At 44.7% G+C, this 60,948-nt stretch overlaps 1 protein-coding gene across 1 annotated transcript; it reads left to right on the top strand.

Annotated features, from left to right (window-relative positions):
* The first annotated feature begins 2,330 nt into the window (after positions 1-2,330).
* Positions 2,331-36,453, top strand: LOC135917510 (transmembrane protein 185A). The gene is made up of 7 exons (XM_065451087.2): positions 2,331-2,734; positions 2,905-3,081; positions 4,707-4,914; positions 13,266-13,349; positions 18,428-18,604; positions 28,473-28,596; positions 33,362-36,453. The coding sequence occupies exons 1-7, from the start codon at positions 2,697-2,699 to the stop codon at positions 33,595-33,597; spliced, it is 1,044 nt and encodes a 347-aa protein (XP_065307159.1). The 5' UTR covers positions 2,331-2,696; the 3' UTR covers positions 33,598-36,453.
* Positions 36,454-60,948: the final 24,495 nt, after the last annotated feature.

Here is a 60,948-nt window from a genome sequence, read left to right as displayed (position 1 = left end):
CAGCCCCGGGTGAACCAATCGACTTTCCGAGAAAAGGAATCAAGGCAAAATTATTGGACGTTAATATGAACAACAGTGTTAGGGAAAAGATACACTCTAAAAAAAAGTTGACACCATTTGGGGTGTATATCTGCCACGCAACAATAATCGTCATCTGCCGTGCTTGCGCGTTTCCTTTCTTGAATACGCCGCACCCGCTACTTTCTTGTCGGCAATTAATGCTATGTCATATGCTGATAACGCGCATGCTGTTCGCTATAATTACTAGGAAGTACCAGGCTCGCAGCGTTAGAGAAAGTAAATGCGGACAAGACAGATGACGTTGACTAGCAAAGAGTGTCAACTTTTCTTAGAGTGTATATATATTGCCTATGAACTCAGACTGAATTGGGGAGACCGGGAAGTTTTTACCAATGTAATCTCCGTCGCTTGTCTGGCGATCTCCTTCAACGTGCCAGCATGCGAAATGAAGTATAAACATATACTCTAATTTAATATGGTATTTGCTATTTAGATCGTATTCGACCTCAGAATTCACTCTTAAACATTATCGAATAGCCATTTCCGTTCGAATGTAACGCATAACAACACTTTTGAAATCTCGAAGCTAGGTAAGGGGCCAATGCAAGTGAGGATCTTACACTTGTGCTTGGTGTGTCAAGCTCAATTAATTGGATTCTCACGCTTGGTGTGTCGTCTTCTCTAGCTTACGTCCGTGTCATTTTTTTTTTTGCGCAATATCATTTGAGTAAAAGCCCGAAAAGAGTACTGTGCCTGCCGGTTGCACGGAATCCCTTTCATTTTGTATCAGCCAGAAAAGCGGTCGCCAGGTCTCATTGAAGAAAAAAGAAAAAAAAATGGCTGAGGCTTAGCTTGGTTAAGCCTAGTCAGATGCGAAGCATATTGGTGGCTAAACAAGTAACTTGTCGCGGAGCCGCATACTGAGCACGTTGCTTGGCCAGACGTTCTTCCCGCTTTTCATCAGTCTCTGTAGCACGCCGCAACCTTCGCTTCTCATTCCAACGAGCAGCTCTGTCTCCAGGAGCCATCTCACCTCGTGAGTGTCTAGCAGAGGCAAGCATCGCTCACGCCGCGAGCGACGGCGCGAGTTGGAGCCCCGTTTCTCCTCTGTCGTGACGTCATGGTGTCACGTGGTATGGCATGAGTACTCAAGGTCATTGAAGGCGACACCGCCGCGCCTGAGGGCTGGGTTGAGCTCTAGTAATATGCTTCGCATAAAATACTGCTCTGTGACGAATACAGCCGCTAACGCTTAGATTTTTTTCTGAGAAAAGAATACAGCCAACCCGATCTGAAGCAGCCCGGAGTTGTGATCATTATGCAGGAACCTCAATGCACGTGCGCGCACGCACGCACACACACACACACACACACACACACACACACACACACACACACACACACACACACACACACACACATAGTACATTTGCAAACCCAGCGCTTTCCGTGCACATAAAGGATGTGCGAACGCGGCAGGAGAAACCATAGCAAGCAATCCGCGAGCTCCAAACGTACGCAGGGCCTCCAAACGTACGGAGGCCCTGTGTCGCACCATTATTTTTCCTCTTGCCAGCAACAACTCCAGGCTGCAGCGACAGATGACACTGCAGTAGACCAGCGTGCTCATGTGTACTGCACTTACATGACAACACGAACACGCCGTAACTTTGCCTCCTGAACCAACTCCTGATGTCAGAAACAGTATTGTCATTATTTTGTTCACAATATCGTAGGAATTAAACAAAGATACAGTTATCGCACGCATTTTAGTGTAGATAGTCGCACTACTTAATTTGCGTAATAATAAATGGCTAATTACAAACTTGGCGTCGGCTTATTCTTCGCCCGGCCAAATATTGTAGAAAGCAATGCACCGCGGCGCATGAAAAGCTTCACCGCTTTCAGAAAATTTCGTTTCTCTGCGATTTTAGCTCTTGCCCAAAAAGCGCTCAGCTTTGACAACTCAACCATGTCAACGGACCTTCATCAAGAACGAACAAGCTAGCTCGCTTGTTTTCAGAGTTTTTTTGTAGGAAACTTTATTACATCTTGCAAGTCCCCGTAGAGTTAACTAGAAGTGTAGCTGGAGTTGTTGCAAGCATTAAAGCTGTTTTTCTTGTAAACAATATGGTCAATTTTAGCCGTCTGCCCATTGTGGTTATTACGCGAGATTTGTAACACGCCCTCGGAGGAATTACGGAAAGAAGTTCAAGGATCGAAACACGTTGAAGCAATGGTATGGACACCATAGCAATGGTTCAAAATACTTCCGTCGCTGTGGCTCCTGCCGTGGAGGGCAATCCACAAGCCATCCAAAGCCGTTTTTGTCTCTGGCAGAGCATTTTCCCCCCCCCATCTGTTTTTGCTCGGAAGGACGATAGCAAGCAATAGAAAGAAGAGCCACCAATGCGTATAATTTAAAAACACTGTCAAGCAGTGATGAGCGAAGAATCCTGTTGCATAGTCTTGCGGAACCATGTTCTTCAGCGTTGACCATGACCGAAAAACTTGGAAACTTGTAGCGCATATTGCTTGGCGACTGGCGTGGGCCTGCATTGTGCGATAAGTGATCTTTAGATGTAGGAAGTGCAACAGACAAGTGATTTTTTGTTGTTATCGCCACCTCATCGCATGGCGTTCAAGTTGGTTCTTCGTGCCTCCAACCTGATGTTATGAACCTTCAAAGTCTCTTTGAAGACTTCAATCCTAGGTGACCGGCTTACACCGTTCCGAACCAGCATCTCGCGCTCTAAATCGCCTGTCCAGCTAAATGGGTCAAAACCCGCACCTTTAGTAAACTTTCGCATGCCGTAGGCGCTAAATTTCTAGCTCTTCTGGAGTTCTGTTCGCTGATAGAGTTGTACCTCGATGTCTTTGCAGTCGTTTTCTAGTTCACTGCTGCCTGCTAGCGTTCACGCTGCTCTTCTCGTTGAGGCTCGATGGCGTCATCTCGTGGAACTACTGGGTCGTGTTCCTTCCCCTTTGGATCTGGAAGTTTATGGTCATCGTTGGAGCCGTGGTGGGCAGCTACGTGTGGTGGACGCACCCACAATACAGGTATTGGAGTGCGATGCGCAGATTGGTCGGACCGTTAAAATGTGACTTACACTTAACGGGGAGAGTTAAGCCGCAGTGCTGGAACTTTGTTGTGAATTTTCGGGATCTCCGAGTCTAGTTCAGTAGGAGAAGAAAGCACGCACGACTTGCTTTGCACAGCTTCATCTAAATTAGAATTCGTTGGTGGCAATGAAACTTGGTAGCTGTGAGGTACGGGCACTGCTATGGAATGGTGGCGAAATGTGTTTAAATGAAAGACAGCCTGGAGAGAAAGAGGAACTTTAATGGGAGTAAAGTGGAGTCTTATCCGGTGCGATGCCGGAGCACACAATGTCTGTGACTGAGCACACAAGTTGTATAACTTTACCTTAGAGCATTTGTTTTACACTATTAATGAAGTCAACAAAATCTGCAGCATACTTACATGGTGAATTCTATCAATTCTAGACATGCCACACATCTGCAATTTAAGGGGTTCGTACAGCTGTATTTCTGTTGCTTTGCATAGTTTCAGCACAAGGCTATGGAGATTTCGTGCATTGTAGCCATAGTTGCTGCTGCGCCTCACAAATAACCGAATTTGTCACTTCAGCCATACGATAGTACTTCAAGCACATGTCACCGGAGTTCTGAAATTGTTTAATGTGATAAGCATGTTTGCATTCTGGGCCTTCACTTTTGTTTGTAAGACGGTGCCAGTGCCAACACTTCTAAAAATTTAAGTTGGGTTCACATTGATCCTCTTTCTTGCACTTCACCATGTGACAGCTTTGCATCTATGCCAACCCTTTAGTCTTGGTCTTTTGGCTCTAATGAGTAGCTATTAATTAATCACAGCATGGAACCTTATCTGCTGCAGCACGCAGGGGATAAATAACGATGCAATCTTTTATTGTGGGGTATTTATACATAATTTTTTTCGAAGACTGGCTCTTCAGACATGGTGTTCCAGTCTTTATTAGTAAAGAGGTGTGTATAAAAACATATGACAGGTACAACCACAAGTAATGCAATTGCACTTCGAAAAACAAAAGCTGTTGTATTTATGTGCCGGGCTAACAAAATTTCATGTGATCAGTAAAATTGCAACTACATCGAATGTTGTCCTGCTGGCTAGGTTATTGTAATTCACTACAATATATCTTCTTTAAGTGCCGCACATTGTCTCTAGAATCTTGGCTGGGTACGGCCCTCACGAATCAGGCTGATGATGGCCTGCTAAAGGTTCATACTGTTTCCACAACTGTAGCAGAGAGTAAGAGAGGCATAAATGACATAGCTCTACAGTAAATGACCTCAAACGCCGGCCCATTGTTTCTGATCAGCGCTGACCCACACAGGACTCCCTTCTCTAGGGGTGAAATGCCACCGATCTGACTGGAAACACTGCCAACACAGCCGAGATGATGCATCTCACAAAGAAATAATGGTGCAGCATCGCCAGAAAAGCAGCTAGCGTCATCTGGTGGCAATGGAATTAACTCCACTTTCTGCGGGACGTCTTGAACTTTTTTTTCAAAAATTGTGCCTTCCAAAGTGGCGGTGCTGCCCTTACATAAATATGTATGGCAGTTTATTGCTTAAGATTTCATTGCATTGAAGTATTGTTGTTTACTTTTATGAAGGAATGAAGGGGATGGCCAGGTCCACTACCAGGCAATGGTCATCAGCCTGTTCCTGCAGCTGCTGCTCCTCGTCTTTGAGGTGCTTGCCTGTGACAACCTTCAGAATGATCGGCACCTCTGGACTCTCGTCTTTATACCGCTCATCTTCATCTCGGTTCTCTCCATTGCCGTGTGCATATGGGCAGTCAAGCATGACCGCTCCTTTGAGGTGACTGCAAGTTCTGCTTACTCCCTTTACTTTTTCTTTGTTCTAGCTGCCAATGTCCTTTAGGTGCTCTCACTCAGCATTAGTTGTGGGCATTTGTATGGGAACTTCTAGTGGTGCATAATGTGGAAGAGGGTTGCCGGTGACGAAATTTGCTGAGTTAATTTCACTCAATTCAAGTTAAATGCATTCCTTAATGCTTATAAAAGAAATCATGGGTCACTGTGCAAGCCCTCTTCTCATCTTTTTGTTGTTTGCTGTTACTAACTGAGAATTAGATTTGGTCAACAAGTGGCATCTTGGTTGCATTGCAGAGATGTTAAAGAGACACAAATAAAAACAATTATTGAGAAGCATTAGTGAACTACCTTTGTACATTAACAAAACAGGCACTCTTACCATGAGAAGAGGCTTAGTAAGCCAGAAGAAAGGCGAAAACGAAAGATGGGGGTGACCCCACTTTATTCACACCATCTCACCATGACATCATGGACTTTGATGCCACCTGCTCAAGCCTAGCTGAGTTTTTATTCATAAAAGTTGGCCTGCATTGTATATTGTAAAAGATCCAGAGGCAACGTTCACCAAGTTTCAAGAATTTGTTTAGCCACAATGACCCAAATACGAAAAGACAGTTTGAAGTTCACGACATACCGGTGCCATGATTCTTGCGCAAAATAAAAAAAAGCTGAACTTTGGTTTTTATTTTCCTTTCTAGTAACTAACTTCTACCCCCAAATTAATGAATATAAAGATTTGAAAGAATCCTTCATCAGTCTAAACTGATTCTGCTTCTTCTTTTGTGTTCCTTTAAAATAAGAGCAAACCAAAAGCACCAAAAGCTAGTTATGGAAAGTGCATTGATTTGCATAACACAGTGGCAGAGGAACACACATGGAGTTTGGGTGTATTTCTCTTCTTTTGTGTTACACAAGTCAGTGTGCTTTCCGCTAGCAGGGATGCCATACCGACTTGCTCAATCTTTAACTTTACTGAAAGCTGGGCAAGTTATCATCATCATTTATTTTCCCTGTCGGGGTATTACATGGGGGGGGGTTACAGAAGATAAGAATAGAAATAAATACATGGTTACAGTTTCCTACAAAACTCCGCCTGTGGATTCATATGAGAACAGAAAAAAATATATATACTAAGAGGCAGACTGAATAAAATGCAAATCAAAGCAACAAAAGCAAAGTCACAATTTGAAACTGCAATCGTGAAAGAATGAAAACACAGTAAGGTCATTATAAGGTTAGGGTTTGAAGTGATCAGTAAGCAGCTGTTTAAAGATAATGGGGTTACGTTCATTGACAACTCTAGCCGGTAAACTGTTCCACTCTACGATGGTGCTAGGCAGAAATTATTTGTTAAAAGAAAATGTTGAACCGTGCAAACGCTGGTTGCTGCAAGAGTTAAAAAGGTGACGAGATGTACAGGTTGGTGGGATTAGAAGCTTTCCATGTAGTTGAGGAAAGTTATCATATAGTCGGGGGAAAAGGCACAGCTTTGCAACTTTCCGATGGAACACCAATGGTTTGAGTCCTAAGGATGATTTCATCACACTGATGCTTTCTTCATGGCTGCACCTGAAAGTGATGAATCTAGCGGCACGATTTTGTATTTATTCTAAAGTGATAATTAAGCAAGCTTGGTGTGCGCTCCAAATAGCTGAGGCATATTCAAGTTTACTTTGAGTGAAAGTTTCATAAGCTAGTTTTTGTGTCCATGAGGGGCACAGGACAAGGGTATGCGTGACGTAACCAAGTGATTTAGTAGTGTCGGTAGCCAATTTTGTGATATGGTCTGACCAGGTCAACTTGCTGTTAATAGTGATACCGAGATAATGATATGATTCAATGGTGGACCTGGCTGTCAAGCTTGAAGAGTACGGGTAATTCTTGTTAAGAGTGTTTACGGGATATCTGCATAACTTTACATTTGGAGATGTTAAGTTTCTTTAATGAATCGGAGCACCAAGTTTCTATTAAGTGGAAGTCTTTTGTAAGCATTGCATGGTCGGTTTGGTCTGTAATGCGGTGATAAAGTACACAGTCATCTGCAAAAAGCCGTATAGAGGATAAAATGCCGTTAGGAAGGTCATTTATGAAAATGACAAAGAGTAGGGGACTGAGGATGGACCTCTGTGGTACTCTGGAGATCACGCTAGTAGTGGCTGAATGATGATTTCCGACAGTTGTGTACTGGAAGTGATTATTAAGAAAGCAACAGATCCATGACAATGTGAGAGGATTGAGACTGAGGCATGAAAGTTTAGACAAAAGTCGCTGATGGGGAACACGCTTGAATGCTTTGGCAAAGTCTAGGTATGTGACGTCAGCTTGAAGTGATGAGTCTAAGTTCAGGTGAAGTTCAGTAATAGATTCAAATACTTGTGTATTGCATGACAAACCAGGCCAGCAACCGTGCCGATTGTGAAAAAAGAAGGAATGATCACCGAGATGACATATAGATGAATATATTTGCTATTTGCAAATATATTATATGTTCTAGGAGTTTACAGGCAATGCTTGTTAGAGAAATGGCATGATAGTTGGAAGGATCAGAGCAGCTTCCTGACTTATATACCGGTACCACTTTACTAATTTTCCAGTCATTTGGAAGTGAACTGTTGGTAATGGACTGAGCAAAAATTATTTGTAATATTAGACTGGAAATTTCTTTCGTACCTTTTAGTATATTAGCAGTGGTGTCATCTGGCCCATGGGCACTAGAAATCCTTAGTTTTCGATGAGTTTCATAATGCCTTGAAAATCAATTGTAATAAGAAGCATGAGGGGGAAAGCAGAAGTTGGGAAAATCAAAGTCCCTCAGTTCAGACTCGTGAGTGAAAACATAAGAAAAATACGAGTTGATTATGTCTGATTGCTGATCAAGTGGCACGTTGGAACCATGAAGTTAAGCCAAGGAAATGTTATTGGAGCTATTGTTTAGTTCCAGAATATTCCAAAATACAATAACTACTCATAGCTGGAATGGTAAAAGCAGTGCAAGAATGATGCAGACAGAAGGGCAGAGGTAAGGACAAGACAAGCGCTATTTTGATTGTGCAGCACTTTCTTGCTTATGCAGCAGTCGTCTCATCTTTGCCTCTGCTCTTATGTTTGCATTTTTTTCGCACTTTGCTATTCCTGTAAACTGATTTCGACTCGTAAAATATCCTTTCTGAGCTTTGTTTACATTTCCTTATTCCACTGTGTTGACATGGGGTGTGCTTGCTGGTAAATTTAGTCTGCTTACTTTTGAATGTGGTGTAACTGTTTATATCGATTAGTAGTCAAGTAACTTCAAGCAAACATAGTCAGAATCTATGACATGTGTGCAGCTGGTGCAGTAATATCAAGCATCATTGATTGTAACTTCAGAGTCAAGTAACTGCAACTGATCACAAGGCAAAGCTTTGTGCCCTATAAATTTATGATTCGGTGCCATCACATGGCACCCCTGCCCCATAAGTGATGTGATTTTTAATGAGAATAGCTGGATCAGGGAGGTCAAACACCTTGCGATGTATATTGTGAACCCACTACCAGTGAAACCGTGATTATGTGCAGCTGTACTTGGCGTCTCAGCCTAGAGCGTGTATATAGCTGCACAGTGAACTAGCCCTGGAGGTAGTTGATAATAGTGGAGGCTTTTCGACACGGTGTCACTTTGATTCCGGCTGCGGAGTTGAATCTCGGCAGAACAATGTGTGTGGCATTAATATGGGCAGGAGAGACTTGGGGTGGGAAAAGGTGTTAAGGGTTTGGTATCAGGTCCCACTTGGTAGGTGTGCAGTAGGTTTCGGGTCTCATTGACAGGTAACCGCGAAGATGCCTTTCGAAGGTAGTGGTTGTTGCTAACGACTTGGGCCATGCGCAACGGTGGGATATCATTGTATAATAATGTGAATAGCATTCTTTTCCTACTTCTGCCGTTGTTATCTTCTCTATCATTCTAGCCTCTTGCACTGACCCAGTGGCCCAAGTTATCTACCTGCTTGAGCCACTGAGTAGGTGCTCCTGGTTATGATGCCATTGTTGCCGGTCCATTGTCGTCATTCTATCTTCATCATATCTTACTCTCGTCCCGCTGTCGTCATGCCTTCTAGCCTGACTCAGTGACCCAAGTTGTTTAATAGCTTGGGCCACAAGGTGTGGGCTCCTGGGTCGGTATAACATAAAAAGTCGCCGTTTTTCCCAAAAGGTGAAGCATCGATTGCGATAGCAAATCAGCAGACAGCCATACCAAGGAAGGATAGTACTTTTATTGGCCGTAACAACTTGTAAACATTCGCTTGCAAATTAAATTACCAAGCATAGTGTCTGCGTGCACAGCAAACATGAATGCATCAAACCTTGCTGTCAAAATGCTGGCTTGAGGAAACGCGGCAGCAGCAGCTGCAAGCGAAGCTATCATTGTACTGTATATTGCTTTAATTCAAAGTGAGCACCAAGAACCCACAGCACGCACAAAGCTACGAGCCGCCGACTCACTGAGAGTCTGTCCCCAATGCAGATCGCTCTCAAGATAAGGCCGCGTGACTGCGCGCAGTTGCCACATGCACAATTGCAGTCGGAGTAGAACACCGCCTTCCCCCAGTTGCCTTGCAATGTTGGGTTCCTCACACGTCACAGAAGACGGTGTGTTTCCTCTGCTTCCGTTTCTTTCGTGCTGGCGAGATTCAGCCACGATCTAAATCTCCTCTCTCACGTTTTCTCTCGCACATATAGCGTAGGGCGCAAGGCGATGGTGTTATTGCCCTTGGACAGAACCCTGCAGCGACGGTGCCACTGCCGGCAGAAATGTGCTTGGAGTGTCCATGTAGTTGCTATCGCGATAAAACTGGCCCTGGTTGAGATGGGGTTGTGGTCGTTGTGTCGCCGTCATTCCAGCTTTGTTATCGGACACTTGTCATGCCATCATCGTCATACAATTGTCCTGCATTCGTCATCACACCACCTTAGTAATGCCATCGTGTTCATTCCGTGCTCGTCATTCCAGCTTTGTGATATGCCTGTCGTCATGCTGTCATTGTCAGATCTTCTACTCAGACCCTGTGGTCCAAGTTACATTGCCAAATACCTTAAGCCACTATGTGTGTGTTTGGGGTTGTGATGCCGTCATGGTCGTTAACATTGTCGTCATTCCAGCTTTGTCATCGGAAATTCATTATGCCGTCGTAATGAAGCTGTGGTTTTATCATTGTCATTACTTCAGTAATGTCATCCAGTTGTCATGCTGTTGTCGTCATATCACCTTTGTCGTTCCATTGACATAGGTCTTTCTGTGCCATTTCATTGTAGTCATACTGTCGTCGCTCAGTTGTGATTATGCCACCCTAGACCACAGCACACACACACAAAAAAAAAGGCCGCTTCGGTTGCACCAGCCATTGGGAGGTGCAAGACGGGGCTCGCCTTACATGTGAGGCCTGAAATCACCCTTTGGAAAAGCAGCGAGAGCAGTCATTCTGTTCTAGTGGCACCATTTTGAGCTGGTGCCAAGTGCACACAAAGAAAACATAATCAAAACAAGCCTAAGATGGCGACTGTAGCCACGCCACATGAGGGAACTTTGAACAAATTTTGCCTCCCACTGAGCAATTTGTCACTCTCGTGGTGTTTTGCAAGCTGATTTTTTTCTATTTACCGAACGAAAGCAGTGTTAATAATTTGAGGGCGGGTGCTTTTTCTGGCTTTTTTTACCAATCTAGAACTGGCATCCCCCCTTCAGTATCGTCATCCCATTGTCATCATGCCGTTGACGTCAAGCCACCTTCTTTGATCTATCAGCATCATTACTTGTTCATTATTCTATTGTAATAATGCTTTAGTAATTAAATCGTGATCATGCCACCATTGTCATGCCATCCTCGTCATTGCGTCATTGGCACATGCCGTATTTACTCGAATCTAATGCATACTTCTTTTCCCTATAAGACGGGTCCAAAAATTACGTGTGTGTTAGAATTGAGTATGACCCTAAATCTGTGTTACCATATCGCCATATGGTGGCACCACTTGCATGGGCGCCACCATTTTTGTTTACAAAAACAACCAAGCGCCAGGAGTGATTGCTTGCATTGGAAACGCGTCATGGCTGCCATCTTTGTTGATTGCCAGTTTGAAGTGGCTGGCATGTTGCTACCAACATGTGACGACGGTTTTTGCACACTCAGTGTGCATTGCGTCATGTGCACCTTGATGAGAAAAATGCAGCAAAAACAAGGAAATCCACATCCCAATGATGTGGAATTGTTTATGGCGCTTGAGATGGCAGTCGCAGTATGGAGTGCCACGCATTGGGCCGTGAATCAGCGATTGTTCAGGAATGCACATCCCTTGCATCAAGAACACTGGTTTTGGTGCCATCTGCCGCTTGACAGGCATTGCATGTGGATTTGGTGCCTGATGTAGTATTTTGAAGAATTTTAACCATTTGTACAGTTCCGGTCAATAAATCTATTTTTCCGAGAAAATGCGCATTACTTTCATAATGGACCCTGTACCATTGTCATCATGCTGTCGTTTCACCATCATCATCACTTCAGTATTGTCATCCTCTTGTCATCATGCTGTTGTCATCACACCACTTTCATCCATCCATTGACATCATTTCTTGTTCATAATTCTATAGCAATAACGTTTTTGTCATTCAATTGTGATAATGCCACCGTTGCCATGCCGTCATTATCTCATAGGCAATGTAATTCATACTGTTGTCATCACGCTGCCTTGATCGTGCCATCATTGTCGTTCCTGCTTCTTCATCTGGTTTCATCATACCATCGATGTTGTGCCTTCAGTGTCCCACCATCTTTGACATCTAATTCTCGTCATACCATCAATAAAGGGAAAATCGGACATCCACCCGTTCGTAGCAGTTGCTACAAAGGGTTTCGTGATACCATCATCATCATGCGGGTTTCGTAATACAGTCAGCGTCCCACTGTTGTGATCATACATTCGTCTTCATCCCATTGTTTTCATGTCGTGGTCATGTCATCGTTGTCATGCATTTATTGCCACGTCGTCGTTGGTATGCCATTGTGTTTCGTCGTCATTGTAACTTTGACATCCAATTCCTGTGATGCTGTCATTGTCATATCGTCGTTGTCATGCTGTCATTCCACCATCGCCATCACTTCAGTATCATCATCCCATTGTTGTCATGCCGTTGTTGACATATAACTTTCGTCTATCAATCAATGCCATTTCCAGTTTGCAATTCTCTCGTAATCATGCTGTTGTCATTCAATTGTGATTACGATGGCACTGTTGTCGTGCCATCGTCGTCACATGTATGTTGTCACGCATTCTTTGTCACACCGTTGTCGTTATGCCATCTTGGTGGTGTCGTCAGCGTCATTCCCGCTTCTTCATCCGGTTGTCATCATGCCATCATCGCAATACAGTCGTCATCATCTCCACCCTCATGTCGTCACATTGTTGTCGTTAATCCATCGTTATAATTTATAAATCTGTATCTCATTGTTGTCATGCCATTGTTGTTATACACCTTTGTCGTTCAATAAATATCATTCCTGCGTCATTTCATCGTCACTGTGTCAGCGTCATACAGTCATAGTCATGCCTCCATGCTTATGGGCGTCCTTGGCAAGTAAGTGCCATATCAAAGTGGGACGATATTGTGGCTATATGTGGCCTATAGGCAAGACAACAAAACTGTATGAATTAACATTACACATGTTAAATAAATGTGACTTCGGGGATATAATGTGTCAGTACATTGCTCGATTTTTCGTTTCTGCTTTTGCTGGAAGCACTACTTAGCCATGATGGTTGAAGAAATCCACTCTGCATCCATCATGTTTACTCTACTGTAATAAACAAAAGTGATAGGGGTTAGGAAAGTTAAAGAAAAGGGCAGACTACCTTTTGTGCATAATTCTGGGCTACCGGCTGTCTCCGCAGGAATAATATTTGACTCTTTACTTAACATATTTGCGTGCAAATTTATTTCCCATATTGAAAGGGTGTTATGGGGCACATTCAATATATATTTTTCTAGTGTGTCTAATTTTATAGTGCACTATGCCGTCTTGTCTCTCTAGGTTTTCTGTCTATCACATGCTTTTCTTGTACTTGGGGTGACTGACTCTTCGTGAAAGTAAATTACCTTCAACTTGCTATATAGAGACCTTCTGTAGTGTGGCTTTTGTTTAAGGAACAGTGGTTTCTCTCTATGTGTGTTTCAAGTGTTTGTTTTCTACCCATTACTTGTACTTTAGGAGGTCTCTGGCATTTCTCTTTGTTGAAACTGGAATGGTGCAAGAGGTTGCTTCTGGGAGTTAAACTATTTTTGGTATCTTGTTTTTCTTCGCTCAGCTGGAGCTCTTCTGTTCTGTGAACGTGCTGCAGTTTATATTCCTGGCTCTCCAGCTCGACAAGTTCATCCAGTGGAGCTGGGTGGTAAGTTCTGGACCATGGCAGCTGTGCTGCCTGGTGTTTGCTCTGCTTTAGTGTTATGATATTGTGATTTTAGTATTGCAAGGCAGTGGATATATCTTCCGCAAAAAGGACTTTCTCAGATACTGTGCAGCTTTGCCTTTTAATTCTGGTTCTTTTTTTTTTCTGTCACACCAGTTTTGTCATACAAAGTTCTGTCAGCGCTGTGAATGCTTGAGCAGTGGTTATGACTGAATGCAGTGATGTAAATGTGAATTGCTAAAAATTTATAACAATAAGTCCTTGTATTTGAAGGGGCCCTCACCAGGTCTGGCCATTTTGAACCGACAAGCGCAGTGCATACAATGCGTGCTTGCAATTGTGCCTGCAAAGTATTACACTGCTACGCAATGCGAAAAGAGCTGAAATTTCAAACCAAGTTCCCTACGCCCTCCTTCTCGCAGGCACCATGCTCCCAGCCGAATAGTCAACGTCAGTCGTGCATGTGTTACCTGCATAGTTAGCCGTGGTGTCATGTCACTCACAATGGCACGTGACTTTGAGAATTATTCAAGGCAACAGCAGCTATTTGTTTGATCTGTTGGTTCAATAGACGAATTAAAGTTTAGAGTAATAATAAAAAGCACAAACAGAACGTTTGCATGCCTTTGTTTTACTTTGTACCATAGCAAGAGAGATGCACTTCCATTTTGTCTGCTTGTTCCCATGTTGTGCTGCTGTGCACAGAGAGAAGGAAATTGTCATTTTCTACAGTATACCAGTGCGCGATCATTCTCTGTCATCTGCTTGCGTCTGCCTCAGTGTTCGTGTAGCACTGACTTATGCCGCTAGTCAGGTGTTCTTGTGCGCACCGCGCAAGGTTGTGCGCTGTGTGAAACAAGACAAATGCAACAGCTCGCATGCAAGACCGTCACCAAAAGTGCACCGCACAGCAAAAAGCGAGGGGGGAGGGGAAAGAAAAAAAAAAAGGGCGGTGCCCGTGGTATATGCGTACTGTGATCCTCCAGCTTTGGTATGGGAGAACGCAGGGAAGGAATTTCTCTTGTGGAGGCTAGATGAGGGCAAGTGGACAGAGTGTCTGTGTTTGTGGTGACGCTTGCTTCCTGAGATCATGGGTTTGCGGCACTGAAATATTTCTATCTCTGCTGTTATTGAACCAATTTGAAAAATTCTTGCGGTAGAACGCTCCCTAAAGGGCATGTAACAACTTCCAGCATATAACCAAGATTTGCTATGTGTCCTGGTGATGGGCCCTTTAAGACCATGTAGTATAGTGTAAATTTTTCTTACCGCCAGTTTACAGCCTATAGAACTAGTGTGATAGTATGTTGTTGATGGGTAGTCACATGAAACAAGAGCTGCCAATGATGTGCATTTTCAAAAGTGGTCTGTTCAGCATAGTTCAGTGTCTGATTCTGGCGTCAGCAATTCACAGTTTGCATTACCTTGTTTAGCTATATTTTGTTTTGTTCATGGTGGTTTTATGATAGCTGTGTTGTTTATGTGAGCCCAGCTTCAGAAAGACACCAATGTGGCTTGGCTTAATCCTTCAACTTGTGTAAATTATATAGTTTTTGAACTGAGATGCTGCTGTTTGCACTGTGCAACTGTGTTGTTTCTTCAACAACAATGAAGGCTACATGTTAAAGCTATCACACAGTTTTCCCACAAACTTCTATGCATTGTTTCTTTTCGAGAGAACTACCTAATGACCAGATGTTGAGGTGAATCTATTTGGTTTGGTGCTTCCTTCTTAAAAGCTTTCATTCCATGTAAAAAACTATTCTTGCAGGTCTCTCTTCCTTTTACAAACCCGATGAGTATTTTTGTGAGTGCTATAAAATACCGTATATAGTACTCATGTAGTGGCCGCACTCTTGTAACAGCCACACCCTTGTAACAGGTGCACCCAGAACTTTGTAAAAAAAAATTCCCCCCCAAAATACATTTAAAAATTACCTGCGTATAAGCCGCACCCTTGATTTGTAAAAAAGATTGGCAGCATTATCTGTTGTGTGGTACGAGAATTCTGAAGCTTTCTTTCTTTCTTTTTTTAAATTTTAGTTGGGGGCAAAACAAGGTAGTCGTTCCGAGTTTTTCGTTGTCTCCAGGTAGCAAACACACAGCCTCCGAGATTTAGCGACTTCCACAGAGATGATGCTGTCTTTGTTCTGTGAGGCGTCACCATTTATTACAGCTGGCAGGTGAGGTGCTATGGGAATAGCAAATAATAGCCAGGTCCAGTGTAAGCGAGTACTCAATTTCAATAAAGGCAAGTACCACTAAAAATATTTGCGAAAAAAAAAAAAAATATTTTTCTCTGTGTAATGACCGTATCCCCGACTTTCAGCCCAAATCTTGGAAAAAAGCCTGTGGTCATCACACGAATATATCCGGTATTGCTGTAGCCTCCGTGCTTTTTTGCTATGAGGTCTGCACACATGCCTCAAGATGCCCAGTTGGGTCAGTTGGTTAGGAGTCATTGTAAGGTTCGTAACAGCACAACACAAGGCACGGACACTCTCTCTTCCGTCAAAAACGGAAGAGAGAGAGTGTGATGAAAGGGGAAAAAACCTGCAGTATTTATTTACTTTGCGCGACAAAAGTGTTATTTTTGTTTGATGCCGCTGCAGCCTAGCAGCGACAACAGCGGCCTCAAACTTACTGAAGCTGCGAGCCAGCTTTTCAGCCAGCTCCCTCTTCTCGGCAAACACTCGCATTGCAGATTCCTCGTTAGTGTTGCATATTCTCCGTGCGCGGGTGTGGTAGCGTTGCTGAAGTCACGGGGCACCTTTTTCTTGTGGGGTGCTGTTCTCATCGCGACGATTGCATTCGTGAGGCTGACGTAACATGCAGCTTCTGCCACTGTCAGGCCTGAATCGCCCGTGCTGTCGCTTTCCGTGTCATCCTTACCACTGTCGCTAGGTGACACTTGGGAAAAACAGAGGCAGCAATGGCGAAAAGTCAAACCTCGCAGCCGACATCTCTTCGCGGTCGTAGCAGCGCTTCCGAGCAACTTCTTCACATTCCAAATGCCACACATCATAGTCAACAGTAGACCCATGTCGTGTGCCAGCACCAACTTCTTCTTGTCACGTTCGACAGCATGAACAATGTCTAATTTTTCTTCTATGCTGAGCACCCGGCGTCTTTTTTATCCGAGCTTCGGCATGATGCGAGTCCTTGCTTACACGATGCCACAACGCTCTCCGGGACGGCGCCGAAATCATGTTGATGTGGCTTCACGCGCAAACGCATAGGGCGCTTGGAGGCTGTTGTTCAGATCTCTTAGGCTTTTTGTTCTGCCAGGCCGCCCAATGGAGATGAAGCACTGCCGTGTTCGCATGACGAAAAGTGGAAACACTACGTGTTAAGTGATACGTACGCAATAAGCTTGTACGATTTATGCGGATACCAAACACATTATGTTGAATGGCCGCTGAGTCGGGGATACGACTTTACTGCTTTTAAAACGAAACTACTGTTTAAGCGGGTATGGTTTAACGAGGTTTTACTCTACTGATTTTTTCCCTTTTTCCTCTAATTTAGTTTTACCACCTTATGCTCTTGACGCCACGAACCATACTTTTGCACACAGATGAAATAATCACTTCGGGGAACCAGCGTCCAGTAAACGATTGAGACCTAATCAGAAAAAGCAGCCTTAGACATATAAAAACACGACTTCTTTAGTGCAGCATTTAGGATAGTTTTCGCTATAGCCCTCTTCACTACTTTAGAGTGACCGGATTTATAGTTCAAAATGGGCTTAACAGACCTGGGATCATATTTCCAGCACACATGATTTTTACCAAAGGTGGTTAATGGTTAAGCTCAGGTTATAGAAACTGCAGTTGATAATCTTTAGGGACTTCGAAAGTAAAATCAAGGCCCATGCCGTACTGCCTGAATACCATCAAAATTTAATCAACAACCTCAGGATGAATGTCACTATTAAAAAATATAACAAAATCATCAACATAGTGGAAAACCTTAGTGGAAAGCTTAGCAAGGTGGCCCTCTAGTTGCCTATCAATATAACCTAGAAAAATGTTACTAATGATTGGAGCTACATATGAGCTAACGCATACCATAAAGACTCCTCTCTTACAAAAGACTCCCCCTCCATGAAACGAAGATAGATCTCAAGTAAAAGGAAAGAAGTTTAAGAAAGGCTTCTATTGATTTACCACAGCCAACCTTCCTTTTGTCCCCGTCTTGAGTTGCGCTGTTACAAAAATTCTGCACGTATGTACTGTGGGAGTTTAATAATCTTTTGGGGGTATGTGTTTCCCATGGGCCTCGTCAAAAAAAAAAAGAATCACAACTTCAGTTTTCAAATTTTTTTTCAATTTATTTTCAGAGGAATGGAGGAAGGCCCGAACAAACAACTTGATTACCTTTATCCACCTGTCAGTCTGAGTGACATTTGATGCATTTCTGCTGCCTTGCTTCCCTGATGACATGCCTTGTGCAAGGGAAAAAAAACAAACAAACAAAAAACATTGCACAGGAACTGTTTGAGTGACTCGTAGAGTCACAGTCCTGATCACCTAACACAGGCAGGGAGCTACACACAGTGTGATGCGAGTTTCCATACACATGTCAATAATTTAAGTATTGTTGCCAGAGTTCAGTGTTACAAGTTTGTGATACTGCGAATAGATGCATAGATTGCAGCTATAGCTTTTGGAAAGTCAATTAGTTATGTTTTTGCGACGATTTCACATTGGTTTACCTTTTTTAAGGATACCTCACAGGCCATGTACAGAGCACTGAGCAAGGGAGGCGTTATATAAGTAATATCAATGCAAATAATTTAACCGGTAAGCACATTGTGATCAGTGCAGAACTAACAAAATCAAATATAAATTACATTTAAATATTGGCGGCAAATGCTAAACAAGACAGGTAGGTGAACACAAAGCAGATAGTACAATAGAACTCAAGAACCAAGGATATGTGTCAAGTTATCAGCAATCATCAGCAAAACAAGAAAGCTGCAACAGTTCGCTCTCTAATCCATACTGCCATATTCTTGTCTCTTAATTATACAAGTATCATTTCCCATTCTCTCATAGGTGGTGTTTGTGCCATTGTGGATTGTGATGTGCTTGGCAGTGATCGGGGTGCTTTATGCGATCATCTTTGCGAGCATCTTGTTGCGCACCCCTGAAGTGAGCCCCGAGCAGCGACGCACTAGCCTACACTCGGCCATCTCCTACAGCATGATCGTGGGCCCTCTTCTTGTGTTCCTGGTAAGTTCACTTGGCCACGTGTCTCGTATTACTAATTCAGATCCCATGAAAATGGTTTGCCAACGTCCTCTGAGTTTGGAAATGACAAATGCTGTGACATCACTAGGGCCGTGCTGTGTTTATAGTTATGTCAGTGCTCTCTCGTGGCACTATGTTCGTGGACAACTTTCTGCAGCAATGGAGGCAAAGGTACATAGGTGGACCTTCTGCATATGTGTGGCAGAGTTTAATACTTGCCATTTCGTTTTCTCAAAGTGAGGAATTGAATAAGTGTAACTTGCTGCTTCCAACATTTTCGAATTTGCTTGGAGTGGGCGAACAATAATTTCCGAGTCCGAATAAAATATTTAAAAAATAGTTTTTGGATAATAAACAGTCATTTTCACCGTTGACGTAATTAGACCTTCACATTTTAGTACCGTATATGTGCGTGTAATGGATGCAGGTATATTTTTAAGATTTGAGGTGAAAATTGGGGTTTGGTTATGCAGAAAAAAAAATACTTGTTTTTCTCGTAAATATTTTCTCTGGTACTTGCCTTTATTAAGGTAAAGTACTTGCGTGTGTTGGCAGAAGAGAAGAAAAAACAATGTTTATCACTTTCATGAGCTTGCAAACACATTATCCCTTGTCTCCTCCGAACTCGTCCCCGTCACAGATGAAGCCATCGTTTGTCCCATCGAGCTTGTTGGAGATTCCTGTAACTCAGAGCTTTTTATTTATTGTATAGCAGGAAACTGCGCCCCATGCTTTGCGGATCCAGTGGCACACACCCACAAAGAATGCCCTCTGCAGCTGACCAGTCAGTGTTTTCTGGTGGATGGTTGTTGCCATCCACTCAGTGTATGCACGGTGAAATCTGCACTTTAAAGGTCGGTTTACTGAAACGTTGAGTGGCTGAAGAATGCCGGTCATATCACCAGGTATAACGGCACAGCCTGTTACAGATGCGCAAAGCTGTCTCCACACACACACTCTGTCAGGACGAGTAGGTAACGCATGTCAACAGAGTAAGGAACATGTGTCAAGATAGCAGCGAGCTTCTAAATACACGAGTGCAGGAGCAAACAGAGACTATTGATACGTTCCGATTCTGAGATTGCATGTGACTGGCGAACGAAATAAAACTATAAGCACAAATAGGTGGTAGTGGCACTGACTATTCCTAATGTCAGGAATTGCACTGCACATAATTTTTGCACGTCACCTGCCGGCAGTAACTAATAATAATAAGAAAAATGTTCTACAGTTTTTGCACCACACATTAGATGGTGCTGCGAACCTTCCTGAAATCATTGGTATGTCTTATACATGGCCAATTTCTAAATATATATATATTTTTCAGGTTTTCCCTGCGAAGATATGGGTGCGGCTATTACATAAAATAAACGAATGTGGCCATTACACTTGTGTAATGCGCTATATTCCATTGTTGGCAAGCTTCTGTCATTACACTGCATGTTATGAAGCATTGCTTATTGAAAGCATAAATGTTGCAGTAGCAGCTTTAACCCTTTCGCTGTCGGACCTTTCTGGCTGTGACGCACCCCCAGTGTCGGCTTGGTTTCAGGGAACGAGCATAACAGGGAATGAACATAGCAATTTATTTTTGATTATGATTGGTATACAAATAACATAGTCAATGCAATATGCACATTTCAGTGTTCTGCAGCTGTTGTTAGTAAGCATCATCATCATCATCAGCCTGACTATAATATCCGTTCAACATCCGAATCTGACGATGCGGAACCCTCTTCCTCACATGCGACTCTGTCCGAGTCCGAATCCGAGCTCGGCTTGTATTCTGAATCGGAATTGAGCCACCGCTCCAATGAGCAGACGAAGGTCCCGCGCGCTGAGCCATCCGAAAGTAAGCGCGCGCAGGGAGTATGCGCTTTCAGTCGCCCGCACAACGGAGAGCAATGGGACTTTCCGTGGTCAAGAAGACAGAGGGAGATGGAAAAAGGCTAAACAAAGTTCGAAGGGCTTTACGTTTACTGCTGCAAGCCGGAAGCGAGGGTGCGGCGAGAGAGCGAAAGCAGCAACGAGTCACTCTTTTCAGAGAGGCAACGGCACGTGCGCCTGAACTTGACGCGCCGTAGCAGGCACACCAACAGAAGAAAAATAAAAACCTTCAAACCAGCGTAGATGGCAGAACAACCCTTGAACCCATAACCACACGAGCGCGACGCATGATACAGCGAACACAGAGCCACCCCGCCACTCAGCAAAGAGAAAGTGGGGAGTGGCAGTCGCGCCGTACTCTTCAATACATGGAGTAACACAGGTTGGGGCGAATATACGAACATGTAGAAAGAGTCAACAGATAGCGTGGCCAATCCAGGAGCGCCAGCTTTGCGCTCGGGCGCGAAATTTTGAACGCACGATAGAGAATGTACCGGTACGTCAGTGACACTGTGGGGGGGAAGCGCGATGACGTACCGGTACGTCCGTGACAGCGAAAGGGTTAAATAAGCTGTTTTGCCGCAGTGTGAGATCCCGACACTGCGCAGTGGGTTATGAGCATACCTGGCAACTATCCTGAGTTTTTCGTGAAGTTTATGAATTTGGCATTGTTCTATGATTTTACGAATTTTATGTCAAATTTAAAAAAAATTATGTTCGTGATAGTCAGTCACCAAAATATTTTTGGAAAGCTGATAGTGAAAAGACACTGAAGGGATACTTGCTTTGAGCAAGTTTATTAAGACAACTGACTATATCAGGCAAAATCAGCAACAACAGTACGACTGCAAAAGTCTTATCTCAAGACGATACGCTGCTTGTAAATCTTGGATCTTCGAAGTTCGTTGCTACTTGTGTGCTGCGTCTGATTGATAAAGTATGTATGTACCTCAGAAAAGGTGTGTACTCATACCAAATAAAACTTTATAAAAAAATCCGTAGTATCTCCTCCTTGCGCTGCAGTCATGTGTGTAAGATTTTTACGAAGTTTGAAGTTCTCAGGTTTGCAAGTATGGCTATGAGTGACGCCATTGTGGAGGGCTCCGAATTCTTTTATTGTGATAGCAGTTATGTAGACACTTCAGGAGCATTTCTGTCGTCGCCGTAAGGTTCCATATGAGCGAAAGCATGTGAGGGGGAGTTGGTGAACGCGGTTCAATCTTGTGCGTGCGAGCGAGGAACGCGGTCCGGATGCGTGCCCTCTACTGTGGCACGTGAGGCAAAGGGGGTCAGGTGAGGGGAGAGGAGTTTTCTTCTCCGGTGGCTGCCAGGGTGTCTTGATGTCCTCCTCACCTGCCACTCTGTGCAGAGTGGAGACATTGTGGCGTCTACTATGGTGTTGGCCACACAAATCATGGACGCCGTAGTAGACACCTTTGGTGGACGCCGTAGGGATGCGTTGCCGGTGTTTGTGTGTCTTGAAAGCAATCTGCGACGTGCCCACGTGGGCCTCATCTTCAAAGCGATCTACGATGTTTGCAGAGTGTGCGTAGTACCGGTAGCTTCGTATGCTCTGTGCTTTCGATGTTTCGTTCGCGTTGAGGCGACAAATACACGGAGGTCAATTGGCTCGCGGCTGCCGCCGTGATTTCTAACTCTAGCGTTTTCACAGATGGTGTCCGCTGTCATCAAGCGAGATGTGTTCATGTTTACCTGTGCGTATGTGACATCGTGCTGGTTAATTTAGTTAAAACACGTTGATGGGCTAGTTGGTTTGAATTCATGATAGAATGGGTAAGCACGACTGAACAAAGATGTAGAAAGAAGCAGACACGCTGTTTCTTTCTACATCCTCGTTGAGTCACGCTTACATATTCTATCATTGTTAATTTAGTTAGTAAGTAAATGTTGACAAGTTTATACGGCCGATAAAGCTACTATCCTTAATTTGTACAGCAATCAACTAATTTGCTATCGCAATTGGTGACTCGCCTTTCGGGTGGAACTGCAAATATTTTTACCACCTGAAGTTTGTGCAGCTAAATGTGAGTACACGAGAATTTTTTTCTGTTCATTTCGCCCCTATCAAAATTCTGCTGCCATGGCCTAAAATGCAGCAGACTTCTGTTAATTTGACTCTCGTTAATTCGATCCTGATTGAAGGTCCTGGCTGGCGCCTGTGCATTTCTATGGCCCAAACTTTCGTTATTTTGATCCTAAATTGGCCTTCTCTTAGTAATTCGAACATGGCCCGTCAGCATGCACGTGCCTGCCTTTATAGGGACCCCAATAGCGACCCCTTTAGTGGCAGTGCCTCATCGACTCAGCTTAGGGGACAGTAAATGTGTTAAACGCACGCCATGTCCAGTTGAAAGCACTTATTTTCGGCCTGACCTAGGAAGATTTTCATGCATTAACCGTGGCCTACAATGTCTTATTACGGTGTTTACCCGATTCTAATGCGCCTTTTTTTTTTCACGACAATTGGACCGAGAATTTCCCACGCATTGCAGTTGGATGCGAAGCCAAAACCGTCTTAGCGGCAGTTGTATGCTTTACCGCAGAACAGAAGTGTAGTGCGGTGAAGCTGACTTTAAATAGCCGGCCACCATTGTGTTGTGCATATTTATCTTGCTATATAATCAGGTGTTCGTTAGATTTTACATTTCCACTTTGTTTAGAAGCTCGAATGTAATTTCTACGTTAGTTTTCTTTCTTGTACACATTAAAAATTAGGCGCACAATTGATAGGGGGTGTATTAGACTGGCAAATATCTACTGCCAAATTAATCGCTGCTGTGTTTTGACATTTTTTATGCATCTTGTTGAATTCGACCCGCCGGATAATTCGATCAGTTCTGTCCATCCCGTCAGGGTCGAATTACCAGAACTCGACTGTACATGAACATCCACGGCCGTTAAAGTGGATCTGTGTACAAGATACTCTCATATATAACAGACCGTTCTAATCACTTAGTTTGATCTGCCCATTTTATTCACACATCAAATTTCGCTTTTAACAGACCTGGCTATAATAGACTATTGGCAACAATGAGCTATATTGGGCAAATTTTGCCACTGTGAAGTGTATACTACATATTTTGCTGTGGCGATGTCTGTGTGTGGCACTGCAGTACAAATTTTTCTTGAGGAGTTAACATACTAGTGACAAGCTTCCCGCAGTAGTGTGACTGCTGGACAACTTTCTGGGTCAACAATGCAAGTGGCTTACCACCATCCACTGTTGTTGGCTTTGTGTCAAAGGGGCTGCTAGGCCTAACTTGCCTTGCTTCAAAACCCTAGCAATGGCACTAAAGAACAAGTGCTGACGATCGCAAAATGCAGTTTTGAGCACAGTTAACCTTCTAATTGCATGAATTTGCACAAAAATAGACTGCTATTCGTGGTATCCGTGCTACAAATTGTGTGATGCGGTTCAGCCATCTCTCATGCAGTACTGCGGTGGCAGTATGCGAGCTCCTAGTTGAACTTGCCTCTCATTGCAGCTCTCATTTGTGCTACAGCATTGACAGTCATTGTCACTTTTCATGAAAGATACAATTAAGACGTTAGTTTTTGCTATGGAGAATTGTGTTGCATGAAAAAGAAATTGTAGCAAGTGTTTGTGTCATAGACTGCAGTGATACGCTCGGGCCAGTTGACATAGTGGGAAGCAGACTGCACCAGCAGAAATATTGCCTGAACATATTTTTTTTTTTTTTAGTTGACAGGAAGATCTTGCTATTACGTGGTTTTCAAAAACTGCCATTTTTCAGTAGCCAGCGGGCGAAAATTTTCTGGAAGCTGCCGTGCCGCTAGTGTATCTGTACGATTGCTGCTTTAAACCAGTTTATTTATTCACTTACTTTACTTTAAGTTACATAATCGTTCTTGCGATCACCTCCATGTTCTAATAATCAAAAACCGCCATTTCTTAACATACAGAGGTCATAATGTCGAATATTATGAATTATTACAGTCCGTTGTAACGAGCGTCAACTGTATCAACTTTGCCAGGGGATTGAAATTGATGTCAGTGTGCAACACTACAGTACACTTATTTAGTATATTCAAGGGGATGTCGTTATAAGAAAATATAAATATTGCAATTTGAAATGGCTGGCCTGATCATGCAATGTGAAGAGGGTCTCTCTATAAATAAAGATAGCTTACTTTTCTAGGAGGAAGCTTTAGCTCGATGCCAACTCCGATATTTCTATTCAAATGCATGTAAAGTGCAGAAATGCTTTCATATGCCAGCTGCTGCCTCAATTCGAATGAAACTTATTGTATTTGAGATAATTACACTTTAGCAACTGTAGGAAGCAGAATTTTGCTTTAGGGTCTTTGACAAAAGTTGCTGAAAATTGGTCAAGTTTTTAAAATGGTATAAAGCACGATGTTTACAAGTCTATAATTCAGCATCAAAAACTGCATTTGTTGAGCGTTCAAAGCAGAAAAACTAGATATATACGTTTACAGTTTATGTGAAATTGTCACAATGATTATGACAGTTATGCCAAAGTCCTACTCACGAATTAGTGATATATCTGAGAGTGGTGTAAAATACATCAATTTTGATCACTTTAGATGTGTTAATGGGTGCATTTATGAAATTGTGATATTGTTAATTATACTGATTATAGAGTTGAAAATGTGGTGAGTGTTTTACTTTTCCTGTTTTAAAAATATCTTCTAAGAAATGTTGGTGGACTAAATAAAAATAAATATGCTTGGTACAGTGACTGCAGGGTTTTTTCTTTTTCTTTTAAATACAATGAACCTCATGGAATTTAGTGCAGTGGATGCCAAGCAAAACAATTTCTCTGTCTCCATGTGTTTAGATTGGAGATTGGATTGGAGCTTTCTCTTGAGCTGAATCGTACCTGTCAACATTTTCCTTACTGTGCTGTAACAGTCGCTTAAGCCAAATGTGGCTGATGCGAGTGCTTAAATATGAAGCAGTTCAAATACTATAATATGTTTACTACAAGAATTATCATTGTTACACAGGAACACACATTATCCAAAGTCACAAACCTTTCTGTGGAATATCCTAAGTTTTCAAGCATGATCCAACTTGAAGAAGTTGAAAGGATGGCTCGGGTCAATGAGGTTATAACATTTTGCATGTTTGCAAGATTTTGACTGATTGCTTGTTCACGTCCAATTTGATTCCACCTTCCACTGATAAATATAATCCAGTGAAAGTAATATCCTTTTTTCCACAGTTAGGAAATCGAGGTACAGTTTCCTCAAGTTTGCAGGTTTCTTTTGCTAATAGTAGTACTAGATTGTAGCACCCTCCCTTGGGCGGTGCCGAGAACCCGGATAGCGCATATCTGCAGGAGAAGAAAATAAAGACAGCGCCTGGCCATGGCTCGTGAAGCCACAGCTTGCAGTTCTCTTCCGGCACTGACTCAGGTTAGCTGTCTTTTTCCTTCGTGCTTGATGCATAAGATTATGAGTGGTGACCTAGGAAAAACACAATGACTGACCCGCCTGAAGCCTCCACGGAACAGGACTCGCATCCGCAGGACGTCTCGTCTGCACCTTCGGCTGCCACCTTTGTGGCCTCGGAACCCACAAGTTTGGTTTCACCATATCGAGGTGCAATTCTGCCTCTACTGCATCACCTTGGAAACGACACGCTACTACCACGTTGCCTCAGTCCTTCCTCCTGATGTTGCGAGTGAGCTCTCGAACATTCTCTCCGCCCCCACGAACGCTAAACCTTATCAGCACCTCAAAACCAAGGTGCTGGAGAGATTCATGCCATCGGAATGCACCTGCCTTCAGCAGCTCCTTACCGACGAGGACCTTGGTGACCGGCGCCCCTCCCAACTGCTGCACCGGATGTGACAGCTTCTTGGGCAGTGTGACGTCCACACCCATTCAGCATTGCTTTGAGAGTTTTTCCTCATGACGCCTTTCCGAGCCCAATCCGCCTTGTCCTCGCGGCGGTCGGTGACGTCACCCTTGATCGCCTGGCAGAGCTCTTTGATCGAGTTCATGGGACCACCTCCTCGTCCGTCATTGATGTCTTACTGCCTACAGACCTGGCAATTTCGTGTCTTGAGGCCCGCATTGATGAGCTCGCTGCCTCAATCGCTGCACTGAGGGTTTATCATCTGAGGGTTTATGCCTTCTCCTGTCCCACGTAAAGACCATCCAGGATTATTCCCAGCCTACAACGCAGCGCCAGTTATGCCAATTCCTGGGGCTTGTGAATTTTTCCAGGCGCTTCATACTGCACGGTGCAGGGCTGCTTCACCCACTCACTGACCTCCTTCGGTCAACCGCCGGCGGGTCTTTACTGCTGCCAAGCAAGCAGTCATGAACGCCATGCTTTTTATCCATCCGGGCAGCAACGCCCCTGCTCAGTTGATGGTGGATGTCTCCAGCATGGCTGTCGGAGCCATGCTACACCAGTGCATTAACTCGGACTGGAGACCTTTGTCTTTTTATTCTCGGAAGCTACTTCTTGCTGAGATCCATTATAGCATCTTTGGCTGAGAGCTACTAGCCATCTACACTGTGATACGGCACTTTTGGCATTTCCTGGAAGGATGCCAGTTTTACGTGCTGACCGATCATAAGCCACTAGCATGTTTTCCGCACCTCTCATCGAAGTATGTGTCACGTGAACTCCACCATCTCGCTTATATTTCAGAGTTTATAACTGACATCTGCCACGTGAAAGGTGCCGACAACACCACCGCTGATGCCCTTTCTCGTAAAGGCATGGTTGACTCTCCATCTCCAACTGTCGACTAGGCCACATGCTCTTCCGCACAGCAAAATGACAGTGAGCTCGCCGCTTTTCAGGAGAACCCCCGTTTTCTCCGACTACGACTTGTGCTGCATACATGCTCGGCTGAGCCCTTGTGGTGCAAAGTCTCAGCAGACCTTCCCCACCCTTTTGTTCTGGGTTCACTACGTTGCACAATTTTCCACTCTCTACATGACATTTGTCACCCAGGTATTCAGGCTACTTGGTGCCTTCTCACCCTGTGCTATGTTTGGTGTGGAATTAACGATGATGTGCGTGCTTAGACGTGCATGTATCTGCCCTGCCAGACGACAAAGGTCACGCATCGTACTAAGAGGCCTCCCCAAGCCTTCCTTCCACCTGGCCATCGTTTTGACCATGTTAATCTCGACATTATGGGCCCTCTACCCATGTCTCAAGGTTATCATTATATAGTCAACATAGTTGACTGTTTCACACACTGGCCGGAGGCTGTTCCCATTCATGACATGACTTCTGAGACTGTCTCCCGTGCTTTCATTTCTGGGTGGGTACTTGCTTTGGTTGTCCTGGCACCATGACAACAGACCGTGGACGCCAATTTGAGTCCTCCCTGTTTATTTTATTTATTTATTTATAAATACTGCAACCCTGAAAGCAGAAGCAAAAGATCATTGCATTGGAACATACGGATGCTTTCGTAATAGCTGTCAAGTCAGCTACTGAAAAGTTGTGTGGGCACATGCTGGAGAGTCCTTTGCTGTTGTTTTATTGAATTTTCATTGCATACGCTGCTGCGTAGCAGTTTGGCAGGCCGCAGAGCCGTAGTCTTCTTTGCATGTTTAAAGTTGTGCATATCATGGGGCATATATACTGCTTAAATGGCAACAAAGTAATGGATATAAAAAAGTAATTTTGGCTTCCTCTTCAACTTCATTATAACGAGGTTCGAGCGTATTACTTTTCTTGAATGTGCTTTTGCATGACCTGGATTTCTGTTTACATATTTTTTATGGCTGCTGCATTAGCAAAATTACTGTCACACTTTTTCAAAAAGGAGGCTTAAGAGCCAAGCAAGATCTTAGCACCGGAGCAGAAAGCATGTTTAGTCACTGAAAACGTGCTTTCAGATGAGCGTCTCAATCATACTTGTACTGTTTTTTTTCGTGTGAGACTCTAAACTGCAAGTTTCCTGTTGCCTTCCCATTGCAGGTGTTGCTGTCGAATAAGCTGGACACGGAGGACAGCCTTGGCTATACTGAAACTTGCACGCCCCTCTATTTCACGTTCCTTGTTCTCATCTTCCTGTCCTTTGGATCCAAAGGAGGAAACCATTGTACGTGATGAGACTGTCTTGCTGTTTAATATTTACACCTTGACAAGAGTGTTTTTGAATTCCTTGTCTGGCAGTTTTAGAGTGCAGCTCTTAAATGCCCGTTCCTGCTGCGAGTGTCGGCATTGTCCCTTGTAACCGAGCGAATGAACACAGCGAATGATGAAAGCGAATGCAGAGTGCAGTGAGAGATGAAAGACTATGATAGCGGAGAGAGCATGAGGAGGAAAGCTGGGAAGGAGGGTGCAGCTGAACCATGAGGCAGGAAGTGGAGGAGGAGGGTATAGCGAAAGCATGAGAAGAAAAGTGCAGTGCCGCGCAGGACGTGTTCTGCCAGCTTTGCGACGATGATGGCTGTGAGATTGGCACCAGAGTAGCGTGCATTGTTTGTATGGAAACAAAGGGCTGCATTATCAGAGGTCTCTCCATGGCTGCTGCTGTGAATCGTGCCCACGCGTCATCCACACGCCACCTCTCGTGATCTTCTGATTAGTGAGGGAGTCACATCACACATCGCTCCGTTTGCAACGTGCCGCATGAGACAGGTTGTCTGTGCCAGCCAATATATTGTGAAATGAAAACGTATACAGCTGCGTTCAAATTTTGCATTGGGGAGTATCGTAATCATAGAGTTTTTTTCGTGATGGGTATGTTTCCATGATCACAGACTTTGTAAACATGTAAGGCTGGGCTACTCTGCTTCGTACATAGCAAGTAGCACTGTGAAGGGCAGATAGACTTCTCTCACTGCTCACATTTGTGAAAAAAGAAAAGAAAAAGGAGTGTGTCACATACGAAAGATGTAGGTATGCATAATGTAATTCGGTGTAACATTAAGTTCCATGCTTTTATTGCGAGATATGACAATTATTACATGGAAGGTGTCACAGATCCAAAACTATTTACCACCAAGTGAGTGCAATGACATGTTTCTGCAAACGGCAGCCACAGCGTGCTGCTTGCACTCACAGCCAAAACGTAGTACGTTGTATACTGGTAGTGCAAAGTTGTACAAATAATGCATGATTTGACATAACTTTACATCCACAAGTTCTAGTTTAACACACAGTTTAGAAAAGTATTCAGTGCCTTATGCATGGTAAACACGCCCTTTGAGGGAGGCTACAGTGCGCATTCCTTGAAGACATTTAGTTTAATGTATGGAATTGCATATCTAAATAAAACACTAGCATATTTACTGATGTTGTACTTTATGAAGCCACGATTTCTATGCATGATGACCCACTGGGTGAGTCAGCATGGAGTGACCACTTGGAACGTCCTGAGAGTGCAGAGAGATGGCACCACGATGCATCAAATCAGTAACAACAAGAATAATTTTCCTCCACACTAATTTCTTGCAAAGATGTCACTTGCACACAGTAGGAAAGCCTTGCACAGCTGCACAAAGATAATAACTGCAGGGATCCATCCGTGACCCACATCGCAGTGAAAGACGTGGCACCATCTGGTGGCTTATGCTAAACATGTACAAGTAAACACAACCTCTTAGCAGCCATCCTGTTGTTTCTATGCTGACACGCCTTGCCAGGCCTACAGATATCAGAACGGCCAAGAATTTCACAAGTTGGATGCACTAGTCGCTTATAACTGGTGCTTAAAGTTGAATTCAAAAGAATTTAAGTCTGATTTTGCCACTTATTGATCATCAGTGATAATGAGAGAGTAACCATCAATAGTAATCTCACTGAAGTGGGAGCCATGGATGACACCATGCTTGACGCTTTTTCATAGCTTATGTAAGCGTTGTGTATGAAATAATGCAGGTTAAAATAGCCTACGTAAGCTGCATAAACCGAACAGTTGTATAGGACAACACTATTACTTTGCCTATGTAACTTGATTACACTTGCTTGTAAACACATATCTAAAGTGCTCTTATATATGAAGTAATGGTAGTAATTTCATGGGAAGCGTCGCAGTTCAAAAATAAACTGCCCATTGAAACATGTGGAGTGAGACTTTGCGTTGCCTGCTAAGTATGAAATTGGGTATGCAGTCAATTCATGCTTAGACATAAATTCACAAAGAGGAATAAGATGGTGATGAAGTAAATAGGACAAACATGAACTGACTACAGTTTGCCACAAAAGGCAACGGGACATGGGCTCCACGATAAATTGAAATTTATGCTTTAATAAGGCTTGGTGGTCTAATTTAATGGAAAAGTACTGTCTAGGTTGCAAGAACTACTGCATGATTCACAGAAATGAGTTCTTAATAAAATCCCATGTGCCATGAGCTTTTGTGGTTGACTACATTTGTATTTCAAGCCCCAGAAATTTAAACAGTAGGCCTAATGAGCAGAAGCAAATGACAAGTGAAAAATTTGGAGGATGCTTAAGCTTCGCCTATAAGAGCGGAACGCAATAGCATTAAAATATTCTCGACTGCTTGTCACGGCTCACGGCAACTGCAGCTTATGTAACCATAATGTTTACCAGGAAACGCTGGCAGCAAACATTATGCACAAAGGCTAGCTTTCTGGTAGAAGTGCGGCATCATACGTGGGCTGCGATGCGGCGGAGGTGAGCGCCATCTGGAAGTGTTGCAAGTAACTGGATGTGCCGTGGCTAGTCTATGAATAGTAGAAATGCTGGAAAAGGAGTTTGTGTTTGAGTTTCCACGTAACAGAATTATGTTTTCTCGTATGTTAAAATTACAATCCAATGCTATCATGCGTGTAGGTTGTGTGTAAGTTGTACTTTACGATTTTTTTGACGTGTTATACCTAGAGAAAATAAATTATTTCAGTAACTTCTTTGCGCTACACGGAGGTTCTACGTGGTTGGGTTTGCATGGTTTGTAAAGATTTTTACCGAAACGACAGACGACGCTGTATGCGAGGTGCCGATGCTGGATTTTCTGTGACACGGGGCCCTTAAAGGGCCCCTCACCAGGCCACACAGCAAGCTTTTGTTATATGCTGGAAGTTGTTACGTGTCCTCTAGGGAACGTTCTGCCCCAAAAATTTTTCAGATCGGCTCATTAACAGCCGACAGAAATACTTCAGTGCCGCAAACCCATGATTTCAGGAGGCGCGCTCCACTGCCAAGCGAGGCACTCTCCACTTGCCCCGTCTAGCCTCCGCAAACGAAATTCATTCCCTGCGTTCTCCTATATGGGACCTCAACGATCGGATGACGCATAGGTCACGGGCCTCGCCTTATTTCTTTTTTCTCTTCGCTTTTTCTGTGGCACGACACACTTCTGCTGACGGTGTCGTGCGCAAGCTGTTGTGATTGTCTCGTTTCGCGCAGTGCACGGTTTTGCACGCTGTGCATGAGGACACCTCACTAGTGATATATCAGTGCTACACGTATACTGAGGCAGACACAAGTGGATCCCGGAGCATGATACCATGCTGGAACACTGTAGAAAATTACGTAGTTTCAGTGTCTGCGTGCACGACTACACAACATGGGAACAAGCAGACAAAACGGAAGTACATCTCTTGCTTGACATAGTAGTTCTGCGGAAACCCGCAAGGTGGAGAGAAGAAATTAATAAAAGGAAAATCAGACATCTGCCCATTCGTAGCAATTGCTACGAACGGGTGGATGCCTGATTTTCCCTTTATTACATCTCTTGCTGCAGTGCAAAGTAAAACAAAAACGCAGACATTTGGTTTGTGTGTTTTACTATTTCTCTAGGCTTTAATTCGTCTATTCAAGCAACTTATTACACACATAACAGATGTTGCCTTGAATAATTCTCGAAGTCACATGTCACCACGAGCGACGTCACAGCACAAACATTTGTACAGCACTATGCGTTGGCGGGCTGGTTGGTGCGAATCCATAATTACTTTGTTTAGCGCAGAACAACGGACACAAGAAAGAGCGCCTTGTCCTGTCTTCTTTCTTGTGTCCGTTGTTTTGCGCTAAACAAAGTAAGTGTGTAAACAAAGTAAACGTAAACGCTAAACAAAGTAAAAAGCATGCTAGCACGTGTATGTCATCCTCCGGCTTGGAGCTTGGCGGCCGCGAGGAGAAGGGAAAACGGTGTTCAGCTTGAAATTTCATATCTTTCTGTGGCGCATAGCGATGTAATACTTTGCAGACACAATCCTTATCGCGCATTCTATGCTCTGCGCTCGTCAGCTCAAAATGGCCGGACCTGGTGAGGGGCCTTTTAACGCTATCGCATTAATATAAGATGTGTGTGTGGGGGGGAACTCCCAAGAAGAACTGATGTGATTTAATGGCTATGACTAGTATAGTTATAAAGCATGTGGCTTGTAACATAACAATAGATTATTTGGCCGCAGGTATACATGCTCTAATATCCTTTTCATGTTATGTTGTGCCATGCCTGAATTATAGCATGGTGAATGAGTGAACAAACAGCTTCTTAATTCATGAAAGGGAAAATTGTCATTCATCCGAATGTAGCACAAGGGACTCAGAAACCGATACAAATTTTGCAGAAAGTTTCACAGTTGAGGAAGAATTAGTCCTGGTCTGGGATTTTTTAAATTTTGTACGCAGTTTTCCTTGACTGCAGAACTTTATTTCTTAGACGCCCATATTTATTTCTTTTGTAGTTTCATGCTACATTCGAGTAGATGAGAATTTTTCCTTTCATGAACCTTTCTACCCCTTGAAGGATTCTACAGGACTCATTTGCCAGTTTCCTATTTCATAACAGCTGGTCATCACTGTGAGCAATACCAAGAAAGCTGTTTTGCACATAGTGGTCTAGTTACCATAGAGCCGACATGACCCCTCCTGTCATTGCTGTGCAGGGTGGTTTGGAATCCGCAAGGACTTCTGCCAGTTCCTGTTAGGAGCCTGCCCATTGCTTCAGGAGTACGGCAACATTTCCTACAGCCTGCACAACAACGAAGCTGACAGCCCACCCTCGATGGATGCCGTTGCTGCCTCGGAGGTCAAGTCGATACCTCGGCAGCGTCCTCGAAGTTCGGTGCTTGCTGAACCTCGTCCTATTGTTGCAGCTCTCGCCATTGACACACCAGACTGACAGCATTGGTGGCAGGCAGCTGCTATTCTTTCTTGCCCTTTAACCAGAAAGCTTGCTGAGAAAAAGTTAGTAGGGGCCATTTTGGCACGAGGCAAGTGGATTACTTTGGTTGTGGCCCCGTTATGTTCCTCCACTTCCACACCAACTTTAACAAAGAGAAGTGCAGCCTCATGCAGTCTTTTTCAAAAGCAGAAGGCCATAGAAAGGACATCATAGCTTAAAGGGGCACTACAGAGAAATGCTAGATTAGTAGATTGCACAAGACATTGCTACAGCAAATTTCAAGGAGAGGATAAATTACTTCATTAGGACTGCTTAAATTACTTCGTTATGACTTCCAGAAATTTTTATAACTGTTACTTTGTTGTAACTGTTGTCTACACTTATGACCAACATTGCTTGCCATGGCGAGACGGTCTGGGGTGTTATCACATGGTAAGCTGAAGCTGATGTAAGAGCTTGGCACGCACCACTGAAGGACTGCACAAGGTTGTTTTCTGCCGCATCTTCTCCATCGGGATGAGTGCTTCTCTAAATGCAGCTGTCAACACTAGTTCATCTTGGTCATCGTCGTGCGTGAAGTAACAGTGCAACAAATCTGCCATGTGCAGAGCTTGCAAAGCTGTCTTGCAGCGCATGCTGTGCCGTCTGATCATGACCATAGTAAACTGCTGTGTGCACACCGTCAAGTTAAGGGGTCTGCATCTTTGCATACTGCTCTCATGTCATCGGCGATTGCTCGGCGTATCAGAATTTCGTGAGTGGTGGAGTGCTGCAGGCTTCCAATTTTGCACACTGCTTGTTGCTTTCGAACACCAGAAAGGCATTTCTTCACTCAACAAAGGCATGGCATGTTATGCACAGAGTGCACAAAAGAATTTGGGAGCGAGTGGGAGTTTGCAGCAGCTGTAGAGTGTAGGAGTGGCTGCCGACTTGGCAGCATGGTCGGATTGGCATGTTCTTGAACTGCTGCAACTGCTGATTTAGTAAGAGCACTAATACAGTATCAAATTTACGCCTAATCAACACGAATAAGATGAAGTCTGTCCCAAGCTATAAAGCTTTTGTTCTATTCATTTGTAGGACATTTTTGCTTCGTTAAAGAGAAGTTTCAAAAGCAAGAATTTTCGTTTGAATTTCATGAGGATTTGCACTTAGTTTGGTATATCTATTAATTTCTTCTAACCTGTCTTACAGTGAGTTTTGACTGTAGACAAATGTTACTGTGGCTGGAGGCTTTACCAGCCGATCAGTGTACATCACTTAGGAAGTTACGTCTCCATAGGCTTCGGCTTCACCAACGCATCACGAAGGTCAATCAAAAGTCTAGAAAGGAAACGAAAGTACTTTCTTTTTGAAGATAAACAAGAACTTAGCTCAATAGTTCTTGCACATTTTTCCACCACAATTAAGGGCACAAACATGTAGAAATGCCACTGTATTTGTGGTACAAAGAGAATGTTGTGGCCGCTGTGATTTTGGTGCGATGTTCAAGGAGGGGAAGTCTGCTTTTATTTGTGCTCCTAATTGTGAATCTTTTACTGCCAAAGAAATACAGAAGGAGTTTTGAAAGACTAATTCTTCAGTGTTTCTCTTCAGTATCTTTTAAAACAAAAGTGAAATTGAGTGGTGTGCGGGACCGGGGTTCACAACCAACACAGTGTACATCTGAATCGCAGGTGACATGCCGATACCATCACGGGATGACATTTTTTTTTACTTGGTCTGAACTGATGTGAGCATGTGGAAATTGATTGCTGGCCAAGTGTTGGAAGCTTGACATAGGTCATCTAATTATACAGTCGACTCCTGTTAATTCAGTGTTCACGGGACTAGCGAAAGTGATCAAATTATCCTGTGGGTCGAAATAAGCAAGATGCATAAAAATGCCAAAACGCTGCACTAATTCATTTGGTAGTAGTATTTGCCAGATTCTAACACGTCCCCAAATCAAGCATGTGCCTACCTTGTCTCCAAAGTAGAAACATAATGGATAAATGACATTAAAGCTCCTAAACAAAGTGGGAATATAATGTGCACATGATTTTTTAGCTTGAAAAATGGCAAAGAGTCTTAATATGTGTTGCACCATGATAGCCAGTTTCTGAAAGTCAACTTTGCTGCATGTTTTTTTAGAAGTCAGATTTAGTGCAATACATCGGTGCTTTGTCAGGCTAGATGGAGTGAAAAACCGGCATCAAAATGACAGACTTTGCCCAGCCGTGAATGGTCGATCCCCGGTGTCTAAAAGTTTGATGCCTGCTGCCGACCTGGCTCAACCAGAAAAACTTCACCTAGTGAACTGTTGAAATTAAAGTGGAGAGAGGAAACAAAATTTTAATAATGCCTCAATGTTGTGAAAATTGCACCAAAAATGGCTGTCACAATTCTCTGAGCTGTATCTGTTAGAGTGTTTAAAATGTTCTAAACAATCTAAAGTGTTAGTTTGTTTAAAGGTACACTAGAGGCAAATACTAAGTCAATATGGACTGTTAAAATACCATTCCAGAAATGTCGAAGCACTTGTTTTGTGCCAAAAAAAGACGGTTTATGAGAAAATTGTGTTTGAAGGCTCTGCACACCTTTAGCGTAATTCAAATCGCCCGCCCCCATGCGAGGAGTGGCGACATTGCATATGCCATTGCCATCGGTTACTGCCCTTGGGGAGTAAAATGGCACCTGAGAGATGGTGCAATGGTTTTTTGCGCAAAACATGAACGCGCGGCTGTAGATAAACCTAGCCATGACAGAGCGGTGGATTCGCCACTGCAGCTGCTCTTGGTCAAATGGTATGGACCATTCAGGGATCCTGCGACATCACGTGGACGTGGCATTCTCTTGTAGTTTGTGAGAGTTTCACGAGCCATCAAAACCAGTGCAGCGCTACGCGATAACGAAACTACTGAAATGCAAAAGCGCGGGCAGCGCACAGTTGAGAAAATGAAACCTTTCGACCGCCCGTGTCGTTGTCAAGTACATCAATGAGTTCTTTTTTCTAAATATCAAATAGAACTGGACAAGTGGTATTTTCTTTTGTCTTATAATGCATTACAAAAATCTTTTCATTCCAAGTCAGTACTCCCAAAGAACATCCGCGCTGAAGGCCTTAGTTTCGTTATTAAAGTTTCTGTAATCTATGGGACTTCACGATAGACTTTTAAGGACGCCGCCCCCTATCACTGTGTAGTGTACGCAGTTTGTTCGTGCTCGTCTATCTTTCTCTCTATCTCCCCTTTCCACTCTCTCTTTTAATCCCTCTTAACCCTTCCCCCCAGTGCAGGGAACTACCTCTGGTTAACCTCCCTGCCTTTCTATGCATTCTTTTCTCTCTCTCTCTTTTTATTACGAGTAGTTGAGTGCTAGTGAGAGAATTATAATGAAGAGTGCCTTCGTGATCGGGCTAATACTTGAATGGCCTGAGGGATTCTGTAATCTTGTCCTGCATTTACCTCAATTTCTCGACTACTAAAGCTCTGCCATAATATTGACATCTTAAATGTTCTCGAGCACTAACCTATCACTTTAGCTTGTCTTAATATTTGCCTTTAGTGTCCCTTTAACGCAGCAAGTATGAACTGAGGGAGAAGGACAACTGTGTAGTTAGTTGTGGACCTGACACTCATGCCAGGCCGTAGCACCTTCAATATTGTTCTGAGTTCAAGCTTGTGCTTACCGGCATGTGGTGTACTATTGATGTCTGGGGATATAAAGTAACAATTCTATTCCAGTTCTGGTCCATTTAAGCTTAATTTTATTCTTCATCAGTGGCTGGTACGAATGAAATAGTGTGCTCCTATTATCACTAGGATCAGCGAACTGGCTTATCACAAGTGAAAGAAACAGAATAGAAGCAAAGTCTGTAGGTGGGCAAGGGGGAGTTGCCATGTAGTGTGGTTTGAGCAGATAGAAAGATGGAGGTGTGGGGTTTGGTGAAAGGAGGGAAGAGAGATAGGGTCTTGTCTAAATTAGATTCCTTGGCAGCACTTTTACGTTTCATTTTCACGCGCTGTCACATACATTTGACATTGTTGTTATTGGTTGCATGCAATATACTCTCTCCCAGGAATAGTCATTGGTTGAGATCCTCTCAAAGAAAGTTGCATATCCATTCGATGGATGCCACATCTGAGGTAATGGAATACATATAAAATAAAGGCCATAATTCTAATCTATCACTTGTGGAATAAGTGTCACTTTCAGAGAGACCCATCTGGACATGTGGTGGAAATGGGTGCAATGAAAAGAAATCATGGGTAGGCACATTCTTTAGCAGTATTATTTTCACAGTGAGTAGTTGAGTGTGTTCATTAGGTAGATAACAGGAATGTTGTGATGTTAAAGGAAGGTGATTTGGTGATACAGTGAAGCATAATGTTGCAAGTTGTGTGAAAGTGAAGGTGTCATGTAGTTGGCCTGTCAAAAGAAATACATCCCCTGGCAAATGTAAAATATAGTAGGTGTACCTTCATTTGTTTGGGGGGAAGACAAATGAGTGTCTAATTATTGGTAAAAAAATGTTTCTTACAGAGCTGATTTATTGTTGGTTGATTATGAACAATGTTTGGGAGTCGTGAAAGAAGCAGTAGGTGAACTTCATGGCAATTTGTTAGAAAAAAAAAAGGAAAGTGTGAAATTGGCTTGCTTGTTGGTAGTGAATCTTCATTTGGAACTTAGTTACAGCATCAAATATTTAAGCTTGTGCACACTTTTTGTGAACTGATTTTAGCTTTTTGGCTCACCTTACAATTCTCCCTAAAGGAGTGCACTTTCGGTAGTTTTGGGGAGTAAATTAGCACTCTGTACATTATTTGCCTCTGCTGTGTCGCCAGTTTGTAACCTGCTTGCCTTGAGAGAACAAGGACAGACACTTACTGTGTCCACGTGCTCAGTACTAGACAATGTCAACTTTTTCTTTAAACCAGAATGCTTCATTCACACAACCGTTTGTTGCTCTGTCTCATCACTGTTGTAGCACTGGTTTTCATGCTGATTTCGGGAAAAAAATGCTGTCTACCTATGACTTGAGCTGGTGCTCAATGCAGCAGTGACAGCTTTGGGCACTATAAAAAGCCAGCCATTTCCAGAACTTGTGTATCCTTGCCTTGAACTCTTTGGCTATTCGTTGTGATGGAAATTTCTACTAAGTGTCCATTTACGATAACTAATCTATTGTACTGGCTCTAAAAGGTAGTTTGTATTTTGTTGCTTCTTTCTTTTTTACTTTGTAGTTTTAGAAACTATTACACAATTTGCTAAAGCAAAAGGCCAAACCTTACTAGTTCTAGGTGAATCGGGATTCTCCCAGGGGAATTCACAGAAGAGTGTGTGGCGACAGATGTGGCTGCCCATTAGCCGCACCTACTGACAATACAGTTACCCATTTCCAAGATATTATGTTTTTATGTATGTTCCAGTGGTGTGATGAGACACAAGATGGATGTTTGAATGAGGTTCTGTTGTGCGTCTTCGTTATCCTGACAATTCTTAGTATTAACAAAGAACCTTTAGTAGGTTACTGCATGTAGATGTACAAATGCCATGTCCCCACCTGACTCAATGTTTTTCAGATAACGCTTTCTGTCAAACAAGTTCCTGTTGAGTGCAACTGAGAGCTCCATGCAATTATTTTGTGAAATTGAAAAATGCTGCATTTTTCAGGCGTTTGGAAGCAATTGCTGGCAATGTGTAGAGATACTATCTTTTATTGGGACGGTGTTCTCTTGTATTGCATTACCATTGCATAGTGTCAGGAGTTATTGGTCTTTAAGGCATGGTGCTTGAGCCAAGGATTGATATGCAACTTGTGTGTATATAAACATGGGAAAGCAGTGTGCTTTGCATTGGAATCATGTGGTGCACCATGCTAAAGACGCTATCAGCATATGACAAGTACCCGTGCCTTACTGAGTTTCCTATCGAGGCGTGGAATTTGGGCGCGGAACAAACTTTGGCAAAGTAGCATCGAAGGAGTGGTCTTTCCTGCGACTGAACTGTGGCAGGCATGGGCTTGACCTTGCAGAAGATTTAGATGTTACTGTATGACAGCCATTATTATTTCTGTTCTCCTTGTTATTTAACTCTTGGAATGTTAATGTTGAATCCCTGAGCTTTCCCTTGTACTGTGTAAACATAGTGTGTTGTTCTTTTAATGTTGTGTGAGTGTTTCATGTGCTTCTATTATCTTTATGACTGAAAACTTTTTTTTGCTGTTTGTTTCGTTAATGCTGGTTTGGTCAGCTGACGACTATGCATATCACTACACTGACTACCCTCTCCAACATTTTTCTCAGTTTTTCTCAGACTTGAATTGCGTACGTTGCTATGCATTTGTATATCTAGAATTTATGTCACTTGGTTTGTCTTCCTGCACCTGCATTGAGCGTAGTTGTGAATGACGCATTTATGCAACACCCGCTTTAGAAAATATCTCATGATTGTGTCTGCCATGTGTTTTTGTACTATTTTTCCATGTCGAGCAGTAAGTTGTCTGAAAGGCGGAAGCAATACTGAAAGTCACAGATACCCGTACACATGTAGAAGAGGAAGGTAAATTATTCATTTGTCTCGAAATAACATTTATCAGTGGTACTATGATGTAGTTAGGCCGAACTGGCAATAATGATGGCCACACTACGCAAATGCAAAGCCCCCTTACTGAGTGATTTAAAATGCAAATCTGTATTTTACCATACTGGAGTATAAAGAATAAAAAAGAAATTTTATGTCACATCAAAGACTTTCCTGTTTCTAGCCACTCATGTTTCTTTGGTTGGCTGGTAAAATCTACCAGCATAGCAGTGCTGGTATTTGTGAGATTGTCGTACATCTCGTACATCTATTGCTCTGACTTGCCAGAATGTACAGTACTCATGGGATGAAATGCGATAGTTCATCAGTACATGCAGCACCGCCCATGGGTGACCTATGGAAGCAAGGTGTTTGCATTGTAGTACACTGCAAGGGTGAGAGTGTTTTTGGAGCAGGATCACTGCTTCTGATTACCAGCGAGCGGAACCACAGACCTTACTGTTATAGCTGTCCTACTGTCGTGTTTCATTCCGTAACTACTGTGTAAGGAAGCATTTTGAAAAGGAGAACATATGCACTGTTGATGATGCATGCTAGAGACCTATAGCCTGCTGCTGATCGCTACATTTCACCTGTGTGCCAAGAATGCAGGAGAAGAGGCTCATCTCATGAAAGTGTGCTGCATCTGTCATCGCCTTCGTAAATAGGAGTTGCCCAGTAGTTCATTATGCAGAAACTGTACCACAGACAGCACAAAGAAAAGATAACGGACTGCTTCAGCAACAATGAACATGCCACAGTCATGTACAGGAACTGTGAATGGTCATGGTCAGAAGACGGGCACAGTGTGGATATTAAGATTGATTGGGTAATATATGTTATGTTCTAAAGTAACACAGAGGTTATGACGAATGGCATTAGTGGTAGGCTCCAAATTGATTTTTTTATGATCATTCATAAATAATGGCATGCTATTGCCGTGAATTTGTTTTATTGCAACGTATACATTTGCTGGTCATACTGGAGTTCATGGCTGTGTGGAGCATATGCAAAGCGGGCCCATGTGGCACATACTGTCAGGATCGCCTGCCATCGCCGGCGATCCTGGCACTGGCAGAGCGCCGAAGACGCACTGTGAAGCGGCAAACCATATGTTATGTGCGCCCCAACGACACGGGCCAACCACTGACGACAAACAACTGCTGCTTCACTATTATGAACTCATGCGTTGGCACTTAAATGGGAGCAAAGCACGTAAAGTATTGGACGAGCTCTGGCCAAAGGACTCTGGCAGTACCTAGGCAAACATGCAATAAAAGCAAGAATTCCCAGCAAAAGTCTCCAGCGTAAATCCCCAGATCTCTTTATGGGGCTTACTGGCTTTGGAAAATACAAGAAAGACACTCATCTTCTAAAATACCAATAGGTATGCGCTGCAGCCAAGAAGATTAATCCTTGCACAGAAAGGCATCGCCCATGTCTGGGACCTCATGTAAAATGTGCTCTCTCATTTCCGGTGCAAAGAGCACTTTGACACAACAGCGCATGAGCAAAGCGAAGGCAGTCCATTGACACATGTTGCTGTTCAATGAAATTTTGAACTTGTCATTTGTTTTCTTTTAAGTGGAGGTCCAACCCTTCTAAACACGGGGGAAAAAAAAGGCTTGCAAGCGTTGCAGCCTTAGCTTGCATTATGCTTCTACAAGCCAGTGCCGGTTTTGGAATCTAGGAGTATGACGTCATAATGCATTACTGTGCGTGCCACACGAGTGCACACCACTCTCCATGGCCATGCGCTCTCGAAGCAATTCGCTCTAGAGAAATGAGATGGTGCTTTCGTTGGTGCGCCGCACGTTGCCTTATTGAAAGCGCACGAACACGAAACCATATCTGCTCCTGCCCTGATACTGTGCGTTCAGCTGTCGTAAATGCAACTGGGTGATCGCTAACGCACTGTGCTCCATTCATGCTGCAGAATGTGGATGGAGGGAAGAAGTGCAGTAGTTGGCTGCAAAAAATATGTCTGGCAGTTTAAGGAATGGAATTAATTTACAGCCACTGCTATTTAAGGACTGCTTGTGTTGCTGGCCCTTCGTGGTGCACGGCTCCCCTTGAGGATAAAAAACCCACTCAACTGGCAACACTGTATTGCTAACCTCCAAAGAAAGGACTTAACGTCGGAAGAATAATAGAGTTACGTTCGTTACAAAGGAAGTAATGCCACATCCTAGCATAGAATATTTTTCGCAGGTTATCTACACACAAACTTATGCCCACTATATTGCCAATGTATTAAGAATAAGTGAATGCGCGCACATTTGCATCAATGCACCGAAGAATGATTAACAGCGACTACACCGACAACATACAAATGTTCAAAGCTGAAAGTTTCGTGATGGCATGCAAAGTAAGCGAGTGACTAGTAACAATACTTTTCTACATACTATCATATTGCAAAGTACAGAACATTCATGTTGCAAGCCTTGAACGCAGCAAGTAGAAATATATCGCAAATTAGCACAACCGCAAGCGATTAGACTGAAAATAATTGGATAGTGACCGCACCGAGGGACATAACCGAGCTGGAAACATGTCAAGCCATTTCTTCAAAGTGTTTGCCAAATAAAGAATGAAGAGTAAACTCGCTGATCCTGATTTAATTCATAAGCGAAAAGTTCTAACAACTTAGAATACATTTCTAGCTCCACTTTTAGTACAAGCACTGTATACACTGCTCACGCTGTTTGGGCATGGCATAATGAGCTCTGAAAGCGCTTGCATGTCCTCTGAAACTGGCCAAAGCTTTGTGTCGTTCACACAGTCACCATCTCCAATACCTATCGAAACAAAGGTTTGTGGAGCCACACCGCGTCATACGCATGCATTGTAAGCACGGAAACAATGGAGACAGCTGAGGCAAGAAATGGACGCGTCACCACGGGATTAAGCATAGCGCCGCCCTTTCATCCTTTCATCTTCCGCCCGTTTTCATGGTTTGTTGGTAGTCAAACTCTGCAAGGAAAGCATTCGTTGAGTTCTGCTCCGCTAGGTGGCTGCACCGTGCAGACCACTCTAAAACCCCTTAAACTTAGTAAAGTAGCGCCACACTTTGAAGAATGCCGCCGCCTCCTAATGCGCTCTGGCTGAGGCCGACACCGCGTCGCTATTGGCCTAATGGCATCACATGGGCCCTCGTGCCAACTTCATTTGTTTACAGTGGCACTTCAGTGCCATTTTCGCTTGAGAAGCTTCTACGGAGTGGCAAGGAGTACATGATGGCGCTGTTGCTGTTCCGTGTTGTTTTGGTTTGCGAACGCCTTGAACTAAGTTTTGTGGCAAGTGCGACATCGTTTTACGGCATTTTATATCACCATAACCTGCTGCACCTTCGTATGCCAAAATAGTTTCAGCAAAGACAAAAAACCTCTGTTCTTGATACTGTCCAGCTAGCACTTTGGGTTAAGAAGACATGGATTCATCTAATTGGGAGATAGAACTTCAGACCAACATTCCCCACACGACTATATAAGATAGTTGCCAGTCCCTCATAGTATAGAATGTGTAGTGCTTGCGTAATTTGTTGCGGGCCATAACATAGCATATATTGCACAGTTCACTGAGGATGTTTCTATTTGTCTGCAAGCTTTAACGCGATACCTACGCGACATGTACTTCATTTAAGCAGTATGTGGTCGTATTTGGTGCTCTTAATTCTATTGTATGTCAACAGTCTCGAATTCGCAGGCACGTGAAGCTGCATGCGAAACGCGATTACGAAGCCTTTATGATTCAGCCCACTCCTTTTCACAAAATTTGCAGTCGAGCATGACAACTCATCTTTGAATTTTGAATTTCTGACTCTGAATTTTGTGGTTACTGACTGGCCTTCTTTAGAGCGAATAGCTTTGTTTGCCTCTTTTGTTCGTGTTCGTCATTGGCGGTCGCCTGGCGGATTTGCAATACAAAGGAAAAGTATGCGTGCTCTCCCGAAACCACATTCGTTGCCGAACGACAGCATCATAAGTCTTTGAGATGTACGTGTTAATTCGTGTAGCTTTAAAGAGTGTGTAGGTTAAGATGCGGTGGTGGACCACTCGCAAAAAGAAAACGTGCGGTTGCCCGCTCATTCACCAGCTGGTTTACTCGTTCGTTTAGTCGTTTGCTTACTCATTCGTTCCAACTATTAGCTCGTTCGACCACTGTGTCTCTGAGAAACACGTAATGAAACCACAAATTGTGCCTCAAGCAGTCGTTCACATACGCATAGAGTTCCTTGTACAAATTCCCTCCTTCTCCGTACAAACTCACTCCTTCTCCCGTTCCAGTCTTGTCTTCCTATTGGCTTGGAGCAATCGTCTGTTCTGGGAAGTTCTCGATTTATCTTTCGTCCCGTCGACGCCGAGCGCGAGAACGAAGGGGAGAGGGCGACTCCTAGCGCGGGGGAAGTTACGCGCCCTCCATCGCCTCTGAGTCATCTTTTTCTACTTCTTTCTGGAAAGTTCAGCGGCCAGTCTGACCTACTTTTCCGTCGAGTGCACGCGAGGGTGCGCAGCCTCTAGGCAGGAATGGGCCCTGGAGACGGGCCTTTGTGTCCAGCTTTCCAACTTCCCCCTTCACTCTTGCACAACCCTAGCCCGAACAGTGAACATTCCATGCTCCACGGCACGCGGACAAAAGCACGTGTGACGTCTTCTTACCTTTCCTGCCTAGACTCTGCCATCAGACTCATCATCTGCTATCGGACTCATCCTCCCCCGCCCAAATTACCATCACGGTAACGAAAAGTCGAATGGGAGGCACTGTTGGGTACTGCAGCACAGCATTTCTATGAGAAGGACAGCAGCGGAACTATTTGAGAGGTGGGGGGTGGCGACGATGGGCAAGGGAGATTTAGGTCCTCATCCCACATTACATATTTTAGGTGTTTCCCCCCTTGCCCCTCCTCTCCAGACAGCACTGGACAGACGGACTAACAGTAAACCGCAAAAACTCTTCCAAGCAAATGCACCTCGCTTCGTAAGAAAGAGGGCCCCGCCGGGTAGCGGGGGATTTCTATTTTTGCAGCTCGCCAAGCTCATCCCAAATGATCAGGCTGAACGCATGCTGTTACATTAGGCGGGGAGGCCCCATCTGCTCGTTCTGGTTTTCTCGCTTCATGCATGTTGCTCGAAGTTCTGTTGCCCATGGTTCCATATACCAAGCAGGTTAGAATAAATGGGCCCCCTTCTCCCACTGTCCGAAGTGAGGCCATGGGCTGTAGCCCCCTTAGCGCCCCCCCCCCCCCTTAATCCAGCGCTGGAGCCAAATCTTAAAGTAGTGACCATGGTCCTATTCTGTTTGACGAGAGCTGACCTATTGCGGTTGTGTGAAGAGGTCGAAGTAGACGTAGAGGAGGACTTGACGGAATCAGAAATTCGTAAAACCATTCTCCAAAGTGACTATGATTTGAAACTCGTCGAACAACTAGGTAAACGAATTCTAAGCAAAAAACGGGAACAGGAAGCAATTGGGCAAGAACAGGAAGAAGCTAGGCAGAAACAAAAGAATTTCGCCTTAAGAAGGCCTAACAGAAGTAACGAGGCAGTACGTTGCTGCATTGAATAAAGATATTCACGGTTTGGAGCAGGCAATCAAACGAAGTCAACGGCGGCTTGAGAAATCTGTAGGCTGGACGCAGCGAAAGTGGGAGGAAGTCCATAGCAGATTTTGGTCGAAAGCCGAGAGAAGGAGTAGTACCTGCCAGATTAACAGCGCGTTCATAGGTGAACGCAAAGTACTAGCAGCTAACGATGCCGTTAAAGGCCGTAGTGAGAACGACGAGGTGCCGTGCCAACAGAGCACTGTAGAGACAGCTAGGCCAGCTGTAAATGAATTGGCATAGTCACCGCGCGTGTGTGTCGCATGTAATCTTAACGAGGTCGTTTACGAAGTACAAAGTACTGCTGACCCGACAGACACGAGCACCCATGTCGAGTCGGATCTGCGTGCCAAAGTGCAGTGCCAACTGGACGATGCAGTTGAGGGCAGCTCTCAGGATTGCGAGCTCCGTAGCTCAAGGGAAGACAACTGCGTTGTTCAGGGATCGGTGCAGCTGTCCACCAGTCTAGGTAGCCAAGAGAGGGACGATTTAGTTATTAATAATTCGGTTGAGACAGCAATCGAGACCGACGAGCTGTGTGCCGATGCACAGCGTGAGCTGGGCAGGAGTGCGAGTTGCATAGCTAGAGTAAAGACTGCTGCATTGTTCCAGAGTCGGTTGAGCTGTCCGCCATTTGAGGCAAAGAGGGAGTTGATTTAAATGAAAATTACTCGGACTGTGCAGGTGTGCACCGGCCAGCTTGAGGCACGAGAAGGCCGCATGAAAGGGAGTTCAAAGGGAAAGCGCCGTAGAAAGAAGCGCGGTAAAGATCGGAAGGCGGTAAATAATGGAGTGCAGCCAAAGAGGGTGACAGGCACAAGGAGCCAAGGCGTGAAGAAAAGAAAGGTGCGGTCGTCGTTGACGACGTTGGCGCGTCAAGCACGTTCGAGCCACCGGTCAAAAAGAGACTGAGAAGCATGTTCTGCGCGAACGTGGACAAATTAAGGGCACAGGACAGTTATGTTCCTCGTCGTTCTTTTCGGTGTGCAGCATGTAGCGCGAAGGAGCGCAAGGTGGCAGGTCGAGACGAGCTGGTAGGGAGTTGCGACGTGGTCAGTCGATTTCGTGATGAAAGCCTGACACCAGGACGCAAATTGGCAGGAGACTGTAATGCCTTGAAGGAGCTGATAATGTGTCAGCCCTTTTGTTGTTCCTGGGTAGCCAGAATAGCTTTCGAACTGCGACCACCTTGAGTACGACTCAGAAGTACGAATCTGTCGTAAACGTATCAAACGGGAGGCCAAGAGCTTCCGTAGAAGGGAAACGTGTTCATTTCTTTTATTTTTGAGCCTTTGAAAATTTTCGCGATTTGAGACTACAGTTTCTTTCAATATGTAAAGTATTAGCTTGGTTTATGTTTCGTTTGAGAAGGTCCGAGATCTGAAAGATGCGTTTTATGTGAACATTTAGTTTCGCGAAGTATTAATTAATGAGTAGATAGGGTTTCTTTTTTTTTGTGAGTAACCTGAAGGTCAAGGTTATCGGTGAGAGGCCTATGGAAACGCGTGTGACTATTAGTTAATGTTCTTTATTTTTAAAAGAGTTTTCGAAGTTTCTAAGTTTAAGCGCATAGGTTTTCAGTAAGTGCATAATTTGCACGAAGAAGCGTTCTTAGTTTCATTAGCGCGTGTCCTGTGCGGACGGAAGGAAGCAGAATGTTTATTACAGGGTTGCTCGTGTGTGTTGAGGGCAGCGGTGTTCTGACTTCCCTAGTAAGCGTGCGTGGAACCAGTTATTAGAAGACGCATTTGTTTAAGGGTTCTGCGGAGTGCGTAAGTCACGCAAGTTTAGTTTTTCTTTTGAGGTACGTGTGACGTATGGACTAGAGGAAGGAACGCGAGTAAGCGTGATGAAACGTTTGTGTACGACGCAAGTATGCATTCTGAATAGGGACCACAAAGCTAGCGTGATTGTGATTACGTAAATGTGAAATTGACCAGTCTGTTCAGTGGCACCAGTATGTGCGATAAGTACGCCACTGCGATAGGGTAAGAACAGGCTATTCGTGAACTTAGGCTGCTCAAGTTATGTTCGGTTACTGGTGATTGAAAGCCTTCGGTTTAGTTCTGCGTAAACCTTAATTTACTCTTGTGCGGCACGACGGTCAGGTTTGGTTGAACAAAGGGGAAACATGAACGCTCGCTTTGGCGGCACAAAATTTGGGGTTCCCAGTCGAGTGGCTTGCATTGAAATTTTGATAGGAGGCCTGGTGGCTTACAGCCGATTCCGAACGTTTGCATGCTGAGTGGTATTGTGTTACCGGGATCGACTCTTCTGTGTCGGTTGTTGTGAGATGGTTTAAGGCATTCCAAGGGCTTAGTTGTTGCGGAGAGCAAAGCCGTATTCTTGCTCGCCAGCCATTCTCTTATTGCCCAGCGGTTGTCGACACTGGCCAGTCGAGATTTTTCGAGTACTTTCGAGTCGAGTACTGCACTGCAGACTTATCTCAGCCCGCTGCAGTTGTTTCGAGCGACCCGCAGGGGTGGCGTCCTTCAGAGAACCGGCGACGATGACAGTGCTAACCGACCATGCACTTCCTTCAGAGAACTGGAGACCACGGCAGTGTTAATCCACCTTGCGCCTCCTTCGCAGAGTCGGCGACCGCAGCAGGGCTGGCCACATTTGGCGGTCCGTGTATTGTTGGTTGATTTGCCGTGGCCTTCATGGTCTATATGCAGCAAGAGAGCTTCTCTAACAAAGGGTGTTTTGTGGTGCATTTTTTTGGGCCCCAGGATTCATCACAGTCTGCTGACGCTCGTGGCGGCTACCGGAGAAGTCAGCTCTGGAATTAAGAGGCGCCGGCTGGGGCCAAGTGTGACAATCTGGCTACGAGGACCCGCTCAACTCGATGGGTTCTGGGAATCCAAAGTGCGTATGTGAGTGTGTGAGCCCTCTCCCTCAAAGGCGGGTCGACTACGCCCCAACGACTGTGGACGGTCCGATTGGACGAAGGTTGGACAGCAGTTTTCCCTCCCCTAGGTATCTAGGGAGGACAGATGCTGTTTAAGCAGCAATTTGTCGGCTGCTAGGAGTGTGCTTGGAGCTTTGTGCTCGTGTGCTGTATGCTTCGTCTTTCAGGCTCCGTTGTTGAGTCAGGCTAGACTGTCGAAATGTATCTCATATTTTAATGTAAATATGTAAATAAATCCTGTACTTCTAGTTCTCGATGAGAGCAAGTTCCTCCCTACAACCTCGTCCCAAGCGTGGGTGAGTTGGACGACGGCATGGGCCAGCTACCACATAGTTCACGATCGAATACAACTCTAATAGGGTCGACTGCCAAGCAGCTGGCGGAGAGTTTGGAGAGGCTTCGCGCGTTCACTCCTAGAGAACCGGAAGTCGACGACACGACGTGCCATCATGACGCAGAGCCAGTGAAGCCGGAGCTTAGCCCCGATCACTCGGCGAACGAGTTGAGGAGGAAATGCATTACTATGGAGGAGGGTAACTTGTAATCGTCCGTAGCTCTCTTAATATGAGACGGTTCACACAAATTGTGGCGTGAATGATTAACTTCAGCTACACCCTACGCGTCTACAAAATTTGTCCGAACCGTTTCAGGGGCCTCTTTACTCCCTCCTCGAGCGTGGCGCCGCCTACACCGCTCGAGCGTAGCATACGAAACAATGAATAGCAACGGCGCCAACATGCGCTCGATCGCCACTCCGTAGACGCTTCTCAAGCGAAAATGGCGCTGAAGCACGACTGAGAGAGTGTGATTGCGAAGAGGAAGAGGCGCTGAAGCACGACTGTAAATAAAATGAAGCCGGCATGAGGGCCCACGTGATGCTACTAGGCCAATAGCGACGCGGCGTCGGCCTAGGTCAAAGCGCACGAGGAGGAGGCGGCATTCTTCAAAGTGTGGCGCTACTTTACGAAGTTGAAGGGGTTATAGGCCACTCCCTGAACCCCTGAATAAAACTAAAACGTAGCGACATCCTCTTGTTTTGCCGCCGCCGCTGAAGCGAGGAGCATGCGAAGAGGCAGGAGAGAAGGTCTGCATCTCCCAATTGGTTGAGCGCCGTCACGTAGTATTTTTCATGCCCTTTTCTCTATTTTTTCTTCCTTTCCGTGTCTCGGCGCACTCACCACCATGACAGTTGGCCGTCGTGCTGTACAGCAGCGAGGCTTTCGTAAGGAATTTCGGATGTTTTGGCTAAGTTTCGTGGCTAACCGCGTCATTGAAGAACTCAGTTTTTGTTTTGTCTTATGGTAGGGATTGATTTTAAGAGTACTGGAGGTGCAAGCGTGTACGAACGTAGCTTCTGTTCTTTGTTGACGGGGTACGGAACTCGGTCATAAGTAGGCATATGCACGGGTGTTATTCTCGGTGCTTGTTCAGATTTGTTTTCCTGATTGCGCTATCGTCAACAGGTGCATAAAGCTGTGAAGTGCATGGACTGTTTTTATGCGAAGCATATTAACGTAGGTTTCGGGCCTTCGCGCGACGCCCGGCGGTGGCCACCATTGACCCTGAACTGGGGTCACGTGACATGACGTCACGTGATGACGTCACACAGGCTGCAGATGGGGCCTCATATCGCGCCGTCGGCCGCCTCCCGGCGGTGGCCACCATTAGAGTGTTTTAGCAGAACGTTTTTGACGGTCCGCTCCGCTCTCGCGTACCCGCTCAGAGTTAGCGGAGCGGCGGACGAAGAATCAGTTTTAGCGGAGCGCCCGGCTGCGTCCGAAAGGCATGTGCTTGCCTGACGCGCCACCTTGCCGCAGAAGGTAAAACCGCTATGAACATAATATTCAAGTTGTATGAATTGCCGCAATAAAATAATATATTTGGAATTGCTCAAATGTCTGAAGGCATTTCACGCAATACATTGCATTTTCCTTTCTTATATATATATAATCCTTACATTAACAAAGCCGTTACGCTGTGTTGTAGCCAAGACAAGGTTTTTTGCTCTTTCAGTACACCTGAAACGTGGTCCGCATAAACAAACGTGCACACATGGCATGGTTCTGAAACGGGTTCATGGCCACAACCTACCGAATAGAAGAAGATCTTCGTGTCTCCTAAAGTGTACTCTAGGTTTGCGCTTTACAAATCCCGATTCAAACGACCTCGTGGACGGGCCAGCAGCACTGGGGGCAGCCATTTTGCTTCGCTAGACCCGCTTGACGCGCTCGCCGCGCTCCGCTGAGAAAGCTTTCTAGCGGAGAGGGGGCTCCCGTCCGCTCGCCCGCTCACTGCTGAACGGGTCGCGCATGCGCACTTGCACTTCCGCTAGCCCGCTGAGCGGAGCGGACCGTCAAAAACGCTCTGCTAAAACAGCCTATTGACCTTCAAGTGACCTTCAAGTAGGTCACGTGACATGACGTCACGTGATGACGTCACACCGGCTGCAGATGGGGCCTCATATCGCGCCGTCGGTCGCCTCCCGGCGGTGGCCACCATTGACCCTGAAGTGAGATCACATGATGTGACGTCACGTGATGACGTCACACCGGCTGCAGATGGGGCCTCATATCGCGCCGTCGGACGTCGCCCGGCGGAGGCCTCCACGCTTCGGTTCGCGTCGTCGGCGGCGCTACCATCGCTGCATCACGTGATATGTGACGTCACGCCAGGGATGAAGCGGCGCGCGCCCGCCGTCGCGTCAGTCTCTGTGCCCGCAACCGCGCCAGCGTCTTTGCGCCGGGCGTGTATGCGGTCAAGATGCCTCCAAACGCTAAGGATACGCTAAGGTTAAGCCCAGTGGATGCGAAGCATCCACTGGGCTTAACCTTGATAAGCTTCCAATTTTTTGTCTATTTGAAAGAAAATAGCACAAAAAATTTGGAATATATTAATTCCAAACCAGCAAAGGTGTGCATGCCGCTCATATGAAAAATGCGAAGCCGTGAAATGAACAATTACTTTAATTGTCCGTGAGGACAATTACTTTAATTAAATTTTGTAATTCAAGAACCTCCTTTACATTTTTCTACCTATGCAACGGCCAGGGAAAGCTCTCAATGGCGCTGTCCTTCGTTCCAATGTATTGTGCAGGAGCAGCTGTCCCCGGTCGCGTATTGTAATTGCACCAAAATTATAGTCTCAACGAAGAGCATATATAGAAAGCAGGAGTTCTGCAATATATACACTAGAAATGCGAAGATACAGCTTGATAAAGGGCAAAAAGGTGTCACTGGAAACAAAGTTCATTGCATGCATACACAAAAGCTCGCAACGAGATATCTATATATACGCATCAGTCACCCATAAATTTACGTATCCAAACAAAAGCCACTTTATAAAATGCATCAAACAAGGGAAATAAGCATGTCGCGCAATCACAGATCACAGAATCTAACGAGTGGTGGCATGATCCGCTGCAAGAAACCGGAAAGCTTGTACAGAGGTGAGCGAGTGTATTCGACAATGGGCCGCATAAGAACGCCTTGCTTGTGTATCTTTGGTAGGCCATGAAGTGCAGGAGCTTATCCGTTGTGACAAAGTAGCTGGTAATAGAGTGACTTATGCTGGGGTGGGGCCAAACGGAAGTCGTCAGCTAGAAGCTTCTGGAAGTCCCTTTGCAGTTTTCCTGTTAGATCGCGCGTCAGGCGACTATAGGTATTGGCGTCACTAACCAGTGCCAGCATTTTCTTTAGTGTAGTCACCGCTATCAAGCAAAACAGCTGCGTTTCCTTTGTCAGCCGGAAGAATGACGATGTCAGGATTGCTTCGAAGCCGGTCAATAGCCTCATGTTCCTCTAGCGACAGCGTCGAGTTTGAAGGAGGGTTTGGAGCCTAGAAGGCACGTTACAGCACGCGCGCGAGCTGTGTCACGTCTAGTGTAGCGGACTTAGCTTAGAGCCTTTTCAACAGCACAAAATCGGCTACTTCGTATCTCGTGTGGGCCCTGTGCTAAAGGTTAGACCAAGGCTCAGAACACAGTTCCGCTTTGTCATGTTCATAGGAAGAAAGATTGTGTACAGCCTCTCTTGGTAAATTTCAGGACGGACCGTTTGAGGATGGTCGCACCCGCCGTGGTTGCTCAGTGGCTATGGTGTTGGGCTGCTGAGCACGAGGTCGCGGGATTGAATCCCGGCCACGGCGGCCGCATTTCGATGGGGGCGAAATGCGAAAACACCCGTGTACTTAGATTTAGGTGCACGTTAAAGAACCCCCGGTGGTCAAAATTTCCGGAGTCCACTACGGTGTGCCTCATAATCAGAAAGTGGTTTTGGCACGTAAAACCCCATAATTAAATTTTTAGGACGGTCGCAGCCTTTCCAGCTTGGCATGGTGCATGACGTCATTATTTCGTGTTCTCACGCTTGCTTGAAAGTTAGCGTGTAGCTGAATTGAAGCAAATTCGGCAGGGTACAGGAACTCTAGTCGACAACGGGCATAGAAAGCATCATTTTCGAGCATACGAACCTTGCACTCCAATATTCTTGCTTGTATTAGTAGTCGTTCAGCCCTTGAAATCACGCAGTCGTCTCGCGTTTATTCAACATGTATTTTTCCGGCCAAACGGGCTGCTGTCAAACTTTCGATTTCAGCTTTTGGAGTTTACACGGAACATGACGGCGACAGCCACGGCAGGAATGCGCTTGAAGTGTCTATATATTTGCTATCACAGTAATATAATAAGAGTATCAGAGTCCCGTGGCCCATCACTTTCCGGAAAAGAAGAAGTAAGAAAATTGAACTTTCACCATGCAACAATTCGCCCGCCGCAACAATGTCTTTCATTCCTTTGTGGGACGGTGGCACCGAAACGAAAAAAAAAGCAACTCGAAGGAAAGCATGTTGGCCGCAATCGAATGCCTACTTTGGGCACCTAATGTGGTTACCCAAGGAATATCGAAGAAAACGTGAGACGCTTAGTCTACAGATATAGAGCTATGCGCGTACTGATCGGTACCCTACACCGGCGAGATAAAAGGCGTTCCGGTGAGGTTGCAATAACATCAAAGTGAAGGTGACGTTCTCAAGCCGAGGCTTTGCAATCCATCGAGTCCCCAAAGTGATGGCGGCGAGCGAGCAATGTTTATTTTTCTCGTCTGCTAGCCAGAAAGTGTCCAAAACTCTGGCAGGCCAAAATTCAATCTGCCCGAGAAAGACGAACGCGCACCAAAGTGCGCCGCGCGATGGTCGGGGCAACAGGAGAAAGAACGCATGCGTTCTGGCTGGCTCTGATAGCCCGCTGGTAGCGAGAACAAGAAAATTGAAGAGGCTAAATGTGTCCTCGCGGATAAAAGTCAAAGCAGAAAAAATAAATAAGAAAGTAGTTACATTTGCTGGCTTTACTGCCTTGACATCGATGCTTTGGCGCAGGTGAAAAGCATGTTGTTATTCTTTTCTGCTACATGACGGCGCAAATTAACCGCCACAACATTTCGTCTCATAGGACTTCGCTGCGTGCTTTGCCCACTTGTATGATAATGTGTTGATTTGGCTTGTCTCGTTGTATGGTTCGATGTACAACTTTAGAAAATTCAGTGCACTTTTGGTATCAAATGTTTATGAGAATTTTCTGCCCATAACGTTTCGCAATTGAAATCCAAGCGCTCCGCAGTTTCAGCGGCCTCCGCGCGATGCTGCGACGAACCCGCTCGCCCTCAAAACGCCCTTGAAACTTTCTGCTCAGATGGCGCTTCTTACGTTATGTGACTCCAGGTGCATGGAAGTTGCCGCGAAATCCATCCCAAGTTCGCGATGTTCGTGAAAAAATGTCTTTTCGAGCGTAAAAAAGATATTCTGGACAAAATCCAGAATGATTTCCGGCGCCAGGGTTTTTTTAGTGGGCGGCCGGTGCATGACAGCACGAAAAAATTCTGGGGGGGGGGGGGGGACTCTTGGCATCCAATCTGTAACTCTTGTGGTCTAGTGGTCCGCCGGTTGTCTACCCTCCACTATCCATTTTTTTCTCTTAATGTCAACTAGAATATCGGTTATCCCCGTTTGCTCTCTGATCCATACCGCTATCATTCTGTCTCTTAATGTTACCCCTAATATTTTTCCCTCTATCGCTCTTTTCGCGGTCCTCAACTTGTTCTCGAGCTTCTTTATCAACCTCGAAGCTTCTGCCCCATATGTTAGCACCGGTAGAATGCAATGAATGTACACTTATCTTTTTAACGACAGTGGTAAGCTTCCAGTCAGGATTTGGTAATGCCTGCCGTATGCACTTCAACTCACTTTTATTCTTCTGTAAATTTCCTTCTCATTCTCAGGGTCCACTGCGAGTAATTGACCTAAATGAACTTACTTCTGTGCACACTCTAGAAGATGAGTGGCGATCCTGCATTCTTGTTCTGTTGCCAGTCTATTGGAAATTGCCTTTCTGCACATTAATCTTCAACCACACTATTACGCTTTCTCCGTTAAGGTTCTGAATCATTTGTTGTAATTCTTCCCCAGTGTTGCTGTACAGGGCAATCATCTGCAAACCGAAGGTTGCCGAGATATTCGCCGTTGAACCTCACTGCTAAGCTTTCCCAGCCTAATAGCTTGCAGATTTTTCTCAGCATGAAGGGACTAGTATTGGAGAGATTGTGTCTCCTTGCCCGACAACTTTCTTGATAGGTAACTTTCTACTTTTCTGGTGAAGAACCAAAGTAGCTGTGGACCAGGAACTGAACCAAGATATTTCCAAAGATATTCACGTATGCCTCCTGTACTCCTTGATTACGCAATGCCTCTATGACTGATGGTATCTCTACTGAATCGAATGCCTTTTCATAATCTCTATGAAAGCCATATAAAGAGGTTGATGTACCTACGCAGATTTCTCGATTACCTGATTGATGACATGGATGTGATCCATTGTAGAATATTTCTTCCTGAAGCGAGATTGTTATCTTGGTTGATTGAAATGATGTGTTGCCCTGATTGTATTGGAAATTCTCTTGATGAATATTCTTATACACGAGGTCTGTTAGAAAAGTATCCGACCATATCTTTTTTGCGAACACCTAATGAATATGAAACAAGCGCGCTTGCATCAGCCAACCTTGAACCTTCTTGCGCATGCGCGAATTTTTTCCCGCTTGCCGATAGCGTCAGTCGCGGGGACGCGCGCAGCGTTTTAGTGAGGTAGTGCGCAGTGCTCTCGTCGGTTTTGTATTTGAAGGAAAACGGTGGAGCCAAGTGGAAACCATTCGGAAGATTCAAACGGCTTTTGGTGACGATGCTATGAGCAGCACACAGATTAAATAGCGGTACAACCAGTTTAAAGACGGCCGCACATCGATGGAGAGCGAGCCACGCTCCGGTCGGCCATCAACACGCCGAAGTGACCAGGTCATTGCCGAAGTGAACGCTGTGTTGATGCGGGACCATCGTGTGACTAACCAAGAAATTACAGAAGAGGTGGGCATCAGCACTTTTTCTGCACATTCCATTATGACGGAAGATTTCGCCATGAAGAGAGTTGCGGCGAAATTCGTGCCGAAGCTGCTCACGGTGGAGAAAAAGAAACTTCGTGTTGAAGTCTCACAGGACATGCTGGATTCCACAGACAGTGACCCCACTTCATGAACACCATAATCACTGGTGACGAGTCTTGGGTGCACGGGTACCCGGAAACCAAATCCCGGTCGTTACAGTGGAAGCATTCCACGTCACCAAGACGAAAGATGGCCCGCCAAGTGCGCAGCAACGTCAGAGTGACGCTGACTGCTTTCTTTGACTCCCGCGGTGTGGTACGCCACGAGTATGCACCACAGGGTCAAACAATCGCCAAACAGTACTACAGGGATGTCCTCCGTCGCCTACGTGATGCTGAATGGCGCAAGAGAGCGGAGTTGTGGTCAAGTGGAGATTGGCGCATCCATCACGACAATGCTCCTGCACATTCCTCGCACTTGATTCAGACCTTTTTGGCGAAAAACCAGACTCCTGTAATCCAACAGGCTCCTTACGCTCCTGATATGGCCCCCTGCGACTTCTGGCTGTTTCCCAAAATAAACAGGCCATTGAAAGGAGCGCGAATTCAGACAAGAGAGGACATTATGGCTGCAACGACAGCTGAGCTAAACTCCATTCCGAAAGAGGCCTTCTCGGAATGCTTCCAACAATGGTAACACCGCGTGGAGAAGTGTGTGGAGTTTTATTTCTTCTGCCAAAGGTCGGATACTTTTCTAACAGACCTCGTATTAGAATACTGGAAGTAAGCTAATGGGCCTATAATGCTTCAACATTTTAACGTCTCACTTCTTATCAATTAGTATAATGTTGTCATTCTTCCAGGTCTCTGGTACACATAAGGTCATAAAGCATTGCGTATATATATATATATATATATATATATATATATATATATATATATATATATATATATATATATATATATATATATATATATATATATATATATATATATATATATATATATATATATATATATATATATATATATATATATATATATATATATATTTACACGCGCAGGTAGTAATGTACGAGTTTTGAGACGAGTTCATCGACCATGTGGAACGTGGTGGCTTCGTGAAGGGCCCGGGCCAACGTATGCCTCTGCTTTGACTTGGAGCCGCTTTCGTCTAGAACTGCTCGCATAGCGCTTTGCAGGGTTCCTCAATGACCTTGTTGAGCTGCGAGATCTTCTTTCGGAGTATGCGATTGAGCCTTTGACCCTTCCATCGGCGGAGCAGAGCGTTTTTGGCGTCGATCAGGTGGGCGAGTGTGCTGCCCATTCACTCGACGTCGAGATGGGTTTACACTTTCTTGGTGGCCACGGAAGCGTCGTTGCGGATGTTTTCGTTTGGTATATGGTGCTACGCTGTGTTAGCCTGTATTACAGTGTTCCAAAAAACTCCTACATTATGTAAAGTTCAGCAGACGGTATTAGCGATTTGGGAGAAATACGTAGCAAAATTTAGCAGCTTCTTTGTCTGAGTTTAGCGACATGCTATGACCTCTCTTATTTGCTCAAAATGTTGTAATTACCAAATTTTACAATATGGCGGGATTAAATAATGTCCAGAATAGCACCACCTGTATATGATGGAGCATATACAAGGATACAAGAGCAGCAGCTCTGATGGCGCAATCTTGTGTCGCTCAGTTTCCGAAAAGAATTCCCAGCTGTGCAACATAGATATTGTTGAGGCAATATGTTCGAGTTTTAAACATTCGTTAATGGGCTTCTTTAGGAAGACGGAACTGACGTGAAGTCCCTAATTTTTGCCTATACACTCGCCTGAACCCCTTTTGGCGGTCTCTAGTTCCACGAGCTCGCATGTAAAATAAACATCTATACATTCCTAATTAGAATGGCGGACAATGTCAACTACAACACATGCGGTACAGAAAAAACCTTAAACACCTCTTGTGCGACTACTCGCCATACGAATATCAGAGGCTTCGGATAGTTTTAGGAGAGTTAGATGACAGTTATTTTACAGTAAATATGCGCCAGCCTGTGTGAATGCTCGGGACGAAACCGGCTACATCTTATTGCGCGCGTGTGTGAGAGCACACTGTGAACTTCTCATCCTTCCGACCCATTTCCCAGTGTACGGTATATGCCCAAAAGAGCTCAGCCTGATTGGCCTCCCTGTCTTTCCTTCCACACTTCTCTATCTCGCTCTCTGTCAAGCTCGACCCGGTCTTCCACAAGTATAAAGGAGCCTGCACTGTCAATCGCGTGCAAGGGCATCGAGTGACCCCCGCGTCTGTTCACCTCTTATGGACACCCACGGGCCCTTGTCAGACAGCCCGTGTGCGCTCTCACGAAGACCATCGATCACCGCCTTTGATGCTCCCTGTGTGCTCGGTTCGGGTTGCAGGCACTGCTCGCCGTGGACAGCCAGCGCCCACTCGAAAGGAAATCACTGGGTCCTTGCCCATCTTTCACATGACCGCACACAGCAAAGGAAGAGAGAGAGAGAGAGAGAGAGAGAGAGAGAGAGAGAGAGAGAGAGAGAGAGAGAACTGTTTTCTCCTGATATTTATTTAAATCCTATAAGACGTTAGGGGTCGGGGTACGGGCCCATGCAGTCGGTTTTTGGCCTTTACATCTTGCGTTCCGCTTACGTCCTTCTTCGTTTAGTTCACGGACTACAATTAAGATGGTTGATCCATATTTTGGATAATATCGGCCCTGTCTGTTTTGTCTTCAGAGTTCGACATATGATTTGGAGTATGCTCGGCGACCCTTTCTCGTGTTCTTCAGAATAACCTTCGATTTAAGCGCGGCAGCATTTATTGACATCCTTGACTAGCTTCCGTGACTAGCCGCCAGTCTCGACTCACAATTAGGTGGATATGTGCAATCAACAAGCTTTTTATTCCCAATAACCATTTCCCCTAATTTAGGGCAGCGTGCCATTTCCACGCATATTAAAATGTGTCCATTCCATTTCATCAGAGCAAACTTCAGCGTGATTGGTGAGAAGCACTGTTACGCGCCGCTGTGGTGGTGGTGAATTGTAGCAACAGGTGGGTTTAGCCCGGCGATCAAGGCCGGCAATTGCTCCGCCCGAGCGTCTCTTACAATAGCGCTGAAGGGTTTCACCATGCTGTTCGCTCAGTAGAATTCACCGTAAGTCTATTTCACGAAGGAGCGCGCTTGCAGGATGTGGGCAGGCTATACCGTTAGTGCTTCAGTGCATCAGGAAACATGCCTTGCTTAACGTGAAAGTAATGAGGTCAATTACTCACAGGGGACCCTGATCATGAGAACGAAATTTACAGAAGAGTAAAAGTGGGTTGGAGTGCATACGGCAGGCACTGTCAGCTCCTGACCGGAAGCTTACCATTATCATTGAAAAGAAAGGTGTACAATCAATGCATTCTACCGGTGCTGACATATGGGGCATAAACTTGGAGACTGACAAAGGAGCTCAAGAACAAGTTAAGGACCACGCAAAGAGCGATGGAAAGAAAAGTGTTGGGCATAACGCTAAGAGACAGGACGAGAGCGGTGTGGATCAGAGAGCACACGGGGATATCCGATATTCTAATTGACATTAAGAGAAAAAAAAATGGAGCTAGGCAGGCATTGTAATGAGTTGGATGGATAACCGGTGGTCCATTATAGTTACAGAATGGGTGCCAAGAAAAGGGAAGCGCAGTCGAGGGCGGCAGAAAAGTAGGTGGGGTGATGAAATTGGGAAATTCGGAGGCACAAGTTGGAATCAGTTGGTGCAGGACAGGGGTAATTGGAGATCGCAAAAAGGAGAGACCTTCCTGCAGTGGACATAAATGATGATGATGATGACGACGACGACGACGACGACGACGATGATGATGATGATGATGATGATGATGATGAACAATCGTAAGGAGGGTGGTTGTCCATGCAGGCTTGTGTGACCAAGCCTGTCTCGAGGAGTCTCTCAAGGTTTCCACCCTGCATGACAGTTGAGTGGTACGCATCACAACGGGCTGGATTTGGGAATTTGACCTGCCGGGTGTCGGTTGGCGATGGCGGTGTTCTCTTAAGTAGGTTTGTTTCACTCCCTTCTGAGGCCCCCGCAATATGAAACAAAAGGAAATAAAAGAAAATAAAAGAAGGAACTAAAGAAAAAGTGTACGGAGATACGAGCGCGTATCACGAAACTGCAGGCAGCAGAATTAAACAGTAGCTATCCACTAAGCTCTCTCAGCGTCTATGCGGTTTAGGGACATTAAACTCGGCCACACTTGCTTACTCTATACGTAAATAAGTAAATAAATAAATAAATAAATAAATCTGAGACTCTAAGAAATACCCCACCCTGCTTCTACACAAACATGCGCAGTGCCCAACGAATTCAGCACGATAATGTGAGCATTTGAACATACGCCGCAGTATGCTGCAGCCCGGAGTGACCTACGTGTTTCAGATCTTCGGTGGGCGCTACGGCAGCTGTTACCTTTCTTGCTCTTTTTTTTTTCCCCAGTGTTGCCAAGATACGATCTCGCACTGCATATGTTCCGTTTCTACAAGGCGCAAAGCGGTTAAAGCATTTAAGTATCTCGGCATCGCGGTAATCTTGTGTTCGTAACAACAATGCTGTCGATATCAAGCCCGTGACCTTCTGCAATAGCTGCATTACGTATAAAGCCTCCGTTCTCAAAATTCCTTTTTGTTTTCTTTTTCCCTTAACGACATCCGCTATTTTCAGACGTCGCATGACGGCAATTGTTTTCGAGCTGGCCGTAAAATCCAGCACGCACCAGAATCCTGACCATTCAGAGCCGTAAAGCGTCGAGGTCGTCGATCGGGTTATGC

The sequence above is a fragment of the Dermacentor albipictus genome, chromosome 3 (assembly GCF_038994185.2).
Source record: "Dermacentor albipictus isolate Rhodes 1998 colony chromosome 3, USDA_Dalb.pri_finalv2, whole genome shotgun sequence".
In the NCBI taxonomy this organism is placed as follows: Eukaryota; Metazoa; Arthropoda; class Arachnida; order Ixodida; family Ixodidae; genus Dermacentor; species Dermacentor albipictus.
This window is presented reverse-complemented; position numbering and strand designations above follow the sequence as displayed.

What these genes read in the sequence shown, in the direction of transcription:
- LOC135917510 (XM_065451087.2), top strand. Translation starts at nt 2,697, where the DNA reads ATGAACCTTCAAAGTCTCTTTGAAGACTTCAATCCTAG. An exon ending in TTTGAAGACTTCAATCCTAG is followed by an intron (nt 2,735 to 2,904) that starts GTGACCGGCTTA and finishes ATGTCTTTGCAG; the next exon opens with TCGTTTTCTAGTTCACTGCT. An exon ending in AGCATGACCGCTCCTTTGAG is followed by an intron (nt 4,915 to 13,265) that starts GTGACTGCAAGT and finishes TTCTTCGCTCAG; the next exon opens with CTGGAGCTCTTCTGTTCTGT.